The sequence below is a fragment of the Spermophilus citellus genome (assembly GCF_964194105.1).
Source record: "Spermophilus citellus genome assembly, chromosome: 7".
Lineage (NCBI taxonomy): Eukaryota > Metazoa > Chordata > Mammalia > Rodentia > Sciuridae > Spermophilus > Spermophilus citellus.
Window position 1 is genome coordinate 160,545,441 of NC_138188.1, and position 60,948 is coordinate 160,606,388.

The window sequence follows — 60,948 nt, forward strand, 5'->3', positions numbered from 1 at the left end:
CGAAAGAGGACAGTGTGGAGGGCTACGGGAGAGAGCCCCCGGGGCCCCCCCTGCTCTGCGTAGAGGACCTCACCCGCACCCATTTCTGTGTTCGTCTTCCTTTTCCATTTTTACCTGGTCTCCAGTTCACTTTTCTGTTGCTTTTCACCCTATTTCTTGATGTTTTGCATCAGATGAAAGTAGGGTAATTAGTTCCTTCTCTTTTTTAAAAGGCATTTCATTTGGCTTCCAGCACAGTGGCTAATTATGGCTGTAGGGGTTTCCTCCTTTGAAATAAATCTCTGCCAACTACAGTCGGCTCCGCTCCCTCGTCTGGCGCCCCGTGGGCCTGATGCTGTCCCTGAGCTGTAGATTTGATGGTGGTGGAAAGCGAGGGAGGAAGCCGGTAGGTAGGCAGGCGATGTGCCCACTCCCCAGCTCCAGGCCTGTCCTCTCTGTCCAGCTGGCTTCACCTGGACCAATGATCTCACCTCTCTGGGGCTCTGATTCTGATCTGTAAAATGGGTACAAGAGCACCCACCTCACAGAGCTGCATTGAGAAGGAAATGAGTTAGTGGACATCAAACACGGAGAACACCTGTTGACACCATTACCTTTACTTCTAAATAACTTTTCCCCAATTTTCTCTGACAAACCTTTCCCCAGGCATTTCCCAGTGAAACCTATTGTGGAAAAGAGACTTCACAGTATTTCCAAGCACTGCCAGCATTTTAAATTTATTTTGGAGAAGAAAACTGCTTCTGAAAAGCAGAAGTGATCGCAGGGTGATCACATGGCTGGGTGTCAAACAAGCAAACAAAAACAAAAACCTGCATCTGCCGTGGAACTGAGACCGCCAAGGACGCGGGGATGGCAGAGTGGGGGCGGGGGAGTCCGCCATGTCAGGGTTCTGTCCTCGGCACCTGCTTCCTACTGCTGTGCTCCTGGGTCCTTCACCGAGGGATCAGTACTGACATGCTCAAGGGTGTACCCAGCACCAGGCTCAGTCAGAGCACATGACCTGCTGTCCCACTGCAGACCTGGGACGCTGGGGTGACAAGGGCCACAGGTTTCTGTCCCCAGTGGAGACTGGGGATGCTCTCAGTTTTGTCTGTGAAATAATAACATCTGCAGGCTGCAGAGATGGTGTGCACCTCACTCTAGCCCTGGGTTGAGGTGTGAGCTGTCCCCGTTGAAGGGCAAGGTGCATTGCTGATGGATCCCTCCCGTGGGTGGCCTGTCCCTGCTCACCCACACTGCCCAGCCAGCCACAGGGGAAATCTGCAGTGGGAAGCAGAAGTCTTTCAGGGTGCCCAGAGCTCTGCGTTGGGAGCTGCCTGGTGCCCACATCCCATACCTTCCTCTCTGCATTGGTCCCAGTGACCAATGTGGTTGGTTAGAACTGAAGGGGGACTTCCGTCTCCACTGATCCAGGCACGTGGAAACAACTGTGGTCAGAGCTCTAAGGCTGCAGAGTGCTCTCTCTGCAGCAGGTGGGAAGGGGGCTCTCGAAGAGCCTTACATCCCTGTCCAGAGCCTGGCAAGGTCAGTTACTGTGAAGTGGCTCTCTCTCCTGCCCCTGTGTGCTCCCGAGGAGAAAGAAGAGTTTGCCTTTTCTGTGTCCCTCTCAAAGAAGGATGAACGTGGGAAGCCAGCACCTCAGAATGTAGCCGCTTCAAATGATTAGCATCTCCTGCAAGTGGCCCAGACCCTGTCTCTCTTCCGTGTGCCTCTTTCCAGCTGTCTGCCGAGCTCTGGGTACAGGGAAGTCTCCTTCACAGTAGAAAACTCCTCGAGTGTGAATTTGACCTCCATGCATCAAAAACTCCTCAGCACTGGGTTTTTTCCACTGCATCATGTAGGCAGTGTGGTTTTTCTCCTCCTCCTCCTCCTCCTCCTTCTTCTTTTTTAAGTCAGGGATTGAACCCAGGGAAGCTTAACCCCTGAGCTACATCCCCAGTCCTTTTTATTTTTTAGTTTGAGACAGGGTCACACTAAATTGCTCAGGGCCTCACTAAGTGGCCGAGGCTGGCTTTGAACTTGCGGTCCTCATGCTCAGCCTCCCTAGTACAGTGTGGTTCTTCTACACATAGGAGTGAGGTGCCACCCACATGCCAACCCGTACGTACCAACCTGGTCTCTACCAGGCACACCTGGTGGGTTAAAGACTGAGGGCCATCCAGACGTGGCCGATGATGTTTCCCTAGTCCTCTTGGGATGGCAGGGGTCACAGGTGTACTCTGAAGCCCCACCCACTGAAGGCAGGGAAGGGTCAGCTGCGCATGTGGGGTGGGTCAGCCTGCATGGGCAGGTGTCCCCCATGAGCAGCTATGTGCCTCACAGGGCCCAGGGCAGTGGCCACACCACAGCGACACACAGGGCAGGCTCCAAGCCGCAGCCTCTCCCGCTGCCACCTCTCGGTTCCCAGGACCCTTCACCTTGCTCCACCGAGAGCTTTGTTTAACAGCTCAGAGAGCTGCTTTGGGCCCCAAAGCCTACCAGGCACGTCACTCTAATTAGTATAGTGGCTTCCCTGGGAAAACCGCTTTCCAGGCTCCAGAGGAACACTGATCATTCTGAGTAAGTTTGCACGAGGATGCTGGGACTGGTGGTGCCACTCAGGTTCTTGAATCAGAAATGCAGGGGTTTCTGGCCAGCAGTGCTTGAGTTCCCTGAGATGAGTGAGAAGCAGGCAAGCAACCGCTCCCACCCTCACACATACTGAGACCACTAGCCTGGGGCGAGAGCGGGAGAAAGGGCCCGAGCTGTGCCTTTCCATGCTGCCTACATTATGCAAAGAGCCCCTGTCCTCTCTACCCATCCATCTGCAGCACAATGGCTGCAATCTGGCCACTACCCTACGTACTGATTCAACCAGCATATCTTGGGCATTCACATGAGCCAGGCCTCTGCTGGGAAGTGCACTCCAGAGTCTCCTTGGCAGAGGACACAGAAGCACAAAGAAGCAGCTGTCCATTGCAGTGGTAGGTAGCAGCATTGAACAAGGAAGCTAAAGGCTGTATTCATCTGCCTTCCATTGCTATAGCAAAATTCCAGGGCATGTACTTTATCAAGAAAAGAGGTTTATTTAGCTTACAGTTTGGGAGGCTCACAGTCCAAGAGAGGTGGCAATTCTATTTTGTCTTGGTTGAGGTCTGCCCTGGTTGTATGGCATCCTGGTGGTTGGTGTCACGGTGGGAGGACATATGTGAGCGATCACTGGGCAAAACAGGAAGTTGGAGAGTGGGAAGGGGTGGTCTTGTTCTTTCATAACAACCTTCGGAAACTGCATTAATCCCTCCCCAGCCCAGTGCCCCCAGTCACCTCATTACCTCTGCACTAAGCCCCACCTCTCAAAGATCCCACCACCTCTGAATATTGCCACATTGGAACCCTTGGGGAACCCACCAATCACATCCAAGTCATAGCAAAGGGACGGGGGGAGTGACAAGGTGCGGGAGCATGCGCGCATCAGTCACAGCGTCAGGGAGGGAGCAGTGGGTGTCTAAGTCAAGAGAGTCCTTCTGGGAGAGGAGGAGGCAGGCGTGCAGAGGTCTCGAGCTGGGAATGAGTGGGGCCTGCTCAAGTGCGCAGGGAGTCTGGTGTGACAGGGGCTGGCAGCAGAGCACCTTGACCAGCACCTGCCATGAAGCGTAGCCTTCGGAGCCTGATAAGTGGCCACTTCCGTGGAGCAGGCTTGTCCCCCGTTTCCTGTGGCTGTCTGTGGGGCCTGATCCCAAGCCTTTCCACTGCAGCAGTTCTCAGTGGGGGATGATTTGCTCCCCAGGGGAGTTTCGGCAGATGTTTTTGGTGGTGGCAACCTGTGTGTGCACTTGTGAGGATGCTCCTGGCATAGTGAGAAGAGACCAAGGTGCTGCTAAGCTTCCTACCTTGCTCAGAACAGACCCTCAGCCAAGAACTATTTGGCCCCATGTGTCAAATGAGCTGGGGTAGAGAATCCTGTTCCGGGTCTCCGTGATGTTTTGATCAATTGTCATTGGTACCAGGCTCTGGGGAGGGTTGGGGACACATAGGAAGGGGTGCAGTGTGCATGGCCTGCACGTGAGACCCATCTCAGAGTGTCAGGAACACAGGAGTCCACACCTGACCTCTTATAGTTGAGCCAAGCACAGTGCCAGCGCTTAGGCCATGGGCTCCCAGCTGGGATGCTGTCACTTTCTGGGCAGGGGTCTGGAGGACCAGGCCAGGCTAGCTCATCTCCCGGGGCTCATTGGGAGGAGCAATCAGTGCACACTGACCAACCTGATCTCTGCCACGGTGGGCTGTCTGCCAGGAGCCCTGAGGCCTAGGCAGGGCCTTTGCCTCTGCTGCCCTCTGCCTGGAAGGCCCCTCCAGCATTCTGGCCTCTCACCTGCCCATCTTCTCATCTGGCAGCTCTATGCCAGGCTGCTGAGCTCCCTGCTGAGATCCCCCTACCCTGCCCCTCAGAGCAGAGCTCTTTTGTCTGGGTCCTGCGCCATGTCACAGTCCCTCAGCTGCCAGAAGTCCTGTGAACAGTAGCTGACAGGCACTGGGGAAGGCAGGCCAGGTGGACAGGGCAGCAGGAGGGCCCCTTGAGGGTCTGGGAGGGAGAGGTCAGGGGTGCCAAGGCAGCAACCTCCCCTCCTCCCTGCCAGAGGCTGCACCCTGCTAGGTCTGCTCAGCTGTGACTGCCAGGCACGCTTGGTTACCCCAGGAAACAGCTTCTGCAGGAAGCCTGGTGCGGAATGGCGTGGGAGTCTAATAATCGGGCTCCTGACTCTGTGGCACCCTTACTACAGCCCTCCTTCCTCCCCATCAGACACCTCTCGACCCCTCCCCGGGCCTCCTCCTTTCTCTGAAATGAGCCTACATGTTTTAGACTTTGGATTCTGATCTCCCTGAATTTTTGCTATATTCCCACAGCATCACGAACCCACTTTATCTGTGCAAAACCGATCACATGTTAGTCTCGGAGAAACAAGGACTGGCATTGTTCTGAAGCTATTGAAAATAGGATATTATGGAAAATAAGTCACGTTCATTTAGCTTGGCGTAGGGGCCTGAGAATTGGCCCCAGGGAATTTTACTAGGGGCCTGGCTGATGACCATTGTATCAGATGGTAAGTCCTCAACTCTTAAAAAAAGAATATATCATGTCTATGTACATATATATGAATACATACCTATAGATGTATAAAATATATGCATTTGTTCCTGCAGAGAAAGACCGAGCCCTGTTGGCATCATCTTCTGCTACCCCCTCCCCCCAGGCTACTCGTTTTCAGTTTGGGCTCTGCCTGTGGCTGTAGGACCCAGGACCAGCACCTTAACTTCTGTGTTTCTCTTTACTCATCTGTAAAATGGGACAGGCAATGGCGCCTCCTTCATTGTTGTCCCCGGGAATTACTGCCGCACTGGGTGGTGACTTGACCTTGACTGCTGTGCTCAGAGGCAAAGCCTTTTGTATGGAAGTAGCGTCTCTGTTGGAAGAGACAGTGGCGAGGGAGGTGTTCTGGAGACGCACGGGCCGCAGCCTTCTCTGCACCCGGAGTATTGTCAAAGTTAACTTTGGGACTGTCCCCGGGGAGGGCAGGACGGCAAACTCCAAGAACCGGCCTGGGGGACCCGAGCAGTTCCTCCGAGGTGAATTTCTGGCGCTCGGTCAAAGATGCGCTCCCCGCCGCGGCCTCTCCGGGCTCGGGCTGGGTGGTCAGGCTGCCGACGCGAGCCGGCCGCGGGACCCAGGCGCCCCCTCCCCGCGCCGCAGCGCCCCCGCCCGCCCCCGCGGCCTCCTCACCTATCAGATTTCCCGTGCGCATCGCCGCGCCGCTCCGCCCACCTCCTAAATGCCGCGCCGAGCCGCAACCCATCCCGGGCCTGGACCGGCGCGCCGCGGACCGGCCGCGCGCCCCCTGCCTCCGCGGGCCGGGATGCAGCGCTGAGGTCGCCGGGCGTCCGGGCCGCGGAGATGCCCACACACGGTAGGACCGGGCCGGTGGGGGCCGCGCTGGGACCGCGGGGGCGTGGGGGCCGGCGCCGGTGGTCGCGCGCCCCGGGGGCCGCGCCCTGGAGGCGCGCCGTCCAGCGCCCCTTCTTCATTTTTTAATTAAGGGAGAAAAAAAAATGTTCCAGACCAAAGGTCATGGAACCTGGTGTCGCCGGGTGTTCGCTGATGAAGTGTCCTCACTCCTCACACCGCACGCTGCGAAGTTGGGTCTCTGGGTGGGCCACCCTGCGAATTCACGTTGGATAGTAAGGAATCGCACTGGGGCGAAACGGCAGTTAGGAAGCATAACCCAATCCTCAAAACCGAGTCAGCCCGCAGCCTGCGGCATCAGCCCTGCAGAGCGAGTGGGGGCGGTGAGGGCTGAGAGGCAAGATGGTGAAAAGCCATCTCTCCACCAAGGAGTGACAGGAGGGGTGTTGGCTGCGCGGAGGGGGAGGACGGAAAGAAGGCTCTTAGGTCATTTCTCTCTTTTTTTTTTTTTTGTCTTAGGTCATTTCTCAATACAGTCAGGTACTTCCAGGTTTGGCAATCAGCATTTTTTCCCCCCACAACATCTGTACTAGGTGTGTGTGTGTGTATGTGCGTGCACACGCACAGATATCATATGCGTGTTAAATACGTGCAGGAAATATTTATTTGAGCAACTCCCCCCCATCTTGTCCTATTTTGGTTTCACTCTTTGTTTAGGTTTCTTCTGACTTTTGGGGGAATGTCTTTGAAATTCCAAAAGCGAATCTGCAGTAATCAGATGTTGTGAAGTTATTTTTCATTCTTCCTGTCAAACTTTAAAAATCTTTGCTATGTATATGCAACTTCTTGTCAACATTGGCATTATCTCCCGTTTCTGCGTTTCCCTCGTTCCTCTGTTGCTCTGGGTTATAGAGAGGGAGGAGTAGAATTTAATAAGGAGAGGTCTGGGGAGGCTCAGGCTCCAGTGAGTGCTGAGTGTGACACGGGTGCTCTTTCCAGGGTTTGACAGACGTAGGAAATAATTAGTTGCCTTAGTGGGTAAATGTATGCTGATCATCCCATCAATTTAAATTGATTTATAGTCTTGGGCAGGGGACAGCTCGGTGGCCCTGGCTTCCATCTCCAGTGCCACCTACACACACAGTCTTGTGCATGCTCCATCTACATGCCCCATCTTTTGTGGTGTTTTCTTATTAGCTGTGTGTGACATGTAAATTTGGTTTCAAAGAGAGAACATTTCATATCAATTTCTTAAAGGAATGCCTATGCATTTTCTATCTCCTTTCATTTCCCCCTCTATTTTCAAGTCTTTTTCTTTTTTTCCTTACGGGAGATAAAAAATAATTAAAGTCTGATGTTTGGGGAGGATTCCAGTGTGAGGCCCGAGGAAGGTAACTTCTGGATGTACATCCTTAAGAGTAAACACTCCCCTACGCTGTCACCTGAGTCCTGTCCTTGCAAAGGTTCTTTAAGCCCAGGTGTTCCTTCTTTTGTAAGATCTTAGGTAGGTGCTTTGAATAATCAAGGACCACTTTTGGTATCGAATGTTGTGAGATTCTGCATACCTGCTGTCACCAGGCATGCTCAAGGGGTGACAGTCCTCACCCTTTCAGCCAGGCAGATCCTCCCCCTCGGTCCCCACCCTCCAGCCACAGGCACTGGACAGGTGCTGGTTCAGACCTAGGGTCCTGGAAGTGCTTCAGAGGCTCCCTCTGTCTCTTCCTGGGCATGGACTTTGCCTTGTTCTCTGAGCCCAGGCACTAATGTCCCAAGGGAGCCTGTTGGCCTCTTGTGCATGCTTGTCTGTTGGACTGGGTTTCTGATCAGATTTCCACTTGGTTTTCTGCCAGGACTAGGTCCTGGTCTTGAATCCCAGTTCCAGTGGCCTTAAGAAGCTGTGTGGTGTTTATCAGCCTGTCTTGCCAGGTGAATGGTGTTAGCAGACCCAGGTCTGGGTACATCCTGCTCAGAAGCCAATACTTGGGAGCTGAGTTGATGGGAAGAAATCAGTTTATTCAAGGGCTGGCTCCTGAGAAGATGGACAAGACTATTGTCAGGTGCTCAGACACACCAAAGGGCTTTCTCGGGAGGTGTTGTGGACATTGGGCAAGACGATGCATATTAAGGGGGTCTTCATTATCCAGGGTCTGTTTTCTCTTCTGCTGGAATATCTTATGATAATCACTTGACTTTTGTATCCTAGGCCGGTCCCTATACTCTTTTAGGTAAACATGTTATTTCCCCGCAAGTTAAACATTATTCCACTTTTAATTGAAGAACGGGATTGCTAAGTCCTTGGAGGATCACATCTTTGATGTTATCTGAAGACCCATCAGATGTCCCAAGCTTTGAAAACTAAATAAAGATGACTGATTAGGAGGTCTTGGAACCAGTGTCTGTTTCCTTTTTCTGCAAGAGTTGACCCCAGCAGGTGGCATCTTAGCCATTCAAAGGTGGCTTTATCTGTAAAGGGGAACAACAAAGAATAATGCTATGAGGTGCAATTTGCAAAGTTGAGCTGATCCAAAATAGGGTGGCATCACACGGTTGCTGTGGACACTGACTAGGGTTGGTCTTCCTGGAACCTGACAGACCATGGACTACCACACCCCTCCCTGACTGTACTTGTTAGCCACCAGGAGCCTGTGGCATTGCTCCTGGCCCCACCCAGAATTAGGCAACTCAGCCGTGTAACTTCCTGTGGACACTGCTGTGGGTTGGATTTTCTCCTTTGTCCCTTTCTTCCTTCTGCGCCCTCCTGGCCCTCAGGAAGGGCTGCTCCCAGCCCTTCTAATGGCAGGCTCTTCGCCTTTGCCACCTGAGGATGGGGCTCCATCAGCTTTGAGTCTGGCTGCCCCTGGGTTTTGACTACCCTTTACTTTGCCTGAGCAAGGAGGGGGTTCCTGGAGCCTGTGTCCCAAGGGAAGCCAAAGGTTAGGGGGATGACAGAGATTTTGACAAACTCGTGTGGCCTTCGGTGGAAAAGCAGGATCAGGAGATCGAGCAGCATGTAATGATCAGCATGTAATGATCAATCGAGCGGGATTTTTGGTCTAATTCTGACCATCATCCCACGTCCTCAGTAGGAGACACAGAGCTAGAATTTGTTTTGAGTCTGAATTGGGTAAAGGAAAGCTGATCATTCGTTTTCTCATTCCCTAAATGTTCACGTCATAATCAAGAGCTCAGGATCTGGAGTAGGATGCCTGGTTCAAATCCCGGGGCATCCGGGTTCTTGCTGTGTAACCTGGGGCAGGTCACTTAATTTCTCCAGGCCTTGGTTCCTTAGTTTTCCTCCATTGAAGTTGAAGATCCCAGCAGCCTTTGTTTCATCAGGGTGGCTGTAGGATCAGGTGGTTCTGAGTATCTGCAGCCACGCGGCAGGGCTACCCAAGTACTGCTGTTGGTACTTCCCTGCTGTTGTCCAAGCACTTCACTGTGCCGAATAATATCGCTTTTGAACAAGAAGGAGGTGTGAAAATGAAGACACAAACTAGTTTTATCGAACTAAACAAACAGACAAATAACAAACAAACTTGGTTTTAAAAGCCTTTGCCAGAAAGATGTGCCCAGGGCATTTGAGGCCCGGCAGAACGATCACCAGGAACAGCGTTCAGGCTGGCCTCTCCGCTTCGGTCCCTGTCTCCATCATGAAGCGTAGCTTTTCCGTGCTTTCCGGAAGCCATTCCTTGGGGTTGCAACTCTGTCTTGGTTGCTTCTAAGGGTGGTTTCTCATTTATTTATTCATTCTGCAGAGGTGTTTTGTCATTGGAACTCTGCGAGCTCCCTTTGAAAGCTTGTGCTGTGCCCCTGTCATCTCTTGTTTTGCCGATTTTGTGTTTATAACTTCTCCTGGTAGCAAATCGTTTATTGTGAACACTTTTCTTTGCGGGGGGGGGGATTCAAAAGACACTCACAGAGTCCACGCAAAGTCCAAGGACCATGCCACGCACTGGAATCCCACGCAAGAGATTTATTGTCGGTAACAGGAGGCAAACCCACCAGGCTGTCCCTCCGGGGAGAGCAGCACTCACAGAGCAGCTCCATAGCCCGCAGGAGGAATCTCATAAGCTGCTTAGGAGTCTAAGCTGGGAGGGGTCGATCCTTCAGCAGGCACTTTGGAACCTCTAGATAAAATGGATCCCGACCTCAAATGGTGAATCTGATGCCAGTATGATCTGGCACCGGTATCGATGTGATGCCAATAGGGATACGAGGGATTGAACCCAGGGGCACTGAGCCACACTTGCACCCTATTTTGTATTTTATTTAGACAGGGTCTCATTGAGTTGCTCAGCGCCTTGCCTTTGCTGAATCTGGCTTTGAACTCGCGATCCTCCTGTCTCAGCCTCCTGAGGTGCTGGGATTCTAGGTGTGTGCTGCCGCACCCAGCTACTGTGAACACTTTCAGTCCACTCTGGGAGTCTGTTTTTTTCCGGAGTGACTTCTTCATCTAGCACATTGCCTCGTGCTACAGGCCTGCTCCTTCGTCTGTGCTCCTGGGCCGTGGTGGAGAGTTTCCAGGCAGGGCCTGGAGGGAGAGGAGATCATGTCCTTGGAGGACTTCTTGTCCCCGCCCTTTCTTCTCTCTCTGCTTCCTGGCTGCTCCCAAGGAGCAGCCTCCTCTGCCACAGGCTGTCACTGTTGAGTTCTGCCTCACTCAGAAGCCGTGCAGCCTGCTGACCCTGGGCTAAGACCTCTGAGACCATGACGAGGTTCCATCTCACCCCAGTCAGAAGGGTGGTCATCAAGAATACAGGCGACAGTAAGTGTTGGCGAGGGTGTGAGGAAAAGGCACACTCCTACACTGCTGGTGGGACTGCAGACTGTCACCACTCTGGAAAACAGTATGGAGAGTCCTTGGAAAACTCGGAGTGGAACCACCGTTTGACCCAGCTATCCCACTCCTTGGTCTATACCTAAAGGACGTAAAATCAGCAATGATGCAGCCCACATCAATATTTATAGCACTTCAGTTCACAATAGCTAAGTTCTGGAACCAACGTATATGCCCTTCAGCAGATGAATGGATAAGAAAAATGTGGTATATATACATGATGGAATATTACTCAGCCTTAAAGAAGAATGAAGTCATGGCATTTGCTGCTAAATGGATGGAGCTGGAGACTGTCACACGCTAAGTGAAATAAACCACTCCCCCCAAACCAAAGGTGGATGCTAATTCACAATAAGGTGGGGAGGGGAGGGAAGAACAGAAGTTCATTGGATTAGACAAAGGAGAATGAAGGGAAGGGAGGGGGATGAGAATAGGAAAGACAGTGGAATGAACTGGACATTATTTTCCTGTGTTCCTAAATGAATATATTACGAGTGAAACTCCGTGAACAAACACAAGAATGGGATCCTAATTAGAGTAAGCTATACTCCATGTGTGTGTGGGTGTGTCAAAATACACTCTGTTATTGTGTATATCCAAAAAGAATAAATTAACAAAAGCCCTAAGCCCAAATGTCCCCCTGTAAGCTGATTTTGTCCGGTGTTTTGTCCCAACCCCAGGAAGCTGACTGACGCCTGCCTTTCTGTGGTCTTTCTGCACATTTGCTCAGCTCTCTCTGCCGGATATATTTTAAAAGGGCATGTTTGGCTGGTCTTTTGGAGATAGTTTAAGTGAGTTGTCCTTCATTGCTTTTTATTTTATGTGAGTTTTATTTGTTTTCCTCACAGAGCTTTGTTTATTGGGTATCATGGTTAAAACGCTTTTCTGTGTCCCGAGGGTATGAGGAGAGGGAGGCGATTGGGCATCCTGGATCACTATTATTGGTGAATTGAGACTCTACTTGTTTTTCCTATAATTTAATTAAAAGTTGTTTTCAAGGTACAGTCAGGTTTCACGTTGCCCTTAAATTCAGGGTGTAGCTTGGAGACATTAAAGTCATTTTTTTTCAAATGATAAAAGAGTTTCCTGTGGAACAATCAGAGAGTAACAGCTGAGTCACGTGGGAGCACATCCTGGCTCTGCTAAGTCCCAATATCTGCCACTCCTGCTTCCGATTTAAACAGACGAGACAGCAGTAAAGCATCCTTGGAGCCCCCTGTCACCTCCAGATCCCCTGCCTCTCCTACCCTTTGTCACTATTCCTGATTGCCCCTGATCTTTCCCATGTGAATTCATTATGATTAATTATGTGATTGTTTTCTACTTTTCCAGTTTTCTAATGGTCTCATTCTGTCTCTTTATTGTTTTGAGCCACAATGTGGAAATTCTTTTTGTTTGAACAATCTTTATTAGTGCATTAGTGGGATGCCTGCTGTTAGGGTTCATTTTGACGTAACTGTATGTGCCTGGACTATGGTGAGCTCCACTTCAGTGCCCGGCCCTCCTCTCTCCTCCCTGCCCTGTCCCTTTTCCACTATCCCCCCATCTTTCTCCTGTTTGTTTGTAGTTTTTTTTTTTTACTTTAGTGCATTATGGATATATGTAAATGTGCCATTCACTGTGGAATATTTATTATAGGGACACAAACGTCTGTTTCATTCCGAGGTTCCTCCTCTCAGTCCCCTTCCTCCTCTGCTCGACTGATCTCTCTTCTGTTTCATGGGGTTCCTTCTAATTTCCCCCTTTATTTTGGTCTAGCTTCCATAGGAGAGAAAACATTAGACCCTTGACGGAGGCTAGTTTATTTTGCTTAGCATGCTCTCCATTTCCTTCTAGCTACCAGCAAGTGACATAATGTCATTCTTCTTTATGGCTTAGTAAAATGCCAGTGTGTATATATGCCACATTTCCTTAAGCCACTCATCTGTTGGGCTGGTTCTTAACTTGGCTATTGTGGAATGAGCCGCTGTAAACCTTGATGGGACTGTATTGCTACAGTAATGTGCTGATTTTAGTTCTTTTGACATATGCTAAGGAGTGGGATAGCTGGTGGTCAGACGTTGGTAGTTTTGGAGCAATCTCCACACTGCTTTCCGAAGTGGTGGTAGGCGGTCCCACCAACAACGCACCTTTCCCCCTCATCCTCACCAGGATTTGTTATTGCTTGTGTTCTTGATCATTGCCATTCTGACTGGAGTGAGACAAAGTCTTAGTTTATTTCGCTGATTGCTACAGATATTGAGCATTTGTTTCCATAGATTTGTTGGCCACTGTATTTCTTCTTTTGGGAAGTGTCTGTTTGGTTCTTTTGCCCATTTATTAATTGGGGTTTTTGGCATTAGGTTTTCTGAGTTCTGTGTGGGTTCAGGACCTTAATCCCTGTCTCGGGAGCAGGTGGCCAGGATCTTTTCCCAGGTGTAGGCTCCCTCTTCATGCTCCTGTTTCCTTGGCTGTGCAGAGGGTTTTCATTTGGTGCCTTCCCACTTTTTGATTCTTGGTTTTATTTCTTGCATTTTAGGAGGAAGTCAGTTCCTGTGCCAACTCCCTGCAGTGTTGGGCCTACATTTTCCTCCAGTCGTTGCTGTGTGTCTGATCTAATTCCTAGGTCTTCCACCCATTTTGAGTTGATTTTTTGGCAAGGTGAGGGATGGGGTCCAGTTTCATTCTTCGATGTTTGAATATCTGGTTTCTCCGGCATCATTAATTAAAAAGCTATCTTTTTCCCCACGTATGTTTTTGGCACCTTTTGGGGTGTCAGATGACATCAGTATGGGGTTGCCTCAGTGTCTTCTACTCCACTGGTCTTGGTGTCTGTTTGGGGCCACCACCAAGCTGTGTTTGTTACTGTAGCTCGCTCACACTCCGCTGGATCCTCGTTCACTGTTTTGGGAATGGATCCATGTGGAGACACAGCTCTAGTTCCCTCACTGTCTTTGCAGGGTTGTGCCTCAGTTGGCTCAACTGTTTTTTGCTATGAATGCTTAGAAGACTTCCATTTTGAATGTAAACCTGCTGTATAAACATCCCTGTGCATGTCTCCTTTGCCCCCTGTGAACTACCCGACAAGGATTAGGTACAAGGGCACGTGTGTCTCCATCTGTCCTAGCTCTGAAAGGGGAGGAATGCTTTCTCATGGGGGGTTCTACCAATTTATAGCCCCACCCACTGTATAATTCAATCCCTTGGTGCCTGGTCTCCACAACTTCCCCAACACCTACAATTATAGCATCTTTAAATTCTTGTTAATATGATGGGTGTGGATTAGGATCTCATTGTTTTAAGATGTATTTGCCTGATTCTAGTGATTGTCTACACACACACACACACACACACACACACACACACACACAGGCTTCCTTTCCGGTGAATGGCTGCTCATGTGCTTTGTTCATTTTCTATTTGTGGTGTCTTTTTCTTATCAATTTGTAGTAGTTCATTTAGAGATTTTTGAGCCTTCATTTTAGTAATATAAATTGCACTTTCATTCTCCTTGTCTGTGGCTTGTGTTTTTACATTTTATTGAATACTTGCTTCTCAGTTTTAATTTGATGAAATTTGTTAAGTATTACTTTATGGTTTGTGCTTTTTCTAAACAAAAAAGCCTTTTGTCTTAAGAAATTATTTTCCGTGCTAAGGTTTTAAAGATCATCTTGAATGTTTTCTTCTAGAAGTTGTAAATCTTGCTTATCCTGTTTAGGTTTTTAGCCTGCTTTTGATTTACTTTTGGTGTGTTGTGGGTTGTGTGTAGGGATTCAAATATAATTTTTCCATATGAATAGCCAGTAATCTCAGATCATTAATTCAGTAATCCTGTTGATGTGCAATGCCATCTGTCACACGTGGGGGTGTTATGGTTTGGATATGAGGTGTCCCCTAAAAGGTCATGTGTGAGATAATCACAAGGAAGTTTAGAAGTGAAATAATTAGATGACGAGAGCCTAAGCCTAGCTGCAGTGGCACCCCTCCTCCACACACATACACACACAAAATCTTAACTGAGCTTCTCCAGAAACCTTCACCATAGATGATTTTAAGACTATAAGAAAAAGAGTCTCTACAAAAAAGTGCAATGTAGTAGAACTTCCTATTTTTCTGTTGCTGTATTTTACTTGGCCACAGGCCAGGAAGAAATTGGCACTCCAGGTGCTGAACGCCTGGTTACTTGATTTCACAAACATGTATCCAGTATGGTGGTTTGTAGAAGTGTGTTTGCAAATGCAAAATGTGATAAAAAAAGACAAATCCTTTAACAAGGCTCTGGCCTTGAGCTGGGCTTCACAGAGAGTCTACATTTCTAAGATAAGTTACAATTGGGCTCATGGTAACAGCTGGCAGCGGGAGGAGAGAGAGCTGAGAAGAAGCTCCCCCCTTCTCAGGGGTGGTCCTTAAAGGGTTAACGTGCCCAGAACAGTGAGAGAAAAAGCTGCTTTTATGTGAACTTCTGCAGACTGTGAACTTCTGAGCCCCTCCCCTTACATGCTGGGTATAAAACTCTGAAACTCCCTGAACTCGGGGTTCAGGGGGATTGATTAATTACAGCAAAAGCCGTGCCCCCTGGACCTGGTTGCAGCCAAATAAAACTGTCTCCTGCTGTCTTGGTGTCCTGCCTGTCCGTCCATACACCATAACCAGTGTATTGTCACTGATAAGGATTACCTGGGTGGAAAATGTAGGCAGGGGGTGTGGCTGGAAGACACAGGTCCCTGGGGGTGTGCCTTTGGGGTGTGTATTTTGTCCCTGGTGAGCAGAGCTCTCTCTACTTTTTGGTGCCATGTCCTGAGCTGCTGTCCTCCTCTCCACCTTTCTGCCCTGATGTTCTGCCTCCCCTTGGGCCTAGAGCCGTGGAGTTGACCACCTGTAACTGAGACCCTTGAAACTGTGAGCATCAAATAAACTTTTCCCCCTCTAAAATTTTTCTTGCCAGGCCTTTTGGTAAGCTGCCTAAAGCAGTGTGGATCTATTTTGGGGCTGTTTATCCTATTTTATGATTATCTTGGTCAGCTTACACTGCTGTAACAAAATGCCACCGACGAGGTGACTGCAACAGTGGAAACGTATCTTGTCATGGTCACAGGCTGCATAAGCCTCAGACCAGGGGTCAGCCCAGTTTGCTTCTGGTGAGGGCCTCTTCTGGTTGCAGATGGCCACCTGACAGTGTCCCTGTCAGGTTAGCACTTCACTTCCTTTTCTGTGACCTTGCCTAACCTTAATTGCAGCCTAAAAACTGTCTCCAAATGCAGTCACATTGGGTTGGAATTTCAACAGATGGATTTTTAAAACACGTTTTAGTTCGCAGCGTTGGTATTTTTGCCTGTACCTCACTGTTGACTTGATGGATATATGTCAAGACTCATAGAAGACTACAAGGAAGAAGCTATAAGTCTTGTTGCACAGATCAACTTTCCCCTCTTGGTCTTCCTTTTCTTTTTTGGTACTGGGGATGGAACCCAGGGGTCCTCTGCCTGGGCTCTATTCTTGGTCCTTTTTACTTTTTATGGCTGAGGCTGGCCTTGAACTTGAGATCCTCCTGCCTCAGCTTCCTCTTTGTTTTTTTAAAGTGATGCATTTAGCCATCTTCGGATTTTCGTTCTGTATCTGAATTTCAGGTTCAGTCAGCAAGTTGAGTTAATAAACTTGTCTGTTTCTGGAACTCTCTTGTGTCATGTCATGGTGTCCTGTGTTGGTTTCTGATCCAATACCACATTGCTTTCATTGTTCCGTCTTTATGATTCAGTGTCTTGAGTTGGTAAGATAAGTTTCCTCACCTTGTTCTTTTTAGTCATTCTTCCTCATGTTTTGGGCATGTGCAAAAATGACATCTTCATGATATTGAGTTGCTTTGTTGATGAACACGTTATTTCTATACATAGTGCATGTCTGTTTTACTTATTATTAATTATATTGCTATAACATAGTTGTTATTATATTTTAACTTTATTTTATTTTATACATATCTATACTTATAAATACACATTTCCATTTATTTATATTTTATTATATTTATCTTGTATTTATTTTATTGTTAAATATCTTTCAATAGCATCTTGTAAACCAGTGTATCTTTTGTAAGATTTCATTCTAGATGTCTTTAGTTCTTGGTGCTCTTATGAGTGGGATTTTTATTAATTTTTTTAAAAACTTTTGTATTTGAAAATAATTCTAGACTTACAGAAAAGTCGTAAGCATCGAACCGAGGTATTCCTCTGTACTTCTCACTGAATTTCCCCCAGATAATCATTGTTCAGTTATTGAGATTGGGAAATTCACATGGATACGATATCCTTGATGTTCTTACCCTGCAACCTTGTTGACTGTTGAGTTTTCCTGATAACATCCTTTTCCTGTCCGGGATCCCAGCCTCAATCACAGGTGGCCTTCCGTTGTCACCTTGGCTTTTCCACATTCAGTGTGTGACAGTGTCTCAGTCCGTCTTTGTCTTTGGCAGTGATGCCTATAAATCCTGCCCTTCAGTGTGATGTTCATTTTAGGTGTTTGGTGGATACCTGTAGTCAATTCAAGAAAGTTCCCTTTTTTATTATGAATGCTGAATTTTATTGATTCATTTTTGATGCATCTTTTGTGATGATTATGTGCTTTTTACCTCCTTTCGTACAGTTATTAACAAATATCTTGTCAGTTATTTAGGGACATTCTTTTTGTGCTCAAAAGAGGTATTGTGTAGAGTTTTCTTTTGCTGCCCTTGCCTGATATTGAGTATTCTCTTTTTCTGAAGCAGTTTGTGTAAAAATGCACTTTTACATTTTTGCTGTTGTTTACAGTTTGGAAAAACCCATGTCTAAATGTTTCTGGGGAGCCACTCATTGTCATTTATTTCTCCTCCCCTCTCCCCTCATGATTATCCACAGTACTTCCCAGGTTTGTCCTGCACTCAGGTTGGACAGACAGCTCTACTCCTTCCCACTGTCTTCCTTATCCCAAGTCTTGCGCTCACCTTGGCCCTTGGTTCCGTGGAGAGGGATTTCACTTAAGCCAGCTGCCATGGTCCCCTTCCTATCTCCTTCCTGAAGGATTGGCATCTGCTTCTTGGATCTAACCACATAACTTGGCCGAGGCTGTGTCTGGCCGGGGAGCTTCTGGTCTCCAGACTTCTGTAGGCTCCCTACCGATGGCTCCCTTTGTCTTCTCGAGGCTCCTCTGGTCCCTGGGACGTGTCTCTGGGAGGCTGGGAAGGGAGTGGGCCGTAAGGTCAGGGGTGCCGACTCCGGGGCACCGTCACCTGACTGCAGGGTCTGTCTTTGCCCATGAAGTTGCCCTGGGGCCAGGCTGGCACTGCCCCACGGTTTCTTCCCCGTGTAAGAGGGCATCAGCCCCTTCCTCCTGGCTGCACCGGGAGGGCTAGACCAGAAGCCTTAAAGCCGGAGCTCTCGGAACAGCGCCGGGTTCGCAGGAAGGGCCATGTCAGCGCCCACCGCAGTGCCTTCAGGCGTCCTCCCCACCTCCCCTCCCCCGTCTGGCCTCCTGTGTTCTGAATTACTTTCTTTGTCCTTCATTGTTTGTTCCTAGACATTGTCCCACTCTTGCCACTGCAGTGTCTCTCCTTCTAGAGGTTGATGGTAACTAGGCCACCCCTGTACCTTAGCGGGCCACTTCTTGTGGCACAAAATAGTGCCACAGGACACATTTCCTGGAGCAAATTCTGACCTCGCTGGCGCACACACAGCCATGTCGGTGCCGCTTCAAAGATGGAAGAACTTGACCTTTCATCACTTTCTTTGAATTGCAGTATTTTGGAGGGGAAATCACAAATGTTGCCGTGCACAGTGGACTGAAGGGGACCACAGGGAGGAGTTACATCCTGAGAAGATGTGAGAAGGGGACTTCAGGCTTCACAAGTCAAACAGATGAAATCACAGAAGTCTTAGGGACTGTCCAGATCGTTGCCTGAGTTCTTACTGTGGTTGCTGTGTTAGTTTCATGTCACTGCAACAAAGTACATGAGACAACTAACTTTATAAGAGAACTAACTTTATAACTTTATAAGTTAGCTCACAGTTTCGGAAGTTCCAGACCCAGATCCAGTGGCCTCATTGGCTTGGCCTCTGGCAAGGGTGGCACATCACAGAGGGACACGTGCAGGAGCAAACAGTCGTGTCTTGAACTGGAATAGAGAGAGGGGACAGGCCAGGTCCTCTGATCCCTTGCCAGGGCAGTTGGCCTTAGACCTCAGGACTCCTGCTGGGCCGCCTCCCACAGCCTCTGCACCTCCCAGTGACACTGCCCTGCAGACCCTTGGCTGTCTGTGGTCATCGGGTCACAGCACTGGGTCCAGTTCTAGAGAGTGTGAGTGTCTATAGATGTCAGAAATATTTTGTTTTAATATTTGAATTAACTTCATCCTACTTTCAGTCTTAGTGTTACTGCTGTTTTCTATAATTTTTGTTTTCTAAATTCTTCAACAGCTTGGTCATTTTATTTTTGAATAATGAAAATACTTAAGCTGGGCACGGCGGTGCAGGCCTGTGATCCCTTCTACTGAGGTGGCTGGGGCAGGAGGATCGTTAGGTTTGAGGTCATCCTAGAGAATTTAACAAGACTCCGCCTCATATAAAAATGAAATGGGATGGGATGTGATAAAGCACCTCTGTGTTGAACACATAGTATCCAAAAAAAAGAAAGAAAGAACAAAAGAAAGAAAGAAAAACAAAAGAAAAGAAAATGAGAAGAAAGAAAGAAAACATTTAAGGCTATGCATTTACCTCTAAAAGTAATTTTGAATGCATCAAAGGGAATAGACCTAGTATTCTTATTTGCTTTATTTTATAAATAATGTTATTGCACATTTAGTTTTTCCTTTGATCTCATAGTTAATTTTCTTCCTTTCTAAGTGGTTGGGAGTTTTCAGTGTTGATTCCCAGGAATTCCCAATTTATTGCTTGTGACTAGTTGACGGCACGTTTCCCCTGCAATCTGCGTACAGCTCTGTTGATGTGCAGAAGTGCATGCAGTTATAATGGCAATGTTGGTTTAAAAAGAAAATGACTTGAACATGGAAATAGTGCTTATTTTCGTATAGACACTTATTTTCGTATAAACTTGGAATTTTGTTTTCCCACCTGATGTTTAAAATTCGAGTAGAATATGTATCTTCAATAAAATCGTAGAGCAAATCGCAGTTTTGTTTTTATGGGAAAACAGTGGAGCCTGTTCTGTAACAACCAGCCCTCAAAGCCAGATACCTGTGAAAAAATTAAGAGGCGTCTTTAAATGAAACAGGAGGACTCTCCAACAAACCTATCAATGTTTAACAATTTTAACGAGCTTTGAAAAAGTGTCATACGTTATAGCTGTGAATCATGTCACATTAGAATCTGTGGATTTCCTGCCAAAGTTATCTTAGGAAAAGCAATGTCTTTGCAGCCAGATCTGGAGGGAGTTGTGTGTGAGTGGAGCTGGAGGCAGATCCCACAGGAGGCCCAGCGCTGGAGGGGCAGTGTTTTGCACACCAGAGTCTGAGCTCTGTCAATACCCCCTTTGACCGTCTCAGCCACGTGCCTGCCACCTCCGGGACTCACTCAGAACTGCTGGGAATGGGGACTTGGAGACCCAGGTGAGTGAAGTCTGTCTCCCTCCCTCTACCTCTCTCCCGACTTCCGGCCTCGGTTGGTGGCATCTGTGCTGGCTTTGTGCTTTCAAGTGAGAAACAGGGAAAGACCCATGGAGGTGACTTGCGTTCCTCTGGGTGACGTCTGCATGTTAGTGTTGTCTTTCTTCAGAGCCCACTGAGTCGGGCCGGGCTCGCTTGGCTGCGGGAAGGTAGTTTGTGTGGATCAGCGCAAAGCTGTGGCTGGCTGAGGTGGCCAAGGTGAGCAGTCCGTCCTGGGAGGTGAGACCAGACAGGAACTGTCGGGGAAAGGGTGGAGACTCAGCCTCTGGAAATAGCTCCCAGCTGTCTTGGTGGCTTTAATTTAACCGTTTGTCTTCTCTTTGATGACTGTCACTCTCCGTAGAGTGTTTCTAGACACAAGTACAAACCTGATGAAGAAAGCTTATTGTGGGGGAAAAAACCCACTTTTTTTTTTTTTCTTTAAAAATATTCCTAGAGAAGGGAGGAAGCGCTTCCCGACGGAATGGAATGTGCTGTTGAAGTCGCTGCTTAGAAAGTTCGCAGAAGATATTCGGGTCATGACTGCTGTGAGCCATTTATCAAATCGCTCAATTTCATTGAATTTCACAAGTGTATGGGTTTGTTAGGGCTGCTGTAACAAATCGGCACAGACTGGTGGCTTCAATGGAAATGTCTCGTCTCACAGTTCTGGGGGCCAGAGGTCTGGAGCAGGTGTCTGCTGGGTCGTACAAGGAAGGCTCTGTCAGAGGAAATGACTCCCCCATCTCTGCTGTCATCTCCACCTGGCATTCTGTGTGTTCCCCTAATTAAAAGGATACCAGTCCTATTGGACAAGCGCTCCCCTCCAGTGTGACCTCTTTTAACAAATTATATCAGCCACCAAATAGGATCACGTAGGGAGGTGCTGGGAGTTAGGCCTTTGGCATATGAATTTGAGGGGAACACAATTCAGTCCTCAACAGTAAGTATCCGTTAATTCACCCAGTAAATTTTTATTGAGCATCTATTATGTGATATGTACTGTATGGAGTGTTGAGATTTAAATAAATGTCATAACACAATTTCTGTGCCTAAGCCACTTGCAGTGAAGAAGAGAGATGTCAACCAGTTGTCTATGACATGATGGACAACACAGAGGTGTGTATATACCAGGAGTCTGGTTGGTGCCATGGAGAGGAATGCTGGTCAAGCCTACTTTTAGGGGAGATGTCAGGCAGATTTCATTGACGGGGCAAAGTTTGAGGTGGCTCAAGGGGATTAAGAGGAGACTACGGGGTAGACCTGGGGCAGTCAGGACACAGAAAACAGTCCCGAAGTGTGAAACAAGATGGTGTGTTGAGAGGACTTTAGCTCGAGGCTCAGTGGAGTGTCTGCGCTGTGGGCCGAGGGGCTGTCGATGGGAAGTTTCAGTGTTGGGGCGACACTGTCAGACTTGTGGAGGGAGCCGTTCTGACTGGCAGCCCGGAGGCAGGAGCGGAGGTGAGGGCGGGAGTGGAGGGTGAGTCTGAGGGCTGCAAGCAGAGGTGGTGGGAATGGGCGGGTCTGCTGCGTATGTCACTTGGTGGAGTCTAGGCCCTTCTTCCTGAAAGGAGGAGCGGGATTTGAGGTGTTCCTGGGATGCCCTTTGGATCTGTAGATGTGAGGTTGGCAAAGGGTGCCAAGGAGAGTAGGATTGAGGCTGCTGGATGCATGATCATAGCTGTGGGTAAGGGAGACATGTCAGCCAAGCAGAGAGACCAGCAGGAGGAAGAAGAGGCCACATAGGAGAGCTTGAGTAAAAATTCAGGGAGGAGAAAGAAAAGAGAAATTAGTCCATATAAAAGTCAAGGACATTTATGATCACAAGAAGAAAAGTTTGGTCCGAAGCATAAGGAAGACAGATCATGAGAGATAAAGCTCACAGAGCCAGGCCTTGTGGCTCTCTCCACGTAGTATCTTTCAAAGTCTCACCTGCTGTGTGTCCAGTCTGACATTCTAAAAGGCATTCAGCTCTTACTGTCATCTTCCAAAGAACACCAAAGACGGTGTCATGGTGTTAAAATGAGGCATGTTCCCAGAAGCTCACGTGTGAGACAATGCAAAAATACTCAGAGGTGAAATGATCAGATTGTGAGAGCTGTGACCCAGTAGGGGATCAATCCACTGGAATAGATTGACTAGCGGTAACTATAGACAGGTGGGTGTGACTGAGGAAGCAGGCCACTGGGGGCTGGCCCCTGGGGTTTCGTCCCTGGCACCCCCTCTCTGCTTCCTGGCTGTCATGAGCTGAGCAGCTTCCCCCACCAGGCCCTTCCACCATGATGTTCTGCCTCATCTTGGGCCCAGAGCTATGGATTTGCTGACTGTGGACTGAACCTCTGAAACTGTGAGTTGAAACAAACCTCTCCTCTCCAAGTTCTTTTCAGATCTAAGTCCTTTGCAAGTAATGGGAAACTGACTAAAACAAAAATTGGTATCAAGAAATGGGGCCTTTGCTGTGACCAGCCCGACCATCTGGGTCAGAAGCATTTGGAGCCAGTTTGTGGGAAGAGTTTGGCCAAGTTTGGAGACGCAGGCTGGAGGAGACTCAGAGTGTTGTACAGAGCTTAACGGGCGATTCTGCAGGGACTCAGAAGACCAGAATGTCTGTGGGCCGACAGACAGTGAAGTCCATGCGCCTGAGTTTTCAGAGGAGAAGGAGGACCACTGGAATGAACTAGAGGCCGTTCGTGTTATGTTCTGGCAAAGAAATTGTCTACATTTTGCCTGGGTCCTGAGACTTTCTGTGAGGCTGAATTTCAAGGAGATGGACAAATTAATCTGGTAAAGGAAATTTCAAAGGAGCTTTTAGCATTTAGGCATAAGGATTGCTGTGGCTTTTAGCCAAGTTTACTGTGATAACTAGGAGTAGAAAGCAGAGCAAAAAAAATTTTAAAAACATTCAATTTGGCCAGAAAAATTCATGTAAAACTGGGGCACAAGAAAGTGTGGTCACTGAAGACTTTATAGCCACTAAAGGGGTCCTAAGTACTTTACATATAGACATTTGGTAATTTGGCTTGAGGGCATCTCAGGAATTGGCAGGATCAACCCATTGTAGACTCAAGGGTATGAAAGTAAGAGTTCTCTTTGAGAAGACAACATGGGAGCAGCCTGCTTGCCTGGGGTGGGGGTGTAGTGGGGACTAGGAAGTTGTTTCATCCTGCTCAGCCACCCTGGTAGTCGGAGGCCACAGTAGTCTTGGTCCCAGGAGGCCTGGCTGCTGCTCAAGGTGGTGGCAGAACTTGGTGTCATCCACATGGTGCAGGAGTGCAGGATGCTGGAGGTAGCAGGCATGAGGCTTCACTTGGATTTCAAAGGAAGGCCTGGGAGGCCCCTGAGAGGTGGATGCCTAAGATTTGAGTGCCGCAGTCTGGCTGGGCACAAATAACCGAGCCGCCACACAGCCTTGTAGGTTCAAACAGCAACTCTTTATTCCCGAACTCTCACCGGCACTCTACACACACTTCCCGGGAACACACTGCCTCCACCGGGCTCCGCGCGCCGATTCTCTCAGATCCCCGCGAGAACTCAACTGGGAACTCCAAAGTAACGGGCGCCCGAGGCAGCAGGATCCGCCCTAAGCAGGATCCGCCCTAATCCCAGCAGAATCCGTCCTAATCCTGGAGCCACCCTATTCCCAGCAGGGTCCACCCTAATCCCAGAGCCACCATCACCTTTCAACCATTCCCTCTAGCAAAATGCCAGGCGTCATTCCGACTAAACTGTGGCTCTCAACATTTGAGAAGGAAGCCACTGTTGCAGTGGAGGCCTGCAAGATGAAGAGATGCCAGTAAGGTGGACTGTCTGCTGAGGAAAGCCACAGCAACAAGCCGAGAGAGAGTCCATGTGAGCTGCACCCAGCAAGGCCACAGGGATGAGTTTTGCAGCCTCCGGGAGAGACTAGCAGGATGCCGTGGGTCCCGGGTGCTGAATGTGGAGCACCGGGCTTGTTTGCCCAGATGGAGTTTGGTCTTCCTTTGGTCTTATCCATTCTTTCTATGTGCCTATTTCTCCTTTTTGGAGTGGAAATGTTCACTCTGTGCCCATATATGAGTTATATGTGACTTGCTTTTGATGTTTCCCTGGGGCTCTCAGAAGTTTGCCTTTGAGTCTCAGATGAGACTTTGGACTTGGACTTGTGTCAATGCCTGAAGTGTTAAGCCTGTGGGGACCTTGGAGATGGACTAAACATTTCTCATTGTGAGATGGGCGTGATCTTTTGGAGGCCAGAGTGGAATGTTGTGGTTTAGATAAGAAGTGTTCTTCAAAAGCTCCTGTGTGAGAAAAGGTAGAAGCATTCAGAGGCGAAGTTAGGAGATGATGAGAGCTGTAACCTGATCAGTGGGTTAATCTGGATTAATTGGGTGGTAACTCTAGGCAGGTAGGTTTGGCTGGAGGAAGGAAGTTACCAGGGGTGAGCCTCTGGGTTTGTCTTTTCCCCCTGACATCTCACGCTCTCTCTATTTCCTGGATTCGTGAACTGAAGCATCCTCCACCACACCCTCTGCCGTGACCTCTGCCTCACCCGGGCCCTGGCTGTGGAGTGGACCCTCCATGGACTGAACCTCTGAAGCCAGGAGCCAGAATAAACTTTTCCTCCTCTAAGTTGTTCTTGTCACGTTGTTGGGACACAGTGATGAAAAGCTGGCTCACACAGGTAGACGCTGGTCTTCACACCTATCAAAATTTTTAATCTATTAATCAATTTTTACCTGCCTACAGTTACCACCCAATTAATCCAGATTAATCCACTGATCAGGTTAAGCTCTCATGATCTCATAATTTCTCCTCTGAATACTTTTACCTTTTCTCACACAGGAGCTTTTGAAGAACACTTCTTATCTAAACCATTGATTTTTAGATTCTCTCTGTGTGCCCTGTCCCTGAACTCTCCAAAGTCCGTCCCACCCAGACCTTGCTGGACTTTTCCTTGGTCCTCATAGCTCTGTCTTCCACATTGGCTCTGTCCTATTCTATTGTGGCCTCTGCCCTTCTCAGAAATCTCTGTCCTCTCTGTCACCCTATTCCTGTGTCTAGAACAGGCCAGCGTTCCTGAGAGATCAGGAGAAGAGGCCATGGGTATTCCAGGGCTAACTCCTTCTGACTCACAGCTGCTCCCTGACCTTTGTTGCATGGTTTCAGAGAAGGAATGGGGGTGAGTGGACGCAGGATTTCAGTGGGATTTCAGCAGGAGGCAGTCCAAGTGATGGCCTCAGGCTGTCTGTTCTGGAAGCTTGGTCTGGAATGGAAAGAAAGTAAGAATGGGAAGGGTGATTGAGGAAGGGTCTCATCCATTCCTTGTCAGGTCAGGTGATGGAGGAAGGGTCTCATCCATTCCTCAGTCAGGTCAGGTGATCGAGGAAGGGCATTTAAAACACTTGCAGGGAGTGAATTTCTGTTTTGCAATAACTCCGAAAGCAGAAATGTGGCTGTCATCAACAGGAAAACCAGTGCCATTTACATTGCTCTCTGTTAATCCATATTGTCATTGGAACAGATGAGGAAGGTGTCAGCTTCCCACCAGTCACAAACCTGGATCCCAGAGGATGGGCTTGAGGATCCTTCTGAGGCCAGGGACGGAGGTGTCCTCCTGGGGAGGAATGGGTGGGCAGGGCCCGGGAGCTCAGTGGTTCTGGGAGGCTCTGGCCTTCACTTCACAGGTACGGAGGCTGAAACTGTCCATTTCAGATGATTTATTCAGCAAGTATCTGCACACTCCCTGGCTTCTGTCCCACTGAGCGAGGTCCTGGGCTTCCTGTACTCCTGAGGATGGGTGGAAGGCAGATACAACACCCCGTCCTTCTAGACCATTTCTTTCCTGACCCAGAGGTGGCCACTGGGAAGTGGCCATTGTGCTTTTCTGTTAGTGGGCTGAGTGGGCTCTGCTGTAGCAGGAGAGGTTGTCCTGGATCATCTAGAGCGGGCAGTGATATGGACAGCTTCCTCCTTGAAGTTTTGAGGGCGGCTTTGCCCAGCTCTTGCACCTTGATCCCTTCGTCATAGGGAGTCACGAAACGAGGGGTGCAAGGGGGAAAGGAATTTCTGTCGTAGAGTCCCAAACTGCGGTACCCCCAAGTGCAAGGGGGAAAGGTCAGTTGAAATTCGTGCCATTGTTATATGCAATGACACTGACTTTCCTTGAGTGTGTATATGAAACCTGGAAGTTCAAGGTGGTTAGCAGAATATTGCTGTGGGGGGGGGGGCACTTTGACAAGTCCTAGGCTGTGAACTGGCTACCAGTAGCTGTAGCCTGCACAATATTCATGCACAAGTGGCGATTATGAAATTGGTTTTCTATTAGCATTTGCTTTCTTTCTCTCTTTTAACTATTTGTTTAGTTGTAGATGGACACTTCATTTGTTTCTATGTGGTGCTGAGGATTGAACCCAGGGTCTCACAGGTGCTAGGCAAGGGCTCTACCACGGAGCCCCAGCCCCAGCCCCAGCCTTTGCTTTCTTAAGAGGACTATAAAAACATCCCTGAAGCCCTTTGGAGTGAACCTGACCGAAGTCCTTGCCATCTTGTGGGTGAAGGAGTCCTTCCGTGATCCTGGTCTCCTCCTGTGACGACGTAGAAATCCCTCTCTCAGGATGGAACTCTTTGTTCTGGAATCAAGGTTCCAAGTGTGCAAACATGTTGATTTAAGGTAGGAACTGTTGACATTAGAGGGCTTCTTCCTGCTTTAAAAATTGCTTTCAAATATGTTTGTTTTATTTTTGCCCTCTAGGCAATCCTGTGTTTTAAGTATCACCTTCCATGTTTTCTGTTTGAGGAAACAGAGGCTCAGGGCCTGATTCAAGTCAGACGGTTTTGAATGGAGTCGGTGGTGGACCCCTGGGCCTGGGGTTAGATCTTTATAATCAGTGGGCAGGGCCGACTGCACAGGGCTACCTGGGTTTGTCGGTGGCTTTCAGCCCCTTTGAACCACAGTGAACCCTTCTGCGTGGTGAACTGGCACTCACCTCTGGCCATACCCCTCTTTACCTTCCCTGATCCCTGTGCTGTCTGATGTCTCATTTTCAGCATCTGGTCTTATTAAGTTGACTTTAAGATACAGTCATGGAATTGTGGCACAGGCTTTGAAAAAGTCACGCTTGGTTGCTGTCCTGAGAAGTGGAAGAAGGTTGGAAATGGAGGACAATGAGAAAGGAATGTGGGTGTGAGCTCCTGGGGTTGGATGGGAGGAAGGGGCTGGTCAGAGGTGGGAGAATTTGGGGAGCAGGTGAAATTTAGGGACATGGCCGTCTGGCCAGCTGCCATTTCTCACTCAGTTGGCTGCATTGGCCACCACTGGTTGCGAGGGTTGGCTCCGCCTGCCCAGGTCTGCCTTCTGGGCCCTGAGCTGTCCGGTGCGGGCTGTTGTGCTGTTGACCACGCACATCTGCAGACGAAGGCCTGGCTTGGCCGGGTTGGAAGTCTGAGTGGAGTCTCTTGGCGATGCCCGGCTCAGATTTGAATCTGGCCCAGCAGAGGTCTCTAGGTTCAGGGTCAACGTCTTGGGCTCTTGCTCAGACTGGGACTATACCTTCTGTTTTCTCTTAATTTGTTCCAACAATTAGGATGGGACATTTTATGCTGTGGACCCGAGGAAGGGCTTTCTGAAAATTCCACCTGTGGGGGTGACCTGTCATATGCCACAGCAGTCAAATACCAGGATATTTACAGCTGGGCAGGTTCTGCTCAATGTCTCCAAGTTTCAGTGACTTATCTTTAAAGTCAGGGTGGCAATGACCCATGGAGTCACTGTGAAGTTCATTGAGAAAGTGCCTTTAAAATACTTAATGGTGCTTAATGTATAGGAATGACTCCATTACAGATATGCCAACTTTCTTAAATGATTAATAGAACGAAGATCTCAGGGATAAAAACAATGAGAGACCATGCCCTGCCCCAGAGAGGTGAGAGAGGGTGTGGAGCTCTGCTGGGGGGCTCTGATGGAGGAACTGAGCAAAGAGATGTGCCTCTGGTCAGGAGAAGACAGAACAGAGGGAAGACAGAGGCCCTGACCCCTCCTGACTCTGGCCAGCCCCAGGACCAGCATCATGGAGGATGGCCCCCTGGGGTTAGAGAAGGCCTGGCCCATGTCCTTGAGGGGCTGTGGGCACACCGGCTTTTGACAATTTCCTTTCTTCAGCCAGGGTTCTTGGCCCAACCAGCTCCTCCTTCTCTGTAGAATTGTGGATCCTGGAATCAAAACTTCCCAAGAGGCCCCCCCTCATCCACTGTCTTCCTATGGAGGCGAGGAGGTCTGAGTGGCCTTGGGTGGTTGCTTGCTGCAGTTTTGCATCTTTAGGTGCCTGTGGAGAAAGGCCCGGCACCTTCCTGCTGGGTCTGCACTTCCCGGTTCCTGGAGACTGGGGATCTGATAGCACACAGAGCGTGCCCAGGAGGCGGGTGGAAGGCCTTCCGGGCTCCCACAGTGTCAAAGCTGTGTAGCTGGGACCCCTTGTCCTCCTGAGTGGAACCGGCTCTTTCTCATTCAGCGACTGTCTCCCGCAGGTGTCTTCTCGCTAGTGCCTGTGTTCCTCGGGAGAGCGTTCCCTCGAGGGCCTGTGTTATGATGCCCTCCGTCTCTGGAATGGTCACTGTGGGACTGAGTGCCCAGGGGCCAGCACAGACTTTCCAAATTACATTTTGAAAGGGTGCCGTGGGAGGCTGCACTTTTTTCAAAGTCCTAAACCAGAGGGGCACTGGTAGCTCCTCCCTCCTCCTTTTCAGTCATTGAGGGGAGGTTTCCTCCTGCACTTCAACCCTGCAGGAGGGGAGGGAAGGCCCCTCCCACCCAGAAGGCCATTACCTGTCTGGTGGCTTCTAGAGCATCAAAAGGAAGGGGTGTGTGCTCCGGGCCCCTCTGAAGGGAGAGGCCAAGCCCTGCAGAGTGAGAACAGCCCGGTGACAGCTAGGTCAGCCTTTGCTGACATCAAACCACCGTGGCAAATCTTGTCACATCAGTCAGCCGAATCTCTTCACACCCCAGAACTCAAAGTCTTCCTGGTTCCCTTTCTAGGAGGAAACCCCCGCAGAGGTCCCTGGCCTGGCACTCTTCCGTGCCCTGCGTTCCCAGGCTCCTCAGTTGCTGCCCCACCCGGGACACCTCTCAGGCCGGCAGCTCACAGACTCCTCCTGTGGGAGCTCTTGTGCCGTGGCTTCTTTCAGCAGGATTGGAAGGTGCTTGGAGCAGAGTGGATTTTCTGGACTAGAAAAGGGGACATTTAGCAATCCACGATTGGTTGTGAGGGGCCAGACTACCTCTTTGGGGATGTTTTAAAAAGGGGAGGATGGTCCTCGGTTAGGGAAGAGGGGCGCTGTCTGTCTGTGGCCTCCCGTAGCACCCTGCCCCCTGGGGATCATCATGACACTGGACCCCGAGTGCTTCTTGGGGCCCAGTGTCATGATGATCTCCACGGGGCAGGGTGCTGTGGCAGGACATCTCACTTTATGTCTGTTGTCATCAGGTGGCCCTAGCCACCAGGGGAGGATCATGTTTGTGAGGAGCGGAGGATTGGGTTCCTCCCACCTGGACAGCCACCCCTGGTGAACAAGCACCCTCACGTTGGCTTGGTTTGTGTCCAAGCGTCTGGCCACTGTAAATAGTTGGCTCCATGTGATTTCTGGGTCCGTATCTGTGTGGGCTTTGACGTGAGCAGTGGCCAGCGATACTTCCTAGATGTGCTCCTGCTCAGAGTCTCTGCTGGCCGCCAGGCGGGCTGGGGGAACCAGGCCATGACTTCAAACAGACACTTGTTTGCTGAACCCAACTGTTCCAGCCAAATTCACACAGATGTGACAACCTTTGAGAAATGCCACCTGCCAAGGCAGGTGCCGATCAAAAGGCAAAAATAATAGTCCCCTTCAACCCAACTGTCCTGATGGGCAGGTCCCTTGTTAGTGTTGTGTTCTCTGTTCAGCACAGTTCCCAAGTAAAACACACCTTCCCAGGAAAATTCTGGGCTCCGGTGCTGGTCCTGCGGCTGCCTCGTACACAGTGGGGTCGGTAGAGCTGCGTTTTATGCTCGCTTCTTGCTCAGCTGGAGTAAAGAGCCTTTGAAAACATGTCTTTCATGGATTCTGCATGCTTTTCATGATTCCGTTTTCAAAAGAGAGAAGAGAAAGGGCCTGGTGAGACAAAAGAGCCCCCCGCTGCTGCGGGAAGCCTGCAGCTGCCTCTCGGCTGGGCACAGGCTCTGAAGGCTGCTGGTGCCCCTCGTCCCCATTGCCTGCCAGCATCCTCTGTGCCAACAGCAGGGGCGAAGCTTGGGCAGGGTGTCCCTTCCACTGGACTTGGGCCAGGTTCCCTTTCTTCTCAGAAACCATTGACATCTTGAGAAAAATGCAGAAATCACAAATGCCCAACAGGCTGAGCGTGGCTGTGCGACTGCTTGGCCCTGAGCAGAGGCCCAGGAGCCCAGTGTGGGTTTCCACGAGGGGACACTCCACGTCTCTACGGTGCATCGTTTGGCTTCTGCAGGCACGAGAGGCTTCACCTCTCATCTGTACATTCAAAACTCTCCGCCTGGCTTCTGTGGGCCAGTCCTGTGCGCCGACAGACATCACCATGGTGGAAATAGAGAAAGCAGGCCTTGGGGTGACCGCCCGAGGAGATGGTGGGTGAAGACTAAGGAAGCGCCATCCCAGGCGTTGGGTGAGGATGGTGCAGCGGACGCCCTGGGCGTGAAGGAGCTGGCAGGGAAGGAGAGCTGGCTGAGCAGAAGGCCCCAGAAGATGGCCGACGGGGCGGGAAGAACATGGCCAAGGTCAGGGAACTGACAGGGAACAGGTGTAGCCCTAGGGCAGGGGGCCAAGAGAGCGTGGGCTGTCATCTTAAAGATTGCCTTCTGAAGAGTTTGAGCCCATGGAGTTGGGACGGTTCCTCGCAGGGCAGTTGGAAGCTGGGTCTCCTTGTCCTGCTGCCTAAGGAGGGCACCTCCCGTTGCTGGAGTCTGTGTTGGCCTGCTCCCTGGTCTACCCCTCTGTTCCTTCCCCTGAGCCTGTGGCTCTACACCGAATCCCTGTCACCTCCCAGTGCCTTATGGGATCCGACTCAAGCCGCCCAACGTCTGTGGCTCTTTGATGAAAACCACCAGATTCCAGACTAATCTGGGAGGTGTTCTTTAAGAGGAAGCTTGGGTTTTTGTTTTTAAGGTGTTTTATTTGTGGCTCAAGACACCCCCTTTATTTTACCAGACTGGGGCAACCAAAGAGCTTTTACAAAACGTTCATATTCTTTTAACGTGGTTGGTTGTACAGAATTATTAGTAGCCCTGCTAATGACATTCTGCTGATCCTTTTTTGCTGTGTTATTAGTTTGGTTTTTTGTTTTTAGTCAGAAGAAACACCCCACTACTTTGATTCTTGGCTTATTGGCGTGATTAAAGCATGCTTTCTGAAAAATCCCATGGTGGATCGACCTTTCTAAATCTACGGGCATCATGTTTTTTTTGGGGGATACTGGAGATTTAACCCATCTACACTCCACCACTGAGCCACAACTCCAGCCCTATTTTGTATTTTATTTAGAGACAGAGTCTCATTGAGTTGCTTAGGGCCTTGCTGTTGCTGAGGCTGGCTTTGAACTCGCAGTCCTCCTGCCTCAGCCTCCTGAGCCACTGGGATTACAGGTGTGCACCACTGTGCCTGACCTGGACGCCACTTTTTTTTCCTTTTAACACTATGCATAAAATTGTGCAGTGACCTTGTTCGCTGTTATTTGGGTCATTCAGAAAAGAATACTTCAGGTTTATCAGGTTTCAGATAAATGCTGAGTTATGTCCTTGGACGCTCATGAGTTGGGAGTTGCAAGTAAAGGCACCTGGAAAATGGAGAAAGCTTCAGCCCAGGGTCAGTTGCAGCGAGGGTGGAGCCTGTACTCTGTACAGCACACTCAGGAATCCAGTCCAGGGCCAGGTGAGGGTACTTTCTCGTGTTCAGGAGAGAACACGAAACTGTAAGGCCAAGTGTAGCTCCCCAGTAGGAGGGGTCAGGGGAGGTGAGTCGGCCTCCAGACCCTTGAGGGAAATCCAAGGAGATGTCCGTGAGGAGTCACCAGGACTGAGCGCCGAGTAGGAGCGCAACAGACTGAATTGTGTTCCCCCTAAATTCACAGGCTGAAGCCCTAGCTAACCCCTGAAGTGATGGAATTTAGAGAGGGGCCTCTGGGAGGTGAGTAGATAGAGATCATGTGGTGGGGCCCCTGCAAAGGGATTAGTGCCCTGGTAAGAAGAGCTCTCTCTGTGCCATGTGAGGAGACAACGAGGAGACACCACCCTCCCAGAGCCCGGCCATGCTGTACCTTGATCTCAGACTCCAGCCTCCCAAATTGCAAGGGAGTAAATCTGTTGCATAAGCCACCCAGGCTATGATATTTTGTCACGGCATCCCCAACAGAGTGGGGTCTTCCTTAAGAGACTGTCCCTCTCTAGATTCACAGATTCTGAGAGCAGTCGCGTTTGCGTGAGTCTCTGGCCCTCTTCTTCACTGTTGGATTGATTGAGATGGCCTGATCCAAGATGAGAGGCCATTCCTGTCGCCTGGCTGCAGAGAGACGGACGCTGGACTTAGGGGCCTCTAAGCCCTGATAAGGACTGTGGGCCCCTGGTGTCCTCAGCCAAGGTCCCAGCTGCTCATGTGCTGTTCCAGATTCCCCACCTCTGCCTGTCAGCCTCCCGAGCACAGCTGCCCTTGAACGTCCAGGCAGGAGTCCCCTGTTCTCTCCCTGCCCTGCTGAGGAGAAGCCAGAGCTGGATGGTGAATGGTCAAGCAGATTTCATTCAGTCGAGGAGGAGATCTCCGCAGGGAACGGGGCTCCCTTCTCCAGGCAGCGTGGACCTGTCGGGGAGCAGCGAGGGGGCTGCTGCGGGGGCTATGAGGACAGGCAGGGGCGAGATGATTCTGGCTGAAGGCAGGCTGGGGATACCAGAGATGGGGTGGGGGATCCTGGCTCAACCCACGTAGCAGGCTCAACACCAGGAATTCACCACTTGACAGAAGCTGGGGACTGAGGCGAGGGCCGGGTGGATCCTTCAGGGGGAATCTGCCACAGGCTGTCTCCTCCCCGAGGCGTTTTGTTGGCCACCCTGGTGTTCCCTGGCTTGTGGACACATCGCCCAGTCTCTGCTCTCATGTTCCCAGGATGTTCTCTCTGTGTGTAAGTCTGTGTCCAAATTTCTCCTTTTCGTGAGGATGAGCTCTTTCTGAGGTATTGGGGATTAGACTTGAGCATGCGGATTTTTAGCGGGTGGGTGGCCACGGTTGAACAGGTGCTGAGCCACAGTAGTGGAGCCCATGACTTTGTCACGGAAAGAAATCACCCGAGTTACCCACCTGGCTCTACTGGGACTATAAACCTGGTGGCTGAGGTGGGAGGATGGCAAGTTCAAAGCCAGCCTCAGCAACTTACCCAGGCCCGAAAGCAATTTATTGAGACCCTGACTCTAAATGAAAACATATAAAAAAAGGGTTGGGGATGTGGCTTAGTGGTCGAGTGCCCCGGGGTTCAACACCCCCCCACCCCACACTCACATCATGGTGGTGTGGACATCCCCAGTGTGGGTGGGGCTCCTCCTGCCTTCCAAGCTCAGGCAGTTTCTACTGGGCACAGAGCTGTAAACGATTATCAGATGTTGTGGTGGAGAAGTGCATGTGCCACTCTGGGGCACCTTTAAAGACATTTCGGTCAGTTTATTTCAACAGGGCCGACCTTCATTCCATGTGTGTGAAAACAGGGGGAGTTCACAGGATGTAGCCAGTAAGGAGGATGCTTGTTGGGGGCTTGGGCTCCTTAACTGGGTCTGGGAAGAACTCGCCTCCTGCAGCAAGCTGAGGGAAGCCCAGTGGGCCCTCAGGAAGGTCACTGTCCTCTGAGGGGAGGTGCCCACCAGGTTGGCTCTCCTTCCGTGTGTGCACCGGATCTCAGCTGAGACCTGAAATGTGCGCGGAGAGCCAGGAGCGAGGCTCCCTGAGAAACCCGGAGACCACGCTCCCTTCTCCTCTGGGCCCCACCCATTTCACAGGAAGTGCTCCCCCTACGTGTCTGCTGCCAGAAAGGGTGGTGCCACGTTGGCTCTGGTGAGGCAGAACTTGAGGGCAGAGGGCCCAGCTGACATTAACAAGTGTCACCACAGTTCTTTGGCTGTTAGTCATGACAGAACTAATTACTGTCACCATTGCTGTGTTTCCTGACTGCCCCAGTGTGGAGACGAGGACATAGGTACAGAGTGCTGGGGACATGTCAGAGTGAGCCGGGATGTGAACAGTCTTCTGATCCCAATTCCTCCTGCTTTCCATCTTAGCAGCTGTCTGACGTGACCAAGGGGACTTCTGCTCTGCCGCTTGAGAGCTGGTATCAGTGGGCATTAGAGGAGGTGCCGACGGTGACTTGATCTGACAGTGGGATATTGTCACGGTGCAAACCTCACCATGTGGTCAGGGATCCTGCCTTCCATCTCTGGCCAGCTGATTGGTGAAGGCAGCCACCAGTGCTTGAGTGGACAGGGTTTCATTTCATGGGGTCTGTTCTGTCGTTCACTGGCTCATGAAGCGCATTACCAAACACATCAGATTTGTGGTCAAGTAAATTTGGGCAATTCTCTAAAAGATGTCACCTGTTAAGAGATTTATTTTCAATTAAACGAAACGTGTTAATGAGGTTTATACGTACAGTAGAGCAGCACGTCCCACCTGATGATCCCTGTGCTCCTCCCAGTCCCCCCAAGGTAACTCCTCCTCTGACCCCCTCCAGCGGGCTGGTTGCCTGGTTTTGACTTTAGGTGGAATCTCTGCAGGCTTTCTCTGCCAGGCCTAGCTCTTCACTCAACACGGGGCTCCTCGGGGACTAACGGCGTGGTCTCAGTGGCCTGTGTCTGTGTGCCTCTCATTTCACTCACCAGCCTGCCGCGGATGGGAACTTCTCCGTAACACTTGTGTTGTGTAGCAGTTCGTTGCCTCTCAGCTCCATGCACCCTTTTTTGGTGACGGAGAAAGTGGATCTGGGCCCTTTGAATGTTTTCCCTGTGCGGTCCACCCTGCAGGCTGGTTGGCCCAGGGTGCTAGAGAACTAGGGGAGGGTTTTCCCCTCCTGGTCCAGGGCCCTGGCTTAGCAGGCCAGCGGCACCTAGCAGAGCGCCTCCCCCTGGGACGCCTTCTGGTGGTTTTGAGGCAGAGCCCACCGGCCAGACGGCATCCCGGGGCCACCAAGAGGGCAGGTGCCCGGTGAGTTGCAGAGGTTGGAGGTCAAGTGCTCTGCTGATGTGGCTCCACAGGGACTTTCCCTCCCCGTCATTGGAGTGGATGTGCCTGTCCAGCAAGCCCCGGGGCTCAGCCTGCGGTTGGGGGGCTTTTTCTTGGGGGCTTGATTTCAGCCCTGGGGCCAGTGGCTTCTTCCTGTGTGCTTCTGAGTTCTCTGTGCTTTTTTACTGTTGATCTCCTATTACTCAAATCCTTTATTAGAATTCCCTTTTCAAATGACTGTGTGGCCTCTCTCTCAAGGAACTATTTTTGGAAAGTAGGAGCCCTGTTGCTGTGAACGACTCCACCGTGTCTCTGGGTGGACACGGGCAGTTGTTTCTTTTGGACATGGGTATGTGTAGGCCTGGTTGCTGGGTCACAGCGCTTAGGTCCACTGCTAAAGAGGACACGGCCCTCCACAGCGCTGTCTTACTGCCGTGCCCGCGGGTGCGGAAACAGACCCCACTGCTTCATGTTCTTGGCAGCACTTGGAGTTGTCTCCAGTTTCGTTTTGGTCATGCTCATGGGTGACAGCGGTGTTTCAAGACTGCTTTGTTTGCCTTTCCCTGATGACTAGCGGTGCTGACCTTTCTTGGGCATGTGACTGTTTGGGTGTTTTCTTTTTGTTAAATGTCTGTTCACAATTTATGTTTGTAAAATGGCGGGTGTTTTGCTCCTTTTCTTAATGATTTGTAGAGATCCTCTACATGTCTGTGTCAGTTGTAGGGGTAGCACATGTATCACCCCAGCCTGGTGTGTGTGTGTGTGTGTGTGTGTGTGTGTGTCCTGTTTAACATTAATGAACCAGTCCAAGATCAGAGAGTGTTTCTTCCAGAAGTCTTCCTGTCATTCCTTTCAGCTTTAGTTATAGAGCCTCCCCAGGTTTGACTGTTTCGTGTGGCATTAAGCCCATCTCTCCCTACATGGACATCCAGCTGCCCCCACGCTCTACTGGAAGATGACTCCTTTTGTTATTGTGATATGTTTGTTGTTTGTCAGGAGAAGCGTATGAGGGGATCTGGGGACCCCGCATGGGAGTGGGTCCTCGAGTGCAGATCTTTGCCTATCTCTCTGACAGTTTTCTTAGAGAGGTCAGATGCTTGCGTCCCTTGTGAAGCCAGCTGTTAGACTCTGCTGATGACAGGTAGATAGCCTCGACTTTCATCTGAGCAGCTTAGAAGTACCCCCTGGGCTGTGTGGCTAGGGACTCTGCCTCCCGCCTCTGCCCGCTCTTCTCTGGTATGTGTTCTCACTCCTGCTGTCCTCCTTGGGTGGCTTCCGACTCCTCTTCGTGATTGGCACCTCTTCTGTAAGCACGCAGAGAACCTTTGCCACCTCGACATCCCAGGCTGCCCTTGAAGCATCCTTGACAGCTGCCCAGGAGAGGCGGGGGCTCCCTGCACGCACCGGAGCGCACCAGGGCCCACAGGCCACGTGCACACAAAAGGCTTTATACGGGAATTGGCCACACAGCTGTGGAGGCTGGAAAGTGCCCAGGCCTGCTGTCAGCACGCTGGAGGTCCAGCTGATGGTGTAGGTTCCAGTCCCAAAGCCACCAGCCTGAGATAGAGCACAGCGGACGTTTCCCTTCAGCTCTGAGGCAGGAAGAGCCTGATGGAGCCCCAGCTCCTGGCAGGAGGAAGTCCCTCACGGGGGAGGCCTGTCCTTTTGTCCTCCTCCAGCCCTCAGCTGAGTGATGGATGCCACCCCCACTGGGAGGGCCATCTGCTCCCCTCTGTCCACCAATTCAAATGCGATCTCACCCTCACGCTCCTCTCAGACCTGGCCGTAGGTAACGTGTGACCCAACATCCTGGCCGGGTCATACAAAATTGATACATAAAATTGACCATCACACCCCAGAGTCGCACAGACTCCTGACCTTCTGGGGCCGAGTCTAGCAGCAGGGAGTTGGACGCCAGGCTGGGGTTGCCACCATTGGACCTGGGCCGCTCTGGGTCTAACTGAGCACCACTGCTCTGTGATTGCTTGGGGGGGCACTGGGGTGGCCTGCTGTGGCTCACCCTTGGAGAGTCCTTCCCCCTGCTTGATCCCAGGGGCAGACCCAGGGTTTACATGTCTGCAGCCTAACAATTCGGGCCATCTTCTTTAAAAAGAAAACAGTGGCGGCCAGCAGCCCTGGGCCTCGGCTTCCCTAATCTCATGGAAAATGGACCTCCAGCCTGTCTTTCCTCTGTAGGGCCCCCCTCGTGAGTGGACTTGGCTGTGTGCTCTGCACAATGGACCTCTTCCCTTCAGATCTAAGAGGTGACGCCCCACCCTTCTTGAATGGAACTTTCCAGACCACCCCCCTGGTCTTCTAATCCTTGACCACGTGGACTTCCCATCCCTTTATCTCTGTGGACTGTAGCTGTAGGTCAGGCTTAAGGCTGGGTCTCCCACCAGGCCTGGGAGGGTGCTGGACCCTCCTCCATGGGCTGTGGGGTGAGGACGCTGACTTCAGGGTTCCCTTCAGATAGCCCTCCCCTGACCTCACACAGCCCTCTGGGGCATCGGAGAGGTGCAGGACGCCCCTGTCCTCCAGGCTTGCCCTCCAGGCACTCCCAGAGGGCACAGTGCTCCAGAGGCCAGCAGGTGGGAGCGGGGGCTGCTTTTGCGTGTGATTCCTGGGCGAGCTGAGGCTCTGGATGCGCTCCCAGGTTACAGAGCAGAGCCTGGACGCACAGCCTGCTGGGGGGACTGTGCCCACGTTTCTGGCTGGCCAGGCTCACAGCCCCACCCAGGTGTGCTTCAGAGTGAGGCTTCCCTAGCAGAGGTGGCTCCTGTTCATGGCTGTGTCCCTGTAAGGCGGAGTGGTGTTAGGCTCTGGTGCCCTGCCTCCCAGCCAGCCCGGGATCAGCCTCTGGAGGCACACACTGCTTCTCCCAGGAGCCTGCAGTTTCAGTGCTAACTCTGTGCCTCCCCGAATCCACTTGTTAGCAAAAGCTCTGTCCTTGTTCCTGATGCCAATCCAATAATGAGAACATGGTTTTGAGAAAAGGGGAAAAGAAGTTTTATTTCTTGGCTAGTAAAGGAGAGACACAGGGGACATCTGTCCCAGAGCCGTGACTCTGCCCATCAGGGGGAGCAGAGGGCTTTTAAAGGGGTGCATCAAAGACTGCATTCCAGGTGTGCTGGGCCAGGGGTCCTCACTTGCTCGTGGCCCTGAGATGAGAGAGAGCCGTTTCTGAGATGTGCTGCTGGGCCAGTCCCGAGGTCTGAATTACTTTACCCCCCTGGTGTGTGGATGAAACTTCTTTTTCCCTTTTCTCAAAACCATGTTCTCCAGTGGAAATAAGGGTGATCTTGTTTTCCCCAAGGTCAGGGTGGGGGCGGGTAAGAGGAGAGAGTCCACCAACACACACAACCGCTGTCAGTTTTAAAATAATCTGCAGTGGCAGAGCAACAGGCGCCATGCCCCAGCACAAGGGACCCCTGTTGCACACCCTCACGGAAGGCTGGGTACCTGGTCCTCAATCAAAGATGCAGGTGCTTTGTAAATGGGATCTCCAGCTATGACCTTGGAGGTCATTTCTGGGTCACTCCACTTTAGGCAGAAAAAAATATCCCAGCTGCTCATGGAAGCAGAGGACTCCGCTGAGGTTTGGCCAGTTGGGCTTGGCACCCACCCTGACCCCAGGATGCCATTTGATACCCAGCCAGAGGTCAGTGCAGTGAGGGGCATGCCTGCCCGTCCTTGGGAACTCAGATCCACAGGAAGGGTCTTGAGAAAAGGTCCACTGGCGATGACAGTTTAAGGGTCACCATTGAAGCCACCTGCCGAGTAGAGCCAGTTATCCAAGAAGCAAGCAAAGTAGAAAAGCCCCCCCCCCCTCGTGTTTGGTTTTATGTTTCTCCCTAAAGTGTAGGGAGAATACGATTAGGTCCCCACCCCAATGACCTACATATCCTGGCCATGCAGGTGGATGATCTCACAGAGAAAGAGAGAAAGGGGGCACTCCCACATCCCGGGGCACGGAGCAGACCGCTTCCTGCTTCCCTTTGTCTCTGGCAGGGATTCCTCTTGGGTCACCATGGCGTCCAGCTGGACAGGGACTCAGTGTCCTCTGAGCAGAACAGGAGCTTGGCCAAGTCTGCCTCAGGAGAAGTTCCCTGAAGAGGAGCTGGTTACAGAAGGCTCTATGATTGATTTATTGGTTTCATTTTTTTTTGGTACCGGAGATAACCAACCGGAGATAACCCAGGGTTGTTGAACACCGAGCCACACCCCCTGTCCTTTTCTGTATTTTATTTAGAGACAGGGTCTTTCTCAGTTGCTTAGGGCCTCGCTAAGTTGTTGAGGCTTTGAACTTGTGATCCTCCTGCCTCAGCCTTCCCAGCTGCTGGGATTTCAGCTTCATTTCTTTTAGAGTGAATATATTTAGAGTTTTGACTTAATGAAATTTTGAGGTACTCTGTGGCATCAAAATGACTCCCCATCGTTTCAGTCCACCAGCTTCTTTTCTTGATGGCCCTCTGGCCTCTCACTCAAGATGATGTTTTTTTAAGTCATAGCCTCTGAATTGGGGATTGATGGACTTCTCACCTGTGTTAAATTCTTGAAGCATCAGCCATACACTCTGCTCCACAGATAAGGTAAAGTGTTAGAAGCTGGACTGCAGTTCACCAGGCCTCGGTTGGAAAGCTGTGAGGAGCCATCCATTAGACCTGGAAGGATGTGCAGCCATCTGCACGTCGTTACTGTTGACGGGCGGATTGGTGGTGGGCTTTGTTGGCTTCAACTGTACCCATTCCACAGACGATCACAGTGCGGTGGGAGTGAGTGGGGTGCATACGCTCAGGGTCACACAGGTAGGTGACAAAGTGCAACTACAGATACAGCAAGCCGTGAGGACCTGCCGATGAGGCGCGGGTGACTTGAACCCTGTTCTTTTTTCCTAGTGATTGCTGAGAGACCGAGTCATCCTTTTAACAAAGGAGTCAGTCCCACTGGGCTGCGTGGAAAGTCGTACGGACAGCGCTTCATGACGGATTTCCTCTTGGCTTCTGCCCCGTGACTCCGCTTTCAAGCCAGAGATTTTCTGACCCAGCGAAAGTGAGTTCCCTGCTTTCTTCATGTTATAATGTCAACATGCACGATCCCGAACTTGGGAACAGCAGAGACCAGGGGGAGAAGAGGAGAGAAAACCAGATAGGAGATGTGAAAAGGCAGCGTAAGAAAACGAATCACAACCCCCCCCCCCCCGGAATCCCGGGTAGTGTGCTCCTCAGACGCAGATGGGTGTCCTGGGAGTGGGTGGCTAGGTGGAGGAGGCGGTACCCAGTGCCCGCGTCCAGGCTACTTCCCACCCCGGGGTAGCGGGGGCAAGGCTGAAGACCTGCTGAGGACCTGGTCCCAATACCTTGGACACAAACCCGTGACTCCTGGAAGCGAAGGGCTGGCCAGCTGCAGAGCTGGACCTCTGCCCAGGTGACCTGCGCTCTCTGTCCGGTGCCCTGGGGCCGGAGTTGCAGGCAGTCCTTGTGCCTGTGTGTTTACATGCTGCTCCTCCTCTGGAAGCAGCGGGATTCCAGCGTTTGTAAACACGGGTCTGCCCCTTCCTGTATCTCAGCCACCTGCACGGGCACTCACAATGCTTAAAAATGACTTTTATGTTTTTAATTGCACACACTTGTGGGGTCCGGTGTGATAATTTGATACTTGTGTTCAGTGTGTGATCACATCAGGTGGTTAGCATTTCCGTCTCCTTAAACAGGTACGTTTCTTTGTTCCCAGGAAGGTTCACACTCCTCTCTTATAGTTTTTGTAAAATGCACAGTTGCCTGGTGCGAGCCACAGTCAGCCCACTGTACTGTGGAACAGGACCCCCGCCTCGCTCTGTCTCGGCACCACCTCCCACCCTCTTGCTTTGGAGGGCTGATGGCTGGTCTTGTTCCTTGCAGATGGCTTACCAGAAGTTGAGGCTGACCTACGTGTGCCTGCTGTTGGTGGGAGCGCTGTGCTTGTATTTCAGCATGGCTCCTTATAAAGAAGAGCCTTTCATTTTCAAGAAAAAATACGGGACGTTCCTTCAGCTCCCAGATATCGATTGCAGGCAAGATCCTCCCTTCCTCATCCTGCTGGTGACTTCATCCCACAAGCAGGTGGCCGCTCGCATGGCCATCCGGAAGACATGGGGGGGAGAGAGGACAGTGAGCGGGAGGCAGGTGAGGACATTCTTCCTCCTGGGGACCACGGCCAACCAGGACGAGATGAGCGCGGTGGCCCGGGAGAGCCAGCAGCACGGCGACATCATCCAGAAGAACTTCAGGGATGTCTACTTCAATCTGACCCTCAAGACCATGATGGGCATGGAGTGGGTCCACTACTTCTGTCCTCAGGTGGCTTTTGTGATGAAGACAGACTCGGACATGTTTGTGAACGTCCACTACCTGACCGAGCTGCTCCTGAAGAAGAACAGGACCACGAGGTTTTTTACTGGCTTCCTGAAGCTCAACGAGTATCCCATCAGGAAGAAGTTCAATAAGTGGTTTGTGAGTAAATATGAATACCCCTGGGACAGGTACCCGCCCTTCTGCTCTGGCACCGGCTACGTCTTCTCCAGCGACGTGGCCAGCCAGGTGTACAACGTCTCCGAGAGTGTCCCCTTCATTAAGCTTGAGGATGTCTTTGTGGGGCTCTGCCTGGCAAAGCTGCAGATCCGGCCCGAGGAGCTCCACTCCCAGCAGACCTTCTTCCCGGGGGGGTTACGCTTCTCCGTGTGCCGCTTTAGGAAGATTGTGGCCTGCCATTTCATCACACCCAAGGAGCTGCTGATCTACTGGCATGTCCTGGAGACCTCCCAGGAAGACTGTCCTGAGGTCTGAGTGGAGGCCGGTGGCACGTGGGTCCGAGATCTTGGATGGCGTTGCTGAGAATCCTCAGGGGTACAGAGGGAGTGAGAAGGACGCAGGGAGCAGGACCCTGAGGACACTGTTCTTCAGGGCTCCAGACCCAAACTAGAATAATGTGTGCTTAAACCAAGCTGCCCCAGGCGACACCCGCCCCACCTCTGGAGCACTGGCTCCTGCTGAGCACCTGGTCCCCTCCCGCATTGGCTCATTTCAGGGCTCAGTGTCCCTGGGGGGTGGTGGGCACTGTCCTTCCTATTTTACAGATAAGGAAACAGTAGCCACAGAGGTACAGCCGCGCTGTCCCGAGGTTTATAGCCAGCAGAGGTTGACCAGGCGTGGAAGCTGAGCAGGAATCTGGCTGGCAGCCCCCAGCAGGGTCCCTCTGTCCCTCGGGAGAGTATGGTGTTGTAAAGGCTGAGGAAGGCCTGGCAGCTGCACCCCGCACCCTTCCCAGAGAGCCCTGCTCCTCCACTCCTGGCCTGATGCTTTCCAGTGCTGAGACAGACTCCAGTCTGTCTCCAGTTCCTTATGTCCCTGGGGATGACGGAGCTGGGCCCTGAGTCCTCATTAGCAATGCGGTACTCAGCCCTGGGCACATCCCAGAGGGTAGGCATGCCTGTGTGGCTGCAGCCCTCTCCCAGCTTCAGGTGGAAACTGACTTGACGACTTTATCAGTTAGACTCAGAAGCCGAATCCAGGGTTGCCTGTTGCGACTGGCCACACTGCTGATGTCCCCAAGGTTGTGATGCCTGTCCCCAGCCTTCAGGGACACCTGGTCTCTTTGCTGCAGGTCAGTGGGACGAGCCATAGCCCTGGAGTACTTTAGGGCCCTGAGTTCAGACTGAAGGCCGCTGGGCACGCTGGATTCCAGGAACTTGCTGGGCATTTGTCTAGACCACAGCAAGCCGCCTTCAAGGACCCCATATTTACAAAACACTAAGGTGGACCCTGGTCCCAGGGAGTCTCCCTGTGTCTACGTCCCCCAACCTGACCCCAGGTCATCGTCACTGAATTTCTCACATGGCCAAGGACCCACTGAGTCCTGTGGTTTGGAATTTAACCTCTTTTCTCTCCCCCAGAGGATTATGTGAGCCCATTTTGCAGGGCTGCGTGAACAGAGGGCACTTCTCTGCCAGGACCGTGACCATTTGGCCACTGCCAGTGACATACAGAGTGTCTTGCTCCTCATTGAGGAACTGTGTGGTTTTTTTTTTAAACTCTTTACCAGACTTCATGCGGCTGCGGAACTGGCCAGTGTCGGGCTGAGCTCTTGCTGGCCCTCAGGAAAGGCAGTGTGCTGCAAAGGTCTGGTGCCCGTTCTGCACGGCATTTCTCGTGTCGGCTCGTGCTGTGGCCTCGTGGATGTTCCCCTCGTCCTGGCTGCTCTGAACATGCGGGTGTGTTCAGAAGCGCCTTCTCCTCAGTGGGAATATGAGGGCTGCAATGGTTTCTGGAGCCCAGGTTTTGCCAGATCCTGGGCCCTCGGTTCCCGGGGACTGACGGCCTCTGATTTGGCAGATGATGGTGCTTTGACGTGAAGGACTGTCTGGCAGGAGGCCAGGGCCTGTGTCCAGTATGTGTCTGTGGCCCCTGGTCTCAGTGGGTGATCCGAGGTTGGCGTGGATGGTCTAGCACCAGCCTGTGCCCTTGGCAAAGGGACAGGTGAGGACAGGTGTGGGCCCTTCCACAGCCTCCGTGTGTTCTTCAAGGATCTTCTGCAAAACCTTGACTCCCACTGTATTTCTTTACTGTAGGGGAAAAAAGTATTCCATGATCTAGAACTTGAAGGGACCTTAGTGCTCACCCAGCCCTGCTTCCTCACTTATGTGGGATGAGAGAAGCTCAGAGGGACCCAGAGGCTGCTCACGGCTCCCAAGCTGTGGAATGCAGGCTCCTGCTGTTCGGGTCCCAGGACCTGAGAGGAGGACCCCATGAAAGTGTGGATGGGGCAGAGAGTCTGTGCTTTCCCAGTGACACCCAATGTTCGTTTCCGGATAGGACTGGAGAGGAGTGTGTTGGTGGCACAGCGGCTTCACTCACGGGTATCAGAAAGGAGTGGTCTCCAGAGCAGACGCGGTGTGCCAGGGCGCTGTGTGCTCTGCCTCATCTGAATGCTCACGACCACTGCCCGGGCAGCTGGCCGCCAGGGTCTGTGGTTTGTAGATGAGGAGGCCGAGGGAGAGGTAGAGCACCTAGCTTGAGGGAAGTAGCCAGAAAGTATCAGAAACAGGACGGGATCCCAAGCCCTGGGGCCACTGTGTGAGTCACAGCACTGCCCTGGGCCTCCCAGGCTGTCAGCTGGCCCCTACCACAGTCCTGGGGCTGGCTGGAGTTCACATATTGACTGCTTCACCTGCACTCCTGGGGACCCTTCTCAGACTCCTCCGGCCACCACGTGTCACCCACCAGATCCTGGAGAGCCGTGGGGCTCCAGCGGCCTCTGCTTTTGTACTCAAGTCCCAGCTGGTCTCACCTGGAGGCTGGGCCTCCTGCTCTGGACCTCACTCTTCTCCCCTCCAGACACCTCCCCTCTGTGGGATCACCCCCTGGGCACACGGACCAGCTGCCCCTCCCCGTCTAACACCCTGTCTAAGCAGCACTGCCACCGCCCCCACCCCCAGTCGCAGGCTTTGCCGCTCCTCCAGGGTCCTCCTGAAATCCCCCCCGTCAGACCACGTCCCCCTCGCCCCACAGCCTTGGCCTTGCTGGGGCAGGTCTCAGTCCTCCTCTGACAGGGCCCGGCCGGAAGCAGTCACTTCCTGGAGAGTTCTAGGCACCGGCGTCCAGGACGCCTCCTGGTCTTGGCTCCTGTCCTCGCCAGTACCATCTCTTCTGCCCGTTCTTCCTCTTGCCCTGGCGTCCGGGTTGCAGTCTGTGGGCTCAGCCCGGCTGCCCTGTCCTTGGGGAGACCAGTCCTAGGGCCCTCGTCCTGTGTTCTAAATGTCCTTGCTGTGTTGGTGGCACCTCGCTTGTCCCCAGCGGGTCCCCTCTGGTCTTGTCCCCTGTCTACATACTCTTACATGGTGAGCACAGCCACCCCAGCCCCTCCCCGCTGCCTTCCCTGCGTCAGTGAGTGGACTCTCTCTCAGTGGCCACTCCATCCTTCCTGTGGCTCCAGGCAACAGTCTTGCAGGTGTTGCTGGGCTGCGAGGCTGCTGGCTCTGCCCTCACCCTGTGTCTGCCTGGTGCCCCTCACCACTGCCACCCTTGCCCACCCGCCACCTCTCACCTGCAGTCCTGCAGTGGCCTCCCGCCTGGACCCTCAGCCTCCCTCAATGCATCCCCTTAGTCTGTCCCTAAGAGCATCCGGAGTGAGTCTCCAAAAATGTAGAGCAGAGAATCTGCTATAACTTGACTGTGTCCCCAAGTTCTTGTGTTGGGAACTGAATCCCCAATGCAGTGTGTTAGGAGGCGGGGCCTATCGGAGGCGGGGCCTAACCGAGGCACTTAGGTGTGGAAAGCTCCGCCCTCATGAGTGGATTAGTGTGGTTATTGCAGGACTAGGTTGTTACGAAAATGAGTTGGCCCCCCGCTTGCATGCTGGCTCTCACCTCCTCTAGCTCTTCCACCTTCCACCGTGAGATGATGCAGCACAGAGGCCCTCTCCAGATGCTGGACCATGCTCATGGACTTTGCAACTTCCAGAACTGTGAGCCAAACATACTTCTTTTCTTATTAAGTTATCCACTTTCAGGTGTTATGTGATAGTAACACAAAATGGATGGAGTCACAGCATCTCACTTCTTTGCTCAGAGACCCCATTGGCTTTCCATCTCCCAGTGAAAGCCACATTCCTCATACCATCATCTGCCTCTGTTGTTCCCTTACAGTCTCCCCTCACTCTGGCTGTTTGCTGTTCCCTGAACAGCAGTACTGCTCCAGCCATAGCAGTCTCTGTGCCCTTTCTTGAACATCCACCTCGGGGTCTTTGCAGACTGTTCCCTCTGCCAGGAAGACTCTTTCCTCAGTTATTCTCATGGCTCCCTCCTGTCCCCTCAAGTCTTCGGCAGATGCTACCTTCTCAATGAGGACTACCCCAACTTCCTTCTTTGCCCCACATCCCTCCATGCCCTGGTCTAACGAGGCAGAGCCTCCGTTGTTTATCGATCACGTTCAGTTGACGTGAGTGTGAGCTTCGTGGTCTCTGCTTTCCCTGCGGACACACACGGAGTCCTTGGCGGGTTCTAGCTCGGGGTAGATGATAACAAGTGTTTGTTGAGTGAAACCAAATTGACCTTCATGGGCAGTTTAGAGGGAAAAGGTGGCTCTGGACTGGAAGAGTGAAGAGCCTCCATGACATGAATGCACTGGGTTCCAGCTGAGTCAGTGAGTGAGTCGTCATCGTCCCCTAACCAAAGACAGGGACATGCTCTATGGCAGTGCCCCCTGACCTCTGTGAGGGGCAGCCTCACGTGGCAAGGCAGACAGGGCACATGGCCTGGGGGCCTGACTTCAGCCCCACGTGCCGCCATCTTGCCTCAGCCATGCCTGCCTTCCTCTCCTTGATGATTTTAGCGATCGGCCTCTTTGCCTCAGCCTGTGGACTCTTAGTTCCTGGGGAGAGTGACCCAGAACAACGGCCCTGGGGCCCCCAGATTCTCCAGCCTTCCTGTCCCGGATGTGTGGGCCCCGGGTCGCCCTCCCTGTGTCTGGAGAGGCCATCAACTGGAATGAGCGAGGAAGCCCTTTCAAGGGCAGGTGGGGTTGCTGAGCTTCTTGAGGAGCCATTGAGATCCTGTCCCTTCCCCTTATTTTCTGCATGGAAAGCCTGGGTTTGGGGAGCTGGTGCCTCAGTTCTGTGCCCAGTAGCAGTGGAGGAGACTGGCCCTCCTGACCCTCATCTCGGCACAGTGGACACCTTGCTGTACAGCTTATGAGAAAATCCACTCCTGCTCGTCTAAAAACACACTGCTGTAGCTACACACCCCGCTGGGTAAAGAGGAGCGAGAATCCAAGAGCGCAGACACTCGCAGGTCCCCAGAGTCTTGCCCCCAGTTCAGACGTTAGCCTCAGGTCCCCTGGCTCTCAGTGGGGAGGTGCCAGAGGCCCACCCCTACAGCCAGACTCCAGGCCTCCCTCCCCCAGGCCCCGGCTTGCCCAGCTCTGGGTCTCAGGAAAGCTCCTCACCTTCCACCTGTCCACTCGCCTGGCCATCCTTGCACTGTGCCGCCCCCACCTTGCCTCTGCCCACGTCTGATGTTGCCAGTTCTGCAGGTTTGGCCTCTTCTCCTTGTTTGCCTGAGAACTTTGTCTAGGCCACCATCTTGGTTCAGCTGAACTCAGGCCACCTCCTCCTGACCCGTCTCACAAGCCCTCCTGCCTCCTTCCATCTTCCACTTTACCTCCAGAGTGATTGTGTGTGTGCACGTGTGTGCGGGTGTGGTAATGCCAGGCTCTGCCACTGAGCCTCATCCCCGGCTCCAGAGCAATTTTCAGAAACGGCAGGTCTAATGACAAAGCCCAGAGACCCGGGGAAGCTGGGTGTCTTGGCCCAGATGTCCCGAGGGCAGAGCGTCCTGGCCTGGAGTCAGTGAATGTGAAGGCCACACACCTGCAGGCTGCAGGGAGTGATGTGTGGCAAGAGCAGCAGCTGTCCCTGCTTCGGACGTCACTGCCCATTTGATGAACTTCACGGTGACCTCTGTTTGCAGCTACCTTCGTCACGCCACCTATGAGTGGCCTCACAGGCGAGCACCAGCTCCTGCTGGGTGTCCACCTCTGTCCCAGCTGTGCCAAAATCCTGGCCCAGAGCTGAATTGAGCTTCTAAGCAAAATGATTTAATTCGCAAAGATTTTTGATTCCTTTGAGTATGATCATTTTTATGCAAAAAATATGCACATGCGCACTTTGGCTTTTAAAGTGATGTATTAAATTTTTTCCCCCTCAAGTTTTAGACTTCAGCTAAGAAAAGGAAAATATAAAGGGACTCTGGGTTTAGCAAGGATAATGTGCATTAATATACTTGTGTGCACGGACCCAACCTCAGTTGGAATGAGTGAAATAGACCATGGAAAGGGCAGCTGTTGGGTATTTAGAGTTTAGTTTGAGGCTCCAGCGTGATGCTGGGGGACGCTTCATCCCGAGGACCGTGTTATCTGGAGCACAGTCTGCAAGTTCTGTGGGATCACTGCCTGGGTCTGCATTTTAGCTCTCTCACCTACTTGCCTTGGTTTTCTCGTTTGAAAAAATGGTTCCTACCTTCGGGGGTACTTGTGTGGGTTAAATGAGATGGAAGAGACATTGCTCAGTATGCCATAGTAGGTGCTCAATAAATGTAGGTGCTTGGGATCATCGTCAGTGCTTAGGCTGTGCCTTGGGATGGGCAGTACGGTGGTGTAAATAGTGCTCTCGGTGTGCACCACCAGGCATGCTGACCTGTGTGCAAACCAAGATTTCTGCAGAGTGCCCTTAGGCCCTTGCTCCTTCCCTTCCTTTGAATCCTTCCTGCAACTCTTGGAGGAGTTCTTCTGTCCTTGACATTCTTCAGAGTCACACAGCACCGTGTTCTGGACATGAGTTCAGGATATGTGAAAATCTGACCAAAGCAAAGATGGCGGAGGAGGGTGTCTTAGAAACCACGTGCCATGTCCAAAACCAACCCCAGTAAACCTTCTTTTACCTATGAGGAAACCGAGGCTCAGAAAAATGGAATGAGTTTGCCAAGTCCTCCAGCGAGTGGACCATCCAGGGCTGGAACTTGGCATCAGAAACCCTGGCAGCCGTTCACTTTTATTTATCCATTCCTTGGGCAGATTCGCTCGGTGCTTTGACAGGGGGTCATGAGTGAGGGTCAAGCTGAAGGTCAGGGCTGTGGGTTTTCCAAAAGAGCTTCCACTGAGTGACCGCGCCGTGTTGAGAGGATGCTGGGTTGCTGTTCCCCGACAGCTGGACGAGCAGGCATCTGCTCATTGCCTTTTCTGTGGGCAGATGTGGTCATCTGTGTCCACTCTGCTGTCTCACTGAAGACCTCTGTGGCCAGTGCAGACCAAGCCTTGGTCTGCAGAGCAGTTGGGTTTAGTGGGACTTGGAACTGGCCCAGTGGCTGTTGGTCTTCATGCGTGGCCTCCGTGAGCAGCCTCACAGGGTGTGGTTGGCACGTCACCCCATGGCATGCCTCCCCCGGGAGCTCAGGGCTGGTCACCCGAGGAGCTGCCATCTTGTCCCTCGTCCTAGTTGCTGCCAGATGTTGACCAGAGCGTCATTCTCCTCTTTCCTGGTCCTCTCCAACCTAAGGATTGGCCCTGGGTCATGTGTGGCTTTCTAAGAGCCCTCCTGTTTTGCTGGGTCCCCTCCCCATCCTGTCCTGGCTAGCTGGTCACTGGAGTTTCCCTCCGTCAGCTAGAACAAGTGTCCGGCTTCAGAACACAAACCCCTTCCATCTGTCCTCCCGCATAACAGGACACTCAGCTCCAGGTGTCCGCCTGTGTGTGTGTGTGTGTGTGTGTGTGTGTGTGTGTGTGTGTGTCGGGGGAGAAAGTGAAATCTGGGGATCCACATATGTAGTGCACCAGGCGGTTGGGTTGTTCAGGAGTGGGGAGCAGGTGCCCCCCGTTTTCTCAGCTGTCAGGGTGAAGTGTGGCATTTGAGAGGTTTCCCTCGTCCTCTCCTTTGCACAGTGACGTGCACACTCATTACACAAGGATGGCACACCAGTCCTGGAGCCGTGGAAGCATGAGCTGCAGGAACTGCTCGGAGTCCGTGTGAGAGCCTTCCCAAGCTCCACCTTGGGGCTGTTTGGAGTGAGATAGGGTGGGGCCGACCCAGCGTCCTCCTGAGCCCGGGTGGTTTCCATAAGCAGAGACGGCGCAGGGACTGCTCTTAGCGTCCCCTCCCTCACCGCTCAGCCCACAGTTGCCATAGGAAAGAACGGCGGGCCTCGGTGGCTCTCCCGGGTGCTCCACCTGGGTCCCTGGCTCCGAGGTGGATTGAATAGTCAACAAGCCCGAGGATGCACTATCACAGCCTTTAAAGTAGATGAGATGCTGGTTGTGTTTTCTCGTGTCTCCCGTTAGGAAGGACCTCTTCCCGTCATGCACACATTAGGAATGGGTTTCAGCAGGATGGACGTGTTGGCCACTTCCGAGGCCGTCTCTGGAAATGGCGAGTTCTTGTGGTCTTACTTCTCTCTCTGTCCCGGCTCCTGGCTCGGGCCTGGTGGAGGGGAGGTGCTTGAACTGATCTCTGGGTCCTCAGGGGACTTCCCAAAGGAGGTGTCTGAGCAGCAGCGAGGTAGTGCCCTGGCGTTAGAGTGCTGGACTGGACGTGGGCACCAAGGTCCCTGCAGACACCTGATCCTGAGGCCTATAGTTGATTGCTGACATTTGTTTATGTTCTCCAAGACTCAGACACCTGCTGTGAACTCAGGAAAGACCCCCCCTGGGCTGAAGTGTATTTGAAATGAACCGGTATGTCTCTGGGGTACGAAAGGTCCCCTGTTCTGTTGGGAGTGAGGATGGAAGGAACCCTACCTCGTGGCTGGGGCTCAGTGGTAGAGCGCTTGCCTAGCATGTGTGAGGCACTGGGTTTGATTCTCGGCACCACATATAAATAAAGGTCCAAATAAGTAACACCAACTTTGTTTAAAAAAAAAAAAAAAAGAAAAGTCATTGAAAGGTAATTGAGGAGACTTTGTGGTCAAATTTTGCTTTTTCTAAATGATGTGAAATTCAATTTATATGTCGCTGAGGGGTATTTGAAACTGTCATCTCCTGAATATTGGGAGAATCTACCAGACCTTATGACGTCACACTTTGGGAGTGGTATGTGTGTTTATTTATGACTCGTCAAAATGGTATCTATCGTTAATAAAAGTTATTAGCTTAGCGTAATGACTTGGATGGCTCTAAGTTGTAGATAGAGATGATAAACTTGGGCTCTTTCTGAAAAGCCAGTGGTGTCTGGTCTACACTGGACCATCTTTTTTTTTTTTCAAAAAAATCTTTTCTCATATGAATGTTTTCTATATTTATTTTGTGTTTGGAAAAATATTTTTGAAATTTGAAAGGTCTATTGAGCAACTTTGCCATGATCCTCCTCGTAAGAGTTGGGGAGCCCTTGTCTCCTCTGGATTTTGGAAGGCCCACGCGCAGCCCCGTCTGCGGGAGTGGAGAGGGCCAGGGCTGGAATCACAGATCTGGGCCCTGAGGCAGGCAGACTTTGGAATTATTTTCTCTCAGGTATATTTTTCTATCATTTCTATCAGTTTGTGAACTCTACCTTTGGAGTCTGCAAGGGTCACGGTGAGGTGCAGATGGACTCCTGATGTTTCCAAGTGTCATTTAAAAGGAAATAAAATGACGAAAGCAGGTGCGTTTTTCTTTGGCGTTCGTTACCAAGTTTGTGACAGTTTCTGTCATACCGCGTGGGGATCCCTGTCCTGTGGGTCCCTGTCTCTGACACTGTGCATCCCTGGCCCACCTCAGAAACCAAGCAGGAGTTGGAGGTGGCAGGAGCCGGGGAGGACTGCCGGAGGAGGTGCCTGGAGGGACAGAGAAGGGGCAGGGACAGTGCTGTGCTCTTCCTCTGCACCCCTCCCTCCTGGGGCTGGGCGGGGGTCCCAGGAAGGCTGCCACCTCCTCACCTGGGGGCCTGCCTGGCCTCCTTCCCCTTCCCTCTGAACTCCGCCCCCACCCTCATCTCCTCTCCTCCATTTGCACTCCAGAGCTCCTCCTTCCAGAACATTCCTGCAGCACAACACATCCTCACTGCCCAGACTGCTTCCCAGACTCTGCCCCTTCCTCCCTCACTGCTAACCTCCCGCCACCCCCCAGAAGGGCTGCCCTGCTGCCTCGGAGGCTGTGTCCTCAGCTCGGCCTCGCCAGAGTGCTGGGCTGACTTCGTCCTGGTGGGCCCAGCCCCTCCCCCGGGCCACCGGGCACCACTGCCTCTGCTGACCCCGGCCTCCTCCGACCCCAGCCTCCTCCCACCCAGCGTCTCTACCGCTCGGCCTGCTTTCAGCCTCCTCACTCTTCCAGCTGCTCGTCCATAGACTGTCCCCATGCATGTTGGCACCTCGGTCCTCTGTGTCAAAACATGTTGAGTATGAGTTTGCTGGGGCTGCTGTAACAAAACCACAGACTGCGGGCCCACACCACAGACACCGTCTCATGCTGGAGGCTGGCAGTCCCAGGGCTGGTTCTTCCTGGGCCCTCTCTCCTTGGCCTGCAGATAGCATCATCCCTGGGGGCCTCACAGGGTGGTCCCTTTGTGTGCATCTGTGTCCTGGTCTCCTTTCCTTATAAGGTCCCAGTCGCTCTGGATTAGGGCCACCCCAAAGATCAGCACCTCTTTCAAGGTGCATCTCCAGTCACATTCTGAGGTGCTGGCATTGGGACTTGGCATATGGATTTTGGTTGGGGGGACACAATTCAGGCCACAAGCGTCCCTGCCTCTGTGCGGCCTTCCTGCCCCCTCGGTCCTCATTCTCCTCTACTTTCCTCGTGTGGCTGCTTCCACCCCACATCGTCCTGTGCATTTGTCACCTGTTGTTCCTCTTCCCTGAGGTCTGTGAACTCTACACCCTGTCCTCTTGGTCCAAGTCGGTGCCTGTCACCTGGAAGAATGGTTTTCTGAACAAACGAGTGAGCGGTGGCTGGGGACATGGATCTGAGAGTGCTCCTCTGGGAGGGGAAGGTGAGCTGGGGACTCTGTGGCCAGCAGTAAGTGGTGGGTGGGACTGCAGGGCTCCAACCAGGAGAGGGTGGAGGGCCAGAGAGCAGAGCGCCCCCTGCTGTCCCAGCATCTTGGCCGAATGGCCCAGGGCCTGGAGGAGAGGGCGCATGGTGACGTGACCCACACTTGGTCTTGAGTTCTCTCAGCCCAGGGGGACCTGACTGCTTCAAAGGTGAGCTGGGATGGTCCCCGTCCTCTTTCCTGAGGCCAGATGGGAAGGAAAGGACCATCGCGGGCCATGTGGGAATGTGGTCTCTCTGGTTGGGCCCTCACCATTTTGGGGACTGATACAAAGTCATCAGGTTTTGAATTTTTCTAATAAGTCCACTTAAAAAATTTTCTCTTTTTTATGACGATGTTGCGTTGACCTCTGCTGATACCACCCAAATATGGCCACCCCTGTTCAGAAACTAATAGTTAATAAAGGTACAAAATAGATCTTGCATATAAGTGACGGAATTTGAAGAGTGCACTTTAGGTAGGAGTTTTTAACGGTAAGAGAAAGAAACTGCAATTCGCTCTAATCAAAGAGGCAATTTATTGGTTCGTGAGTTGGCCAGGTGCCTAGGGACCCCATGGGATTGGATGGGTAGCTGGTCAGTCAGTGGAGAGGACCCCAGACTGCAGTCAGTCTGTCCCCTCTTGCTTTCATTTGCAGGTGGCCTCAAGGTCTCCTGTGGACTCAACCCTTCCTCAACGGCAGAGACCATGGTGCAGATGGAGAGGGCATGTTTGCCAACTTGCATGGCTCAGTCCCCAGTGAACTCTTGGGTCAGCTGTATCACAGGCTCCTGTCTCAGATCTGTCCATGCCACTGAGGGACAGAGGAGCTGGGATTGGCCACCCTGAATCATGGCCTTGAGGGGTTATGATCCTTGATGGGCAGAGTGTCAGCAGAACCACATGGATTAGAGGAAGGGAAGCCTCAACCTAGGGACAGGGTGCCACTCAGACCGATAGCCCCGGGCAAAGCTCTGAGAACAGAAGGAACAGAGCTGGGGTGGCAGATGACCGAGAAAGGAGTGTGTGCTTCTAAGAGAAGGTTCTAGAGCATGCCTCCCGGAACCTCCTTCGTAGGAGCTGTCTTCTTTCTCTTCCCATGACTCCTGGGAAGGCTCAGTGGCCCTGGTGACGAACCACCCCTCTGAGCAGAGGTTATGCGCATTATCACTTCATTCTCCTTGATGGCTGTGACAATCACGCCTGCTTTGTGCCAGTGGCCCTTGTGGGGTCTCTAAGAAGCCAGAGGAAAGACACACTGTGAAATCACTACTCTCGTTCCACGGCCTGAGGCTTGTCCCTAACCACAGGGATGAGTGATTGGACAAAGCCACGTCCCTTCCCTGTCATGTTGTTCAGTTGTCCCAATCCCTGAAGCAGAGGGACGGGGGGCACGGAAAGGGACTGCTCGGGGGAAGCCACAGTGCGCCGCCTGCTGTCTTTAGGGCTCTGTGGTCCTATGTGCGTGTCCAGATCACGGCCAGGGTCTACCCGCACAGCACAAGTCTCACCTGGCATCCTGGCCAGCAAGGCTGTTCAGGTCGCCCCAGTTCCCGCAGGACAGCGGCTGCTGTGGTCTCGTGGTCTGAGCCCCGTGGAGCCTGCAGCCTTCTTGGGGCACTGTCCTCGGCCAGTACAGATGGAGATGGCAGCTCGACAATTAGATTCCTTCCAGTGATGAGAACCAGCTGCCCCTAAATCAGATGATCCTTGTATTAGTGCCTGGAGCAGCGATCGTCCTGGTGGTGCCTGCTCCTCCTGGGTAGGGGGCCTGGGGCGCCCGGTGGGGGAGGGGAGAGGCGCCATGGCAATGACCAGGTGCCGCTTCCCTGCTGTTCCGATGGCCCGACTGAGTAACAGCTGGCTTGTCTGCAGAGACGGCGGAATCCAACGAAGCCTTTTTACTCATTTCTCTGAGATTTGAGCAGTTTCTGGATTTTAAATGTCACATTAATTTGTATCACTTAATATGTTAAAAAGCCAGCACCATGCCAGGCACAGTGGTGACACCTGTAATCCCAGCGGCTCAGGAGACTGAGGCAGGAGGATCACGAGTTCAAAGCCAGACTCAGCAAAAGTGAGGCTCTAAGCAACTCAGTGAGACCTTGTCTCTAAATAAAATACAAAATAGGGCTGGGAGGGGCTCAGTGGTTGAGTGGCCCTGAGTTCAATACCTGATACACCCTGACCCCCGCAAAAAGAAAGAAAGAAAGAAACCAGCACCTTTGTGTGTTGTTTGCTGATTCTGCAACATGTAAGAGAAGACCTCAAGCTTAAAAGACACTGAGAAAGTTTAAATATTGTGCCCAAATCATGCAGCTAGTAATTATCTTTGGAGTTGGAACCCCCAGCACACTGCATTCAGGCCTGAGATTCAAATGGGAGCCGAAGGCCTGCGTCTGCACAGAAGCCCGTTCCCGGGTGCTGTTTTCCATCAGCAGGTTGGTGGCGGTTGTCAGAATTCGTTCAGTGCCTTTTTGCTTCCGGCTCATTGTAGCCAGAGTCTCTGCCCTCAGAGAGCTTATGTTCCATTAAACAAGGTTGTGACGGTGCCCTGTGATGATGCCGGGTGCATTGAGTGAACATGGACCAGACCCCCATGGGCTTCTAGAAGGTCAGCAAAGCTTTCCAGAGAAAAGCTCCAACAGGAGACTCTGGTTAGATGTCTGGCAGGGGCTGGAGCCTTCAGAAGGAGCAGCTGGTGTGCACACACCCTGTGAGCCCAGGAAGGCCTGGGCAGGGGACACTGTCCAACACAACAGAGCACAGCGGGGGCGGGGGTGCTGTGGACCCAATGTCTGTGTCCCCCAGAGCCAGGTGTTGAAGCCTAATCTGTGTGTGGTCGTATTGGGAGGGGACTTCAAGAGGAAATTAGGTCATGAGGGTGGAGGCCCCAGGGATGGGGTCAGTGCCTTTGTAAACAAGACCTGAGATGCTCGCTCTCTGCCACTTGAGGATTCCGCAAGCCAGGAAGGTATCTGTGTACAAACCAAGGTGGAGAGTCCTCTCCAGGAACCATGTTGGCCAGCAGCTGGATCTCGGGTTTCTCGACTCTGGCACTGTGAGAAAAGATGCCTGCTTCGTAAGCCCCCGTCCACGGTGACTGTCATGGCAGCGATGTGGATCAAGAGAAGACTAGACCATTTAGGGCAGTGGCGAATGGCTTAGGAAGATGTGGTGGGCAGAACTCTAAAATGTCTCCTGGAGACGGCCTGCCCTAGCCCCCAGGACCCAATGCAGTGAAGCTTCACAGCTGCAATTGTGTCCCGTTGCATGTCAAAAGAGATTCTGCAGACATAATTAAGTCTGCTAATCAGACTTTGAGTTAATCAAAAAGGACATGTTTTGGGTGAGTCCATGGTATGAGCCCTTTAAAAGCACAGTTTTCTCCTGACAGCAGAAGGCAGAGAGATTCCGTGATACAGAAGGGCTGACCACAGGCTGCTGGCCTGCGGGGGGCTCTTGTGGTGGCTCTGGCCCCGGGGCAGGTGTCTGTCCAGCTCCCAGGCTGGCCAACACTGCGTTGGAATCCAGGTGGAGGAAGCCAGGCCTCTACCTTGTGCTCCCCTGCAGAATTAGCATGAGGTGAAGGTCACAAAGCCCCTCGCTTGTGCCCTATGTAGTGAGGCATATGCCACACCCGGGCCCACTGGAGCCACATGGGGACTGGCCGAGGAGTGCTCCCTGGAACACCAGGAGCAGAGGCCCGTGGCAGTGCCAGGCAGCAAGTGGCAGGAACCCGCATGCCCTGGTGTCTCCTGAACCTGTTCTGTCCCCCACTTTACACTGAGGCCTGTGATGGACACGGCAGCACCCCTCCCCACCCTCCACAGCCCCAGATCCCCACGGCCATTTTCCATTCCTTCCAGAACACCCTCCCTTCGAGCCACACTGCTCTTCTGTCACCTGGCTTGCACACACCTGGAGTTTCTTTCCTAGACATGGTTTTCCATTCTTTCCAAGGCCAGACTAAATATCTTCCAAATCTTCATGTCCTGCCTCCCTTTAATTATAAGTCCTGACTTCAAATTGTTCTTCTCTTCTCACATTTTATGATGATTGATCAAGAGAAGCCACACAGTATCCTGAGCCCTCAGACGCAGGGAGAGTTCTGCAAAATGTCCCAGCTCATTGCTCTGAATTCTTGCCTTTCATAAAGTCCTAAGACACAGACACATGTCAGCCAAGCTCTTTGTCACTTTGTAATGAGGACAGCCTCTCCTCTGTCCTCAGTGCCCTTGCTGGGTCCTCACCTGGTGGAAGGTGGAAGAGTAAAGAGATCCCCTGATGCTGGCACTGAATCTGGCACATCTAGCTTCCAGACTGGGAGAGAAATGAATTCTCTTCTTTATGCTACGCATCTGCAGTGTTCTGTTGATGCAGCACAAGTGAACTAAGTACATGTGTCCCTTGAAATCATATTACTGTGAAAGAAAAAGAGAACCGAGAGTAGGGGGAAATGAACTGTCTCTTCCCCAGAGGAGAAAAAAAGTACTTGTGATTCTGCCTTTAAATGTGGAAAAAGCATTTAATAATATTAGACACCTTTTGTGTCAGGGTTCTCGAGAGAGACCAAAGTGGTCCGTAGTCCTACTCCATGTATTTACAGAATATTCATGTGTGTACACATTCCTCGTTGTGTGTTCACATACACATACATGCACACAAAAAGACGTCTTTCAAGCAACTGACTTCTTGATCGAGGGGCTGGCGTGTCTGGGTCTGTAGGGCAGACTGGGTGCCTCAGGCAGGGTCTGCCGAGCAGTTTTGAGACAGGATTTCTTCTTTCTCAGAAAACCTCAGTTTGCTCCTAAAGCCTTCAGCCATTTGGAAGAGTCTCGGCCACACTATGGAGGGTGGCCTGCTGCTATACTAAAATCAACACCTCGGAAAAATGTTCCCATTCGCCTGCTTCCCGCAGACAAACAGCTGTGACTCAGCACTAATCCATCCGGCTGAAACAACTGGTCAGCCCTTCTCATCCTACGGAGGTAAATGCCTACCAAGCCTTCATAAGTAGTGGCCACAGGTTTGAAACGGGGCTTGGGAGAGACAGTACGGACCCACCCGTTGCATTGGTCATCCGGCAAAGGGAAACGAACTGTCGCCATTTGCAAGAGACACCACCATGGCAGAGAACTGATGTCATCAGACTGCGGCGGAGGAGATAACTTCATTGAAACCTGCGGCTACAGGTGTGCAATTCCCTAGCCTTCCCTCTCCACACATCGGGGAAACCTTAAGGGCCCCTCCCAGCTCTCCCGTGAGCACGATAGCCAGACCCAGGGAATCAGAGGTGGCGTGGGACCCGCGGCGCAGAACTACCGCTCCCACCAGTGCTGACTGCTGAGGCCTCTTGCACCAGCTACCGGGGGAGTGGCTACCGGAGGGCAAGTAAAATTCGCTGAGGATTCTCAGCCCCAAGCTCTACAAACTTAGGGTCTGAGGGAATGGCAAACTGGAAGAGTGTGCCCAGTCGTTCATGAAAACAGGGCTCCCGGGAGCAGCAGACCTGGCGTGTAGCCAGTATTGTGATGAGCGGCACCCGTGAGAGGGGCCTGGCTAGAGGAAAAGTGGGAAGTGACTAGACACAAGAGGAGGCCCTAGGCACTCAGGATTGGAGACTCGCCCAGTCTGGGAGGAGCTGCTGCACAGTGATTGGTTCCCGCGTATTGACAGGAGAAACTTGACCTGGTGGACACAGCGCCACCTACTGGAAGAGAAGTTAATCAAACTCTAAGACTGCATTTATTAGTTTTTTTTTCTTTTTTTTTCTCTTTTTTTTTTTTGATTTGGGTTTTTCTTTCATTTTCATTTTTCTTTCTTGTTTTTTTTAAATTTTTTTTACAATTTAAATTTTTTTTTTCTTCTAATTTTAATTTTAATTTTTTTAAATTTTTTTGTCTTTTTTATTTCCTATTTTTTTTCTTCTTTTCTCTTTTCATTTCTTTTCAATTATTTATCCCCCCGTCCTTGAATTCTACCTGCTTACTCTCATTCTCTTTAGTGACTTCTTCCCTTCCCTTCTAATACCTTTCCTCCCTAGCATCTAATAAATTTATAGGAGTAAACAGTAACTCAGCAGTCAAACAGAACAAGAAGTAACATGAGCAGCTTCAAAAAGCAAGGAAGAAAAGGAGTACAAACAATGCAGGACAGCCTAAATATTCAGGAGGACCTAGAGTCATCAGAAAAATGGTCATATAAAGAACTCAAGGAACACCTAGACAGATGGAATGGAATCTTAAAGAGGATACAAGACAGAAAATTCAAGCAGCAAAAGAACACATTGAGAATGAATTACATAAACAGATAAAAGAAGAAGTTAAGCATCTTTATCAGGAGATAGAGATTATAAAAAAAAATCAAACAATAATTCTAGAAATGAAGGAAATGATAAACCAAATTAAAAACTCAATTGAGAGTATCACTAACAGAGTGGAGCAAGTAGAAGCCAGAACGTAAGATAATGAAGACAAAATATATCATCTTGAAAAGAGTCTAGCTAACTCAGAAAGGCTGGTAAAAAATCACGAGAAAAACATCCAAGAGTTATGGGATAACATAAAAAAACCAAACTTACGAGTCATCGGGATAGAAGAAGGTACAGAGATTCAAACCAAGGGAATGAGTAACCTGCTGAATGAAATAATTACAGAAAACTTTCCAGAAATAAAAAAGGAAACAGATATACAAATTGAAGATGCATACAGGACACCGAGCACACAAAATCACAGAAGACCAACGCCAAGACACATTGTTATGAAGATATCCAATATACAGAAAAAAGAGAAAATATTAAAAGCTACAAGAGAAAGGAGAGAGATTACATTCAGGGTTAAACCAATAAGGTTAACAACGGATTTTTCATCACAGACACTGAAAGCAAGAAGGTCATGGAACAATGTATTTCAAACACTGAAAGACAATGGATGCCAACCAAGAATTCTGTATCCAGCAAAATTAAGCTTCAGGTATGACAACGAAATAAAAATCTTTCATGATAAACAAAAGTTAAAAGAATTTGCAGCCAGAAAACCAGCATTGCAAAGCATTTTGAGCAAAACACTACACGAGGAAGAAATGAAAAACAATAACCAAAAACATCAGTAGGAAGTGCCTCAGTAAAGACAGAGGGCGAGGGGAAAGATAATCATGGAGAAACAAACTAAATTTTTTTTAAAAAAGGATAAATAATCAAACATGGATGGAAGTACAAACCATATATCAACAGTAACTCTGAATGTTAATGGCTTAAACTCTCCAATAAAGCGACATAGGCTGGTATCATGGATTAAAAAAACAAATCCAACAATATGCTGCCTCCAGGAGACACATCTGATTGGAAAAGACATACACAGGCTGAAGGTGAAAGGATGGGAAAAAATATATCATGCACATGGTCCTTGTAAGCAAGCAGGGTTGGCCATCCTCATATTGAATAAAATTGACTTCAAGACTAAGTTAACCAAAAGGGATAAAGAAGAACATTATATACTGTTAAAAGGAACCATTCACCAACAAGACATAACAATTATCAATATTTATGCACTGAATAATGGTGCTGCGACATTCATAAAACAAATTCTCCTCAAGTTCAAGAATCAAATAGACCACAACACAATAATTATGGGTGACTTCAACACACCTCTCTCACCATTGGACAGATCCTCCAAACAAAAGTTGAATAAAGAAACTATAGAACTCAATATCACAATCAATAACCTAGACTTAACTGACATATATAGAATATATCAACCATCATCAAATGGATATACTTTTTTCTCAGCAGCACATGGATCCTTCTCAAAAATAGAC

At 51.2% G+C, this 60,948-nt stretch overlaps 1 protein-coding gene across 1 annotated transcript; it reads left to right on the plus strand.

Annotated features, from left to right (window-relative positions):
* Nucleotides 1–20,171: 20,171 nt before the first annotated feature.
* Nucleotides 20,172–51,638, plus strand: B3GALT5 (beta-1,3-galactosyltransferase 5). Its single transcript, XM_081301179.1, has 4 exons — nt 20,172–20,343; nt 40,506–40,659; nt 41,508–49,902; nt 49,933–51,638. Exon 3 carries the CDS (start codon nt 41,508–41,510, stop codon nt 42,429–42,431), a length of 924 nt encoding a protein of 307 aa, XP_081157305.1. The 5' UTR covers nt 20,172–20,343; nt 40,506–40,659; the 3' UTR covers nt 42,432–49,902; nt 49,933–51,638.
* Nucleotides 51,639–60,948: the final 9,310 nt, after the last annotated feature.

What these genes read in the sequence shown, in the direction of transcription:
- B3GALT5 (XM_081301179.1), top strand. Translation starts at nt 41,508, where the DNA reads ATGGCTTACCAGAAGTTGAGGCTGACCTACGTGTGCCTGCTGTTGGTG.